The sequence below is a fragment of the Lonchura striata genome, chromosome 34 (assembly GCF_046129695.1).
Source record: "Lonchura striata isolate bLonStr1 chromosome 34, bLonStr1.mat, whole genome shotgun sequence".
In the NCBI taxonomy this organism is placed as follows: Eukaryota; Metazoa; Chordata; class Aves; order Passeriformes; family Estrildidae; genus Lonchura; species Lonchura striata.
This window is the reverse complement of record NC_134636.1, coordinates 4,099,935-4,170,614: the sequence shown is the minus strand read 5'-3', so window position 1 is coordinate 4,170,614 and position 70,680 is coordinate 4,099,935. Positions and strand designations below refer to the sequence as shown.

The window sequence follows — 70,680 nt, the reverse complement described above, 5'->3', positions numbered from 1 at the left end:
AGGGGCGGGGCGTGGGCAGTCTCGGCGCGAAGAGCCCAGAGGCGCGGAGTTTTGCTAATGCGTGTGTGCGGGAGAAACAGGAGGAGAGCGGCAGAGGGCTCGGAGCCGATCGGCAGCCGCGCCTGACGCCGCTACCATGTAAGGGAGAAACCCTCCCCTGCAGGAGGCAGGGCGAGCCCGGGGGGCGGCAGCGGCGCCACCCTCGGGGGGAGGAGCGGGGTCGGAGCCGCAAAAAACGGCACCGAGCCCCGGAAGTGCGCTGGCATTCGACTTCAGACTCTGAGTCCAGCAGCAGCTCCGGCAGCTCAGAAGAGCTGCCAGGAGCCGGCTGGGACTCTAAGACTAAGGGAACAGAGCTAACGCAATTTAAAACAAAACCAAGTAAAGCTTTAAGCCGCACCGAAAAGCAGCCACAATACGAACCAGCCCAGTTTACCGACTGGGGAGAAATAAAAATAGCCTGTGCCGAATGGTCCCCAGCGGCTGCCATCCAAGCCTTCCCAGTGAGGATCACCGGCCCGGAAGGGAACCAGCAGAGGGTATATGCCCCGGTAAACCCAAAAGATGTACAGTCAATTGTCAAAGCCATTGCAGAAAAAGGAATCAATTCGGCCATGGTCTCCACATTAATTGATGGTCTTTTTAGTAATGACGACCTGCTTCCCTTTGATATCGAGCGAATAGGTCGCATGATACTTGATGGTGCGGGAATGATTGTGTTTAGACAAGAATGGGAGGATAATTGTACAAAGCTATTAGCCCAAGCATCTGGCGCGAGGCAGCCACTAAACAGATCGACTTTATCCAGGCTTATGGGAAAGCACGATGATATGATCACGCCTCAGCAACAAGCCACGCAGATGCGGGCTGAGGAGGTCAGGGCGACCACTCGGGCTGCTAGGGAGGCTATTCGTGCAGCCTCCCAGGTCGTAGCCAAGCCGTCGCCGTGGTCCACCGTGAGGCAGGCAGAGAGCGAAAGCTTCACGCAGTTCGTAGATCGCCTGCAGGCAGCAATAGACTCCTCTACCCTGCCGGCAGAGGCAAAGGGCCCCATGGTATCTGACTGCTTGTGCCAGCAGTGCAACTCTGTCACCAAAGATATCTTACGTTCCCTGCCAGCCGGAGCCAGCCTGGCTGACATGATCAGACATGTAGTGAGGGAAGAACACCTGACACCCATTCAGGCAGCCGTCCACACCCTGACCAGTGCCATGGCGTGTTTCAAGTGTGGTGAGGCAGGTCACATCGCGGTGAGCTGTCCCCAGCCAACACGGCAGCCCGCCGCAGCGCCTCCACCCCAAACACGCCCGAGAGGAGCCTGTTGGAGCTGCGGGAGGAAGGGGCACCTCGCTAAGGAATGCAGGTCCCAGCCCCAAGGAAATGGGAGAGGGAGGGGGCGTGCGGGCTGCACTCAGCCTCCTCCCGCTGCGAATGCAAGGCGGCCCATCTATGCCAACCCCCAGTGGGGCGGGGCGCCCTTATACCCCACACCTCCACAGGAGACAGCCAGCTTCGTACCCTCGCCAGCGAATTTCGCAACACAGCCTGCGGTACCTTCGTACCCACTACCGCCGCAAGCAGCGCCTGTGCCACAGGGTCAGCAGGGGACGCCCCAGAACGGGACCCCTGGGTGGCCCTGGCCATGAAAATAGGGAAGGAGCCACCGAAGGTGTGGGGGACGTGCCGCCTTTATGGCAGTCAGGACCCCCATGTCATAGGGCTTCAGTTTTGGGCAGACACAGGAGCAGACTGCTCGATTTTTCCCCAAGCACTGTGGCCCCAATACTGGCAATACAAAGAAGTCCCCCCAGTGAACAGAGTGAGAGGGCCGTCCCGGACTTAAAAATCACCAGACTCCATATGGGTCGAGCAGTGGCCCCTGTCAAAGCCTCGAATGGCAGCCTTGCTGGAACTGGTCGACCTCGAGCTACAAAAGGGTCACATAGAACCCTCCACCAGCCCGTGGAACACCCCTGTGTTTGTATGCTAGAAGCTACCTTTCTAACCCTAAACGAAACCAAACCGAACCTGACTAACTCCTGTTGGCTTTGTTATGATGTTAAACCCCCTTTCTACGAAGGCATCGCTTTAGACACCCCCTTCAGTTACTCCACAGCCAGTGCCCCCCACCAGTACAGATGGGACACTCCCCGCAGAGGAATCACCCTGAGTCAAATCACAGGACAAGGCAAATGTTTTGGCAATGCAACTTTAGCAAAGCAGAAAGGCAACTTCTGCACTAAAGTTGTCAAGCCCAACAGAAAGACCAATAAGTGGGTGGTCCCATCCGCATCTGGGATGTGGGTTTGCCAGCGATCCGGAGTGAGTCCTTGTGTGTTCCTTGCCAAATTTAATGACTCTATTGACTTCTGTGTCCAAGTTCTGATTGTTCCTAGGGTCCTGTACCACTCAGATGAAGAAGTGTACCACCTTTTCGAAGAACCTGACAGACTGCACAAAAGAGAAATAATCACAGGTATAACTATCGCAATGCTGCTCGGCCTGGGAGCAGCTGGTACAGCCACTGGTGTCTCAGCCATCGCAACCCAACAGCACGGACTCTCTCAGCTGCAAATGACCATCGATGAAGACCTGCAGAGGATTGAGAAATCCATCTCCTATCTAGAGAAATCAGTCTCTTCGCTTTCAGAAGTAGTTTTACAGAATAGGCGAGGACTGGACCTCTTGTTCATGCAACAAGGAGGACTGTGTGCAGCTTTGAAAGAGGAATGCTGCTTTTATGCAGATCATACGGGAGTCGTTAAAGACTCCATGGCAGAACTCCGAGATAGACTGGCTCAGAGAAAGAGAGACAGGGAAACCCAGCAGAGCTGGTTCGAATCCTGGTTCAATCAATCACCTTGGCTCACCACTTTAATTTCCGCCCTGGTAGGTCCACTGGCAATACTGCTTTTAGCTGTTACCATAGGACCATGCCTGCTGAACAAGCTGCTCTCGTTTGTTCAGGCCCGTCTAGAACGGGCAAACATTCTGTTTGTAGGCCAGCAACAAATGCTGTAAACCAAAAACTGCGAACACAGTCAGCTGCAAAAGCCTTCAAAACTCACCTTGCGAGATTTACTCAGGTTTACCAAAAACCCTTTTTTCCTTACCAAGTTACAAGTTTGTACCTCACTCCAGTGCCTATATCTACGACTACCTCATTTCACTTATGAAAAGGAGGGGGGAGATGTAGTAGATATAGGTATGTATAGATGTAGGAGATGTAGGCGAACGGAAGATTTCGGGATGTGACGGAAAGAAAGACCCCTTCCCCCTCTCACCCTGCAACATGTTATCCATTACCCCAAAGAATGTAACCACACCTAACCCAGTAGTTTTCCACTCCTGACTAACCCTAGAGACCCTACCAACCCCCCCTGACGTAGCAGAGTCCCCCAAGACTATTTAAACCCATGAGATAAGATAATAAACGCTTTTCGACCGTCCACCACATTGGTGTCCAGCGCGTGTTCTTAGCCCGAGTGGCCCAGGGGAGACTGGGCTGCCGTGCTGTTCCTTGAAACCAGGTCGCCTTGCCTTCCCCTGAAGGCAACAGACTGGATGGTGTTGATGATGGATCCCCAGTTATGAACTATTGGAAAAGCCTGTGTATGAATCATGAAAGAAATCCATGGAGGTGTTACACTGGACTCCAGAATGTCCAGCAGCCTTTCTATATATTTTTTAGGTTATTGATGACAACCCCTGCTCTGGAGTAACCAGGTTTGACTGACCCCTTTGCACTGTTCATATGTGAGTGCCTTTGCCTTGCACAATAACTCCATCTTTAGCTCCAAGAATGGGAGTAAGGGAAGTAACCCCGTGGTATTTTGAGCCTATTTCTCAAAAGACAACCAAACAATGTACTACAGAAATGGCCAATGCACCTCAGAGCAGGAGCCACCATGGTCCTGATTGATAGGATATGGTTGAAAATAAATGGGGAAAAAAGTGACAGTTGATGTGCCACATATGGTTATGTCTCATGTAGAACAAAAAGAAGGTCACTGGTTATCCCTGAGCAGAATCTGAAAGTAACAGGTGGTACTCCTGGAACAAAAGACCTTGAGACCCAGGCCCCTCAAAAACTTTCTTTGTCCTTGCTGCACGTGTGCCTAGAGTGACATGTGGGGCACATTCCTGCCAGTTCAGAATGTGCAGAACTGCACCTAAGTGCTACTTCTGTTCAAAGTTTTCTGGAGGCAAAAAGGGAGCTGGGACAGGGGCAGAAGGGGGAATGTCCATAAGTCATGGGTTGTCCTGAAGTCCCTTTTGCCAGGCAGATGCCATGGGGGGCTCTCACCCAGAGGAAGAGCCAGGACCCGCAGGGCAGATCCCGTGTCCTGGATCTGGCCAGGACAGGGGTAATTTTTGCAGCAGCCAGGAGGAGCACGGCCAGGACCTTGGGGTAACTGGATATCACCTGCCACATGGCAGGGGGAAATGGAAGGGGCTTGTTCTTCCTCCGCCGGTGTGCCGTAAATCGTGGGGTGTGCCCAGTTCTGTAGGGTGAACAATCACGTGTGACTCGTTCACCTCTTGTACATTCTCCTTTTAGTGTTGTTATTACCATTTGTGGTTTTTTTTTCTCTGCTGTTTCTAGTAAATTGTTCTTAGCTCAACCTCTGATCTTTACCTGCTTGTGCTCTTCTCCTGCCACAGGAAAAGTGGTGGGGAAGTCAGTGAGTGTCACATGGTCTGAGCTGTATCAGGGTGAGCACAAAACTGGGGAATACCATTCCTACACTGCAACAATGTGGAAAAATCAATTTCCTAAGTTACTTTCCTTGTCTAGTCCTACAGGAAAATTAGCCTGCTGAAAAGCAACTGCTGTAATTGAACTGAAAACCTGCTAGGTAATGCTTGTTTTAAAGTACAGATTTAATAAAGTTACACAGAAAGCAAAAATTAAATATTGATAAATAGTCTTTATAATGGCGTTTTAAAATATTTTAAAATCTATGATGGGAGAAATTTCTGTGATCTTTTTCCAGTCCCACAGTGACTAAGTATTCTATAAAGCAAATTACAACTGAATGCTTTCAGCCTCTAAAAATAAGTTAAGCAAAATAGTAGAAAGAGTTACATTTGAGTTGCATTTCCAAAGCAGATGCTTGACTTTAATGCTTAAGGCTAAAGAAGGGGAAATCAGAGAATCTGTGTGCTGAAAAAAATATCCACCCATAATGGTGTCCTGGTTTGCAAGATAAGCTTGTATTCTATTTGCCATCTCTTGGAGGTTGGGCAGGTTTATTATCTCTTCCAAGAATGATGGTTTGCTCCGAAAAGGTAATGGTTTGTTAATGGGCCATTGACTGACTCACTGCAGGGCTGGTAACGTTACACCATCCCATTGTGAGATGCTCCACCCAGAGGGGGAAGCCAAGCACTCTTTTATTGTATAAAGTGGCACCTTTTGGGAGACAGAACAGCTCTCTCTCTTTGCGGGACTCCCAGAGAAGCGGCCCCTTCGGCGGGATTCCCAGAGGAAGACTGGCCCAACTGCCACCAGATCTTCAGAGAAAACTATACCCTTCTAAAGATCACCACTTCAGCTGCAATTCATCAGCCACTGCAAGAGGAGCAGCTGTCATTTCAACTGGACTGCTACCAACACCCCGACTCCTCAGGGTGTCAGGTTGTGGACTTTATCACTAGCTCTGTTTGTACCAATTGCATTTGCCTTTTTAAATTGTTATTTAGTTTTCTCCTAGGAAAGAATTGTTACTCCCATTCCCATATCTTTGCCTGAGAGCCTTTAACTTTAAAAATCCTGGTAATTCGGAGGGAGGGGGTTTACCTTCTCCATTGCACAGGAAGCTTTAGCCCTCCTTCACAGACTCCTGTCTTGTCAAACCAAGACAAATGGAACTGTGCAAATGCATTCTGTTCCTCCCTGAAATGGAAATTCTCATATTCAAAATGTCATTGAAAGTTGAGGCCATAATTTCAAGTGATTTAATGGCAATCAGCTGTGTTAAATCATTAAAGTGAGCATTACTGATCTGGCTTCACAGGTGTCTGAATGAATGACAAACAGAAAATTGATACATTCCATATTATGTTTTCTTGGATAAGTCAGATTTTCCAGAGGATTCAGTAAACAGGTTTGGGTTTGGTGTTTTCTCCCTCTAAAAAATGGCCAAAAGAGTTCATGCTTTCCCTTAATTCTGAAGGGTCACTCGGCTAGTATCAGGGGCAAAGATAGCAGATTCCAAAAAGATGTCCTTGATTTTCAGACTTTTCACATGCAAAATACCATGAAAGAAAAAATTAAAATCAATTGAATGCAGACACCACTTTGCTCTCCATTTAACCACAAACCCACACTCTAACCTAACCCTAAACCCACACTCTACCCTAACCCTAACCCTTCTCATTAATACAAACACAGAAACACTGACAGCCTTGGTTGGCAGAAAAAGGAAAACTGTAATTTCTCGACAACTCATTGAGAGCAGTCCATGTTAAAGCCCCTGCCCTGGGTTTCACTGCCACTCCCCACCTGTGCCCATCCCTGCAGGGCAGGACCAGTATCAGGAGGACCTGTGGCCAGAGGTGGTGACAGCAGCAGGTCCCTCTGCCCGGGGCAGAAGGCACAGCACCTCTGCTCCTGGCTGGAACAGGGGCTCCTTGCCCAGGGGGACATAGTGTCCCAAAAAGAGGAGGGGCCTCAGCAAGAGGCCAATCCCCCAGCAGCTCTAGCAGGGCTCTGGCAATTCTTTATTCAAGGAAAAGGAAATAAATTGTTATTTCCCTCACACAGTCCCTAGACGCTGGTTTCTCTCCCTTCTAATGCCCTTCACCTTCCCCCCATGCCCCGCTGTGGGTGACACCCCTGTGCTGGAGGGCACAGCCACGGGCCCCTGGAGTCCCAGGGCTATGTCAGCAGTGGTACCTCTTCCCACAGGAAATCCTGCTGCAGCTGCCATACCCTCAGTAGAGCAGATGCCAAAGGCAGAGCAGGCAGCAGGAGCAGCTGGTCTGTCAGAGCACCAGGCCCCTAGACTTCCTATCCAAATATCTGGATACGCAGTGACTCCACAACCCGATGTAATCGAATTGGGAGCACTCCTCTCTAATGTTTCAGCCCAGAAAGTAGAACTAATTTCAGTCACTTGAGCTTTGGAATCGAGTAGAGGAAAATTAGTTTACATTTGAAATTATTCAGAATATGCCTTTGGAGTGGTACATGAACATGGGACTTCTGGAAAGAAAAAGACCTTTTGACATATCAAAGCTCCGATCAAAAACAGAGAACAAATCTTGGGTTCACTTGAAAGTATTTAGAAACCAGAGGAAGTTGCCATCAGGCATTGCAGAGCACACCAAGTGGATAAGACCAAACTGGAATTGGGGAAACATTTAGCCAACAAGAGTGCAGAAGAAGACATATTAGAAAACATGTTAGAAAACAAAGTTTTCCTATGCTGCAAAATGAAATATAAGTATTAAGAAACTAGTTCCCATACGGAAGTGTGTCTCAGGAAAAGGGGGGACTTGATAAGGACCATAGAACAGATTGTCAGCGTTCAGGAACACACATAATCATGGGATATGATTATATGCAGGTGCTTTTATTGAGAGCTCTGGGAATCAGGGATACAGACCCAAATCTGACTTCACATGGCTTTTGAGCTGAATTTATTTTATATTCTATCATTATATAACTTACATATTAATTATTAACTTTATATTGTTCTATTGTATACATTGACTTTATTCAAGCATGAGTTTCTCATGATCTTTCTGAGGCCCCTGACCACAGTTTCTCATTTTTATTCTTATGATTAAACAGTAATTATATTTAGTTACTAAACAATCATCACATCTAACAAGTATATCATTTATCATGTACTAGCTACACAGGTGCAGTTCTAGCAAGGTACAAGGCCTACATGTACCTAGGTTTTTTTTTTTCCAGGGCTTACTAAGCTTAATTTTCCTTTTAACCCTAAATCCCCAGGATTTAAAAACCCTTTTACTATGAAAACCATCATCAGCACTTGGGGGTGGCACAATTCCAGTAGCACAAACAGTGCCTTGAGGCCACTTCACTCTGTTATAAATGCCTAATGCAATGGTTGGCTCTTGCAATTCAGAGATTAATATTATATGTATGTTAAGGAAAGTTTATTGACTTATAGTTGCATTGTTGTGATTTGTTGTTTAGATGTCCTCTGTTCTCCCCATAGTCCATCTTCCCCAGCCCGTACAGTTGCCAAGAGAGGGCCTCAGTAGTCCAGGCATGAGGAAGGAGGGTGCGTACCTGTGGCTTTGCAGAAAACATTTGAGAAAAGGGCGAGCTTGTTACTAGGAAGTGCAGCATGACAACACCTCACCTCCCATCAAGTGGCAGGAAAGAAACCTCCACGGATGAACGGCAAAGAAGAGTCGACTGACAGACCTTGGCAGGGGCCAGGGTTGCCTGAGGCAACCCCCAGGGGTACAAAAATGGGAGCAGCCAATTTCTAGATGAGCTCATGGCTGCCGGGGTTGCCAACTCCCAGCATTGCACCGTCCTTTTTCCTTATTCAGACCTTTGTTGTATTTTGTTAAAGTTTTTAGTAAACCTTTAAAATCCTTAAAAGTGAACGTCGCTTCTCACAACTCAGAGAGTATCATCCTCTGGGAAACCACCTAAATTCTTTCCTGCAATGTGCTGAGGGCTGCATGGAGAGAAATATCCAGGGCAGGGAGGCTCCAGGGGAAATGCTCAGGACAGCCATGGACTGCACAGAGGGACATTAGAGTGGTGGGTCTGCAGGGAGAAGTCACAGCTGCCTCCCTTCTGAACCACCCTGAGGACCTGGACAGGGCTGTGCCTTGCCCTGGGCACTGACCTGGAACTGAGGGATGTGGCAGAGGCCTTTGGTGTCAGGTATGTTGAGAAGGCTGGGCAGTGTCACGGTGAGACCTCTCTCAAAGCCCCTGGAAAGGCCAGAGCCATCTCAGAGGGTCCTGGGCACTTGGGAAGGGCAGACATAGAACCAGTCTGCAAACAGGGCAGGGAGGGGATTGGTACAGTCACAGACTGGTCAGGCTCAGCAGGGAAGGGGATGTGGCAAATCCTCCTGCAGCCATTCCACGCACTGGCAGCACAAGGCAGGGACGGCAGAACCCACGTGGGAAGGAAAAGAAGGGGATGTTGTTTGCCCAGACCTTAGCAGGGTCTGTGACATGGTCTGCTGGGTCTCCTCAAAGCCAGATTGGAGAGAGATGGGCTGAAGGAATGGAACATGGGGTGAGTGGGAATTTGGCTGAATAATGAGGGTCAAATGCTGTCCATGGAACAGAGTCCTCCTGGCAGCCACACCCTGGTGACATCCCGCAGTGACCAGCCCTTGACTACAATGGAATATTCATATATTCCCTGTGCCATGGGACAAAATGCACTTCCAAGTCCTTTGTGGATGATGCCAAATTGCTGGAAACCCTTGCGCAGCTGCATCTGGTTAATGCTGCCTGTTAGAGAAAAGCTGAGCCGAACAACACTGGCGGGTTAAATGTGTGCGGCCATCAGGGGCCCAGCGAGCCTCTTTCTCCCTCTCTCTCTGTGATCTCCCAAACTTAAGGCAAAGGAGACACCCATGTTTTGTAGATGCTCGTGGCTGAAAGAAATTAAAAAGCTCAGAGAGTCCACAAAGGCCTATAAAGTTTTATTAATTCATTATGCATTTGGCATAGAAACTGGGATGTCAGTCCCTGAGCTATAAAAGGGCATGTCAGTATGTTTTGTATAAAGGCACAAGAGGAAAGGTGAAAGGGAAGAGAGACACAGACAGGAGAGACACAGAGATGTGAATCAGAGGGGCAGAGAGAAAGGAAATTAGAGAGAGAGGAGATCCCCAGTCCTGGTTCCAGCATTGATCCAGCCAATGGGATGTCCTGGGTGCTGGGGCACAAATGTGCCTGGGCTTGGTGGGAGGACCTCTTCACTGATCACTTTTCCCTGCCCTGGCAATAAGTGTCTCACTTTCTGTGCAAATGATTTATCACGTGCAGTTTGTTCTGCTAAACCTTTCTGGAAATGGCTCAGAGGCTTTGGGGGTCTTTGGTGGTGTTGATCCCCCCACAGTCCATGCCCACTTCTCATTCCTGCACTTGGGCCATGTCCTGCATATGCCCAGGAGCCAGAGCAAGGATGTTTGTCCTGGAAAAGTTCTGCCTTTATCTGCATGGCCCCTTCTGCAGCCACAGCCTGTTCTTCCTCACAGTGTGTTATTGCCAAGAAGTCTTGGCTGTCCTTACCAATCCTTGGTTGGTCCCACAGCCATCCAGTTTTTGATGTTTGGGATACGCAAACCAGGTCCTGATCTTATGGGCTTCTACACCCTCCTCAGCAAGGGCTTCAAAAGGCAAAGGCCACAGGTGGAAGCAAAGAAACAACAAATGAAATCAATCCCCTATTGCTGATTCCCATCAGCAGACAATGTCCAGCCACCTCCTGGCAGGACAGGATCAAGAACGTGTACTTTGTGTTTTGTGTGAGAAATGTCTTGGTAGAAAACATCCACAGCTCTCCCTGCCAGCCCTATCCCCTTCCTTTCCCTCAGTTTATTGCTGACCGTGACATTGCATGGAATGGGAGATCCCTTGGGTCAGTCCAGCCCAGCTGTCCCCTCCCTGTGCCCTCGGGAACACTTGCCCACCCCCACCCATGGGCTGGGGGGACTGCAGACATGGCCTGGGCATGGCAGGGGCAGGGCAGGGCTGGATATGGCAGGGCAGGGCCTGGGGGCAGCGAGATGGGAGTGTGCAGCCTTCAGGGACACAGCAGAGCTGTGGGACAGCGCAGGACAAGCTGTGCTGGACATGGCCAAGGGCCCTGGCAAGGCTGGCAGTGGCCAGGAGAAGCCAAGCCTTGGTGCCCTGGGGCCCAGCAGCGTCTTGCCACCAAGGGCTGTGAGGAGGAGACACCTTGTCCTGAGGCACTGGGGCCTCCTGGCACAGCCCCAGCCAGGCTGGGCACTGCCATCCCTTGTCCTGCCCTCAGCACCCCTCCATGTGCCAGTGCTCCCGGCAGAGCCCTGAGCAAGCGGGCAGGGACAGGATCTGCCTTCCCTGGGCTGGGGCTCAGGCCTTGGCCTTTCTGCTGCCTCCAGCCAGCCCAGGCTCTGCTCAGCAGCTGAGCTGCCCACACAGAGCCTTTGCCTCCCTGCACTCCTGGCCTGGGCAGCCTTGGGCAGCAATGGCCCTGGGCCCTCCTTCATGCTCCCAGGGACTGCAGCTTCTTCCAAGGACTTGGGCTTTGCCTTGGAGTCCCTGAGAGCTTTGTGCAACCATGGCCTCCAATTATCTGCTGGAATTGGTCCCTGGAGATTCTTTGTCAGTAACAACACTCAATGGGGCTCAATAATGCTTCAAGGCGCTGCAGTTCTTTTAAGGTACTTCCCATTTTCCTTCCCACACTGAGTCTCTGAGAGGTTTGTGCCATCCTGGCCTCCAATTCTCTCCTCCAACGAGTCCATGAGGGGTCTGTGTTGTGGATGGACCTCAGGGGACCCATTCATGCTTTGAGACACTTTGGGTTTTCCCTTGGACTTTGACTCCTGGTTAGGTTGGTGCAATCTCCTCTCAGGCCCTGAGCTTCCAGGGCTCAGCTCTAAATGCACCACGGGGCTCACTGGGATCAAGCAAGTCCTGACAAACCATGGCTCTGCCCTGATTTCCCTCTGCTCTAGTGCAGTCCATTAGGAAGGTTTCCTACAATACTGATGGAAAACTATTTGCAAGAGCTTCCAAAAAATCCACATTCCTCTTTGAAGAGTATATTTTATGATTGTTCTATTTAGAACAGAGGTGGCTGCAGGATTTAGCGACTGATATTGGCCCAGGGACTCTCCTGAGGATGTCTGGCCTAGGCAGAGAAGCTGTGCCTTGAGGTCTGAGGCAGTGTGGACAACCTTGCTCCACATAGCCCAAGCCTGTCCTGTCTCTGCTCAGTCACCTGGGACCTGCTGTGCTTGGAGAAATGGCTGCACTCAGGCAAAGAGGGGTGTTCTTCTTTTACTTTTTGAAGCAATCTAAAATTCCTAAGCTTCCCCATTTAAAACAGACACACTCCTCGTGTGTGTGCAAGCCCTAGGTACCTCAAGGAGGTTCCCCTTCCCCAAGGCAGAGCCCTGCAAGGAATGCTGTAGTCACACAGGAAGTTCTGCAATGAACACAAATCCAGAGTTGGCTCAGGGCAGAATGAGAGCAACTCCTGAAGGACAGACCAGCTTTGCACTCCTTGCAGCTCAAAGCTCCCAGTGGGTCCTTGGGAGGTGTGTGAGTGATTCAGGAGTGAGGGAAGGGAAATGCAGAGAGCCCTGGAAGTGCTTCTGTGCAGACAGGCTGTGGGGAAGGGCACCGCACACCTGCCCTGGGCCGGCTGTGAGTGTGGATCATCATCCCAACCTGCACTGGCCATTGCAAGGGACTGCTGCCATGGACACTGCACCGACCCCACTGCGCCAGCCCATTGCTCAGGGCTGCTGTCACTGCCCAGAGCCAGAGGGGAGCCCTTGCTGTGGGTTTGTGCCGTGGCCGCCTGCCCTGTGCCGCGCGGGCCGGTCAGGTGCCGCGGAACCAGCAGCAAACACCAGGGCCAGGGCCAAGGCTGGGTCAGGCAGACAGAAAGGGGCAGTGCTGGGCACTGTTTGCATGGCAGCCCTCACTGGGACACCACACCTGGGTCACCTGGCCTGGCAGGTGCCATGGAAACCCCTGGCAGGGACTGATGGCACAGACCCTGGCACTGAGACGCTGCTGGGCCGGGTGCTGAGCACAGGGCTGGGCACACAGAGATGCTTTTGCTCTTGCTCAGCTCCCACTGAGCCAAAGCCTGGCCTGCCCCTCCTCTGGCCACGCTGGAGAGGGGCTGGGGCTGTGGGAGAGCTTGGGAGGGGACACAGCCAGGACAGGTGGCCCCCACTGACCCCGGGGATACCCCAGACCATAGGGCATCACGCTCAGGGTATAAAGTGGGGGGAACAAGGAGGAAGGGGGGACATTTGGAGTGATGGCTTTTCTCTTCCCAGGTAACACTTAGGCTGGAGGGGGCCCTGTTTCACCAGTGGGCAGGGTCAGCACCAAAGACACAGACACCAAATGAAGGAATTGTGTCATTTATATCATGCACAGCTGCAAAGAATTACAAAAGGATAAGCTCAGCAAAGCACATCATCATTAGCAAAGCATTACAAAAAAGCTCAGCAATGCATCCAGTCATTGTTACCAGAGATTGCCTGGAGTGATTAAGGAAAGATCCATCACCAGTTAGCCTCAGGCTTTACCATCATCCACAGCCACACATCAGCTGGGGGAAGCCAAGGACTGGAGAGCCACTCCCAGACACTGGGAATTCCTGCAGGTGCCTCCACCTCTGCAGCCAATGAAGCTCCAACCCCAAAGCTGGGAGAGGACCCAGCTTTTACACTGTTTAACAAACAAGCTGGCATCACTGCTAGTGTGAGAACATCTGCTTTCATTCTCCTGACTGCTTTCTCCCAAAGCCTGGCCAGGGCTGAAGGAGGAACCAAGGGAGTTGACTTTGATCCTTCACCCCCAAACAAGGCCACATGGGGCTTTGTCTGTTTCTAAATACAGAAAGATAAATCCATGTTTTATCAAGGAACACATACATGGATCATGTTGTTAATCATGCTTCGTTAATGAGTGGATACAAATAAAACATTTGCTTGGAAGGTTCATCTAGAGGTGACCTTTGCCTCAGGACCTGTTCAGGCCTTGGTACTTTGATTGGTCCTGAGACCTACAATCAACTACAACCTTCGTAACAATTCTTTCAGTAACACAGCTTACATTTAAGTATTAAGCAAAAAGACATCTCCTCTTGTTCTACAATTAAGTGCAGTGTAAGTTCATTACTCAGAGCTATTCACATTCCTTTTAAAACATGCCTAAATTGTTGCCATTCTCCCTTATTTACCAAATGCCTCTCTTTTCTTAACACTGTATCTTTTAAGGAAGGTCTCAATACTCCACTTCCCAGCACAAAGTGTCCCAGCAACTCACCAAGTGCACACACTGCAATGATCACAGGCCCTGCCACGAATGCATTTCACAGCAGCCTCTAATTTGGCAGCCATGAAGCCAATCCCACCAAGAAGAATTTTCTTCTTTCTGCCACTCTTCTACTGCTCTTTCTGCCAAGGTGATTCCTGACTGTTGGCCTTCAAACCCATCACTGCTAGCAGTGCAACATCCCCGTCCCCTGATAGCCCAGGTTCCTCCTTGGCCAGCAAGCAGATAATCCGAGGCCATGTGGTTCTCTGGAGTCCCCATTTGTGTTTGTTGGAGCTCATAGGATGTGCTATTGGACATTTTAACAGCATCATTTGCTACCTATTCTAATAATCCATTCAGCTCCTTCATGTCAACTCCACAGGACAGGGCAGCGCACATGGGGCGCAGGGTGAACCAGAATCTTTTGCTTTCTGAAACCCAAGGCACTCTTTGGGTGGAAAATGTTCTCTGAGCCCTAAGTCTTCTGTGTGCTTGTTGCTGAAGGAGCCTAAATGGTGGCCCTGCAGCTGGGAGTGGTGTGACACTGACACTGACCAGCTGCAGCACCCCAAGTTCTACTGGCACTGGCAGTGATGCTAAAGCACAGAAATCTTCTGACACTGTAGCCTCTAGAACTATAACAGGGTTGGGTTTCTCCTGACGGGAAATCTGAGTGAATCCTGTCTCACTGATCATTGTATTCCTGTGTCCCACAGCAGAGTTTTCTGTAACTGTCCCTTCACTGACTCCGTTACGAGGCAGAGCCCATTGACAGAGTTCTGGCCACCACACAGGGTGAGCCCTCCAAGGGAACCCCATTCCTCCCAGCTTCAGCTGAGAACATACCCAGCAATTAGTGACACTGAGTGCTTTGGCTACCTTGGTCTTTACATTTTCAAAACATTTTTGATGACTGATCCCTTGGTGAAACTCTGGAGGTGTTTTGGCAAACAAAGGTTCTGGCTGACTATCAAGGTACAAATTACAGACATCAGTAGTACTTTAGTGACACAATTCTTCATTCTTTTTGCTCAATCTCATTCAAGTTAGGAACAATAATTCTGTTGTCCATGGAGCTGGCACCTTTTTAATTCCAGAATAATGCCCACAAGGTCCTTTAGTGTTCAGCTTTACCATGTTATCTGTGGGTAACAAGGCTTGGTGGGGCCCTTTCCCCTTTGGCTGGAAGAGGGCCAGGACCTCTATTTAGAGAAAAAAAAAGGAAAAAGAAAAAAAAAAAACAATTAGATGAATTGTAAAAGATACAAATAAAATCCAAGTGTTAGTGAAACATCTTCTGTAACTTTGCATTAGGAGGTAAATGATCTTTTTAAAAAGAGAACTCAGTTATTTACATTGTAAATGTGTGATGGCATGGATCCATCTTACTGACCTCAGCAGCCTTTTTTAAAGTTTTTGGGGGTTGTTTCCAACATTGTTATTTTAAATTGTGGTCAAAGCAATAGGAAATTGATTGGGGCCCTTCCAGCTCCAGACAGGACTGGGAATCTAAACTCTGTCAAACCCCAAATCCTTTAGAAGATGACCTTCCTTCTCACTCTGGGAATGAGCTGCACATTCCCTCTGAAATTGTCAGGGGTTTCTTAGGGATGAAAAATCCCACTTACGGCCTTTTGCTCTGGTTTGGAAGTGGGAAGGGCAACTCTCCATCCATCAGCTCCAGACTGCACTGCCTCAGGAACACGGCTCACTTGCCAGCTTTGGCCACTCATGGCACTTCTAGAGGAGGAAGAAAGTGCAACTACACAATTCCAGCCAAAAAGCAATGAAGAATGAATAGTGGAGATCCAGGCATTCCTGCAGAGATTCAGGGGCTCAGCTGGGACTGTGGAGAGTTTGGGTCCTTGCCAGTTGGATGTGTGTCCCCAGCTGCAATCTCCTGGCCTGCAGGAGAGTCTCACTCACCTGCCAAAGCAGAAAGCTCAGGCACTGTGCTCAAACGGGCTTGTCTGATGCAAAGCTGTCAGAGCAATGTGAGGGCAGAGCCAGCCCAGCTGTGCCCAGGGCAGTGCCCAGCAGAGCCCTGGCAGAGCCCAGAGCAGCCTCAGCACCCGCAGAGCCCGGCTGCAAGGAGAGAAACCAGAAACCACCCATCAGCTGAAGGCTCCTGTCCCCTTGTCCCAACTGCCCACAAAGCCCAGGCCATGCTGGCTGTGCCTAGAGCCATGCCCAGAGCTGCCCATCACTGCTGCCTTTGGGAGCAGAGCAGGAGGGCAGGACATTCCCAGCCTGCAGCCAGCCACAGCACATCCAGCCCTCAGCAGCTGCCCAGAGCAGGAGACTCCTTGTGCTTGTTGCCATCTCCCAAAAGCTCTGATCCCACCATGCCAAGCAGACGGGGACTCACCTCATGCCATCCTCTGCTGGGAGAAAAGCTGGTCCCAAATGATGTCCTCAGCCTTCTCCAAGGGCACGGCCCATCCACGCTGCAGCTGCTCCCAAGCGCTTCCCAATCCCGACTGGACCTTACATTGAACGCTTCCTCAAGAAAAACAAACAACAAACTGTTGAAAAGTGATTAGAGACATGGGGAAACAAGAAAACAACTCTTATCTCTGTCAGGGGTCTGAGGAAGGCCCAACCCCCACATGCTAGGGAAAATCCCACCCATGGGGGAGAGAAGCCCACACTTTCTCTCTTCCCTCCTGAACTACCCCCCAAAATAACAGTGATCACAAAGCAAACAAGGGCAGTGGAGCAGGCCAAGCCATTCCTTGCCTGCAAAGCAAAGCAGCCCCTGCACAGGTTCTGGAGTCCCACCTCTGCTCCCAACATGGGGGTTTTTTTGTGTCGGGCTGGCTGCCCCAGCCCCAGCCTCAGCCTAGGCCATGCTGGGTGGTAGGGGCTTTTAGCAGGGCCAGGAGCAAACTCCCATTTTGTATCCACCCCAACCCATGCCCCCAGCCCTGCCAAAAAGCAGCTGGGCAGCCGACTGAAGTTGCATCTGCCCCAGAACAAGGAGAACCTTTTGTTCCCAGCCAGTCTGAGCAATGCCCAAATCTGGGAGCATTTCCCCAGCTGTGGACTCATCTGCAAATTCGCTGTGGAGCCTGGCTTTGGAGAAGGTGCCAAAAGTTCATCATCTTCAGCTGCCAGTGTCCAAGTTCAGGAAGAGGTTATCATCCTTGATGTCGTCCTCGCTGTCTCCAGCAGCCCCACCTGGTACAGCTTCTCCAGGGGCTCCTTCTCCTTCCCTGGGGGTCAGACCAGGCTGTCAGGGCTCTGCCCAGGGCCCCAGCTGTCAGGCAACTGGGACAAGCAAAACCACCTTGGATGGCAGCCACCAGTGCTGGGCAGAGCAGCTCAGCTCCAGCACAAGGGCTGCGTGTTCCCACCCAACAACCCCAGTGCATTGATATAGGCAAGGAAAAAAGTCTGGGTTTCCTTGATTCTGATTGCCAGGGCATGTGTGGAGCTGTAACTTACCAGGGCCCTGCAGCAAAGTGTGCATGAGGCTCTCTCCCTTCATCTATGACAGGTGACTATCCTGTATCCAAGGTTCACAGAACAGGTCTTCTAAGGAAGGCCTGTCCAAGAAGTGCATGGATAAACACCACCTGATAAGTTCTTGGCACTCTGGGCAGAGAAACCAGAAACCACCAGTCAGCTAGAGAAGGCTCCTGTCTGCTTTGCCCCACTCTTCCCATGCCCAGGCCATGCTGCTTTTGTGCTCCCAGCTGGGCCTAAACTTTCCCACCAATTCCCTGTTGTGGAGGAGAGCAGGAGAGCAGGACATGTGCCACCTCCTCAGCGGCTGCCAGAGCGAGATGCTCACGAGCCCGCTGCTGTCTCCCAGCACTGGTATTCCCCCGTGGCCAGAGATGAGGATCCACCTGGAGAGAGCCGCTGTGGCAGCGAGAGCTGATGGTCCCAGCTGATCTTCCGGCCCCTCCTGAAAGGGTGCTGCCCGCAGACCATCTGGTGCAGCAGGATGCCCAGGGACCAGATCGTTGCTGCCTCGCCATGGTACCAGCCCAAGCGGTTCCATTCCGGGGGGCTGTATGACAGTGCTCCTGTGGAATACAGATGGAGTTCATCAGGGGGATGCTGCTGCTTCCAGAGCCTGGCCCCAGCATCCCTGGGCATGCAGGGGCTGCCCCAGTGACACACAGGGTGACTGCTGCACTCTCGCCAGCACCTGGGACTTGTGTACAAACTCAGGGCTGGACAAGAAGCCACTGGTGTTGGAAGAGGGCAGCAGAAGCCCCAGCAAGGCCTGACCATGACATGTAAAGCAAAAACCCATTCAGGGCTGGGGGAAAAAACAGGTCCTTATCCTCCCTGCCTGCAGTGCCCCAAAAATATTATGAAGACAATATTTTATGTTTTCATAAAATATTATGAAAACAAGGTGAATGGAGCAGTTCAAGCCCTTCCTCTCGCCTGCCCACCAAACTGGCTGGTGCACTGGTCCTGGCCCCCTCCTCTGCTACCCCCACCCACGGGTGCTTTTGTCAGGCTGCCTGCTGCTGCTCCAACCCCAGCCCCAGGCAGAGTGGTGGGCAAAGGCCGCCAGCAGGGCTGGAAGATGCCTCCCCACCCAGCCCCGCTCAAAAGCAGCTCAGGTAAAGACTCAGTACCCTGACTGGCAGCAAAAGGGAGAATCCTCGCTGCCACACCCAGCTTGGCCTGTGAGATGTTGGGCCATGAGATGGTGGGACCGGGAGCACACCCCTGCCCGGGCTCACCTGCAAAGTCAGTGTAGGCTGTGTCCTGCAGGTAGGTGCCACAGCCAAAGTCGATCAATTTTGCCTGGCCAGTGGCCAGGTCAACCAGGATGTTCTCTGGTTTGATGTCACGGTGCAGGACCCCGCGGCTGGTGCAGTGCCGCACGGCCTCCAGCACCTGGCGGAACAGCTCCCGTGCCACCTCTTCAGACAGGAACCTCCGTGCCCGAATGAAATGCAGGAGGTCCTGAGACCGCTCCGGCCGCTCCAGCACCATCACGATGCTGTTGGGGAGCTCAAACCACTCCAGCAGCTGGACCACACCAGGGAAGCCGGTGGACACCTTGTCCAGCAGGACGATCTCCAGGGGTGCGCTGGTGCCGTCGGGCTGCGGGAGGACCACGGTGCCACCAGTGGGACTGATGTCGTGCCAGGGCAGGGGAACCCCTCAGCCAGCCCGGGATGCTCTGTGCCCTGCGCTGGCCCCACGCCCGCTCCCCATCGAGGCGTCCTGGTGGCTTCCCCCATGCCGGGGCTCGCCTCATCCCCGCCCGGCACGGCCCGGCTGTTCCCGCTGGCCCCGCTCACTCACCAGCTCGCCCCAGCGCCGGACGCGGTTCCGTGGCACCCTTTTGATGGCCACCTGCAAGCCAAAGGCAGCAGCGGGCTGAGCTCGCCGCCCGCCCTGCCGAGCCCCATCCTCCTGCTTCCTTCTCCTCCGCCTCCTCCTTCCTCCTCCTTCTCTTCCTTCCCTATCCTCCTCCTCCTGTCCCTCCTTCCTCCTCCTCCTCCTCCCTCCTTCCTCCTCCCTCCTTCCTCCTCCTCCTTCTCCTTCTCTTCCTTCTCCATCCTCCTCCTCCTTCTCTTCCTTCTCCATTCTCCTCCTCCTCTCCCCATTCCTCCTCCTCCTTCTTTTCCTCCTCCTCCTCCTCCTCCTCCTCCTCCTCCTCCTCCTCCTCCATGCCCGCCGCCGGCCCCGCCGCTCACCGGGGCGCCGTCCGAGAGCCGCGTGGCTGCGAACACTCTGCCGAAGCCGCCGCGCCCCAGCAGCGAACCCACTCGGTACCGCTCCTGCAGGGCCTCCTGCGCCTTCCCTGCGGGCGGGACGCGGCTGTCAGCGCTCGGCCCGGGGCCAGCAGCGGCCCCCGAGCGCCCCCCGAGCGCCTCGGGCCGGCCATCCCCAGGCCTTCGGTCTCGGCAACGGGACACGGGAGGCTCGGGGCCGGCGGCCGCGCTGCCGAGCGGCGGAGCTCGGGCCGGGGAAGCCGCAGCGGGGGCGGCGGGAGCGGCCGTGCCGCGTGTGTCCTCCGCGGGGCCCGGGAGGCGCCGGCGCCGGGGCCGGACCCTGCGGCGGGGCCGGGGCCGGGCTCGGGCCAGGCGGAGCCAAAGGGCGGCGATGCCGGCCCAGCCCCAGGCACTGATGCCCGCCCGGCAGCGCCACCGCCAGCACGGCCAGAGCCGGGCGGAGGCGAGACCGCGGCGGGGCGGGCGGGGCCGGGGACGGGGCAGCCCCGCCCGGGGCCGGGGGCGGACCGGGGGCATGGCCCGGCCCGGCATGGGGAGAAGGAGGCGGGGAGAGGAGAGGGACACCGGGGAAGGACACCGAGGGGAAGGTGTCCGACAGCGGGGGAGGGAGAAGAGAAAGAAGAGAAAAACTGCTTTTGCTGCTGCCGCTGCTGCCGCCGCTGCTGCCGCCGCCGCCGCTGCTGCCTCTGCAACTGAAGCACCGAGGCCGTTTGTCCGCGTGTCCGTTCCCCGCTCGCCCCACGAGCCCCACGGCCGAGCCCCGCGCGCCCCGGGGACAGCCCCTTCGTCTGTCCAGACACGGGAACTTTGCAGTGTGGAGCCCAGATCCAGAGTCCTGACTCCTGCACACTGGCAGAGGAATCCCCTCTGCTGTGTCGCTGCTGTGAATTGTCCTTGCTGAGGCTCAAACACCCTTGGGGCACATTCCCGTGCTGTAGGATTCCTACCTGACCCAAGCACTGCACCTGTGTCTGCAGCGTTGCTTTCCAGTAAAAACAGGGGAAGGAAAACTGCGTGTAGCTCATGGTATTTTACAGTGTTTATAACTTTCTAAGTGACCCATCTTAGAGGTGAGATCCATTTGGAATTCATGGCATGGAGAAGTCGTGCAACATGGCAAAGGAAAGCATAGAAATAAAGAGGAAAACATCTTAGATACTTTCTTTCATTTTCATTGCACTTCTGCAAAGCTGCTCCACTTCTCCAGGAATCTTCTCCTGTCTGCTCTTGTCAAGAACCTCTCATGGAGAACAAGGTCGAGCATCTATCCCAAAATTTGCCACCTGCTGCAGCTTCTCTTGGCTTTCCACAGTGCACTGTGTGTGCAGCGCGACTTTTGCAGCAAAGCAGGCCAAATGTTTGGAGAACTTTACATGTCCTTTCTTTTCCTGGGGGGCTGGGGAGTTGTGCCACTGGTGAAGTGGCACAACTGTGACTGTTTGTCCTGGTTTAGGGCAAATTTTGTGAGGAAACCTCCAAAAGGAGTCCGTCTACAAATCAAGTTCAAGCGGCCCCTCTCCCTACTATTTCAGGAGAAGACTTCCCTGGAGAAAAGTGGAAAAAATCAGTTTATTTAACAAGTATAGTGTTCACAAGCATGAATAATATGAAATAAACCCCCTCAGAGTTCTGAAGAGATGGCAATTCAGAAAGTCCTTTTTGTGGGTTGTAGTTGGCTCACTCGGTCTCTTCTCAGTCTCTCTGGCACTGGAATGCAGCTTCCCAGACCTCAGTGGGCCACAGGTGTGAGCTGCTGGTGTTTTTCTGGGTTTTCAGTCCAGAGCAGGTTTAAACAGTTCCAAGAAAAAGGAAAGTCTGTGATGGTTACTAAATTGTTCAAATGTTCAACTCCTGTTTGTTGGCAAGAAACCTTTCTGTGCCTCTGAGTGTCACCATCCCTGAGCCCAAAGGACACAAACCTGATGAGTTGTGGTTTCCACTGCAGGGGCACTTGGGACCTTGGCTCTGCACAGGAGAGCTCTTCATCCACTTTCTCTCTTTTCCTCCCTCTGGGCATGGAGGAAGCTCCTGACTTCAGCCTGTGACTCGTGTGTACAAAGAGCAAATTTGGGCAGAATTGGGGCAGGGAGGGTTTGGGGGGACCTTGGGATCTGTGCTGGGTACAGAAAGTGTTTTCCATTGCTCTGAGACTGGCTACTGTGCAAAGTGGATTTAATAGCCAGCAGAGGAATGACTTCTGCATTTGATGGAGCTGTGCCTTCCCTTGGCTTTGTTGGCTGACAAGAATTGAACATCCCTCTGTGTCTCAGGCAGCTCTTACTCCAAGGAAAGCAGGTGGGGGTTGGAGCCAAGGAGCTGAAACCTGCAGGTGCAGCCTGGGCTGGAGGGAGCTCAGATTTGCACAAGGCTGCTCTGAGTGCCAGGGCTTGGATGGGGGAAATGGTGGGGTGGGGGTAGGGACAGAGTCTGATGGATTGTCAGCCATCAAGGGTCTTGATTTTCATATCTATTTCAACTGCATGAGGAGGTACTTGAATTCAGTGTCAAGTGGAGATTGCACATATTCATTTATGTGGAATAAAAAGATGAAACAGGACCTAACAAATCTTTTCTGTGTCTTTATAAAAATAAAGCATTCACTTTGAATACACTACTAAAGCCTGCCTAATTAATCACAAAAGATTTAAAAACTTAAATCAAATTATTCCCAGAGGCTTGGCTTGTTCAAGCATTCTGAATGTTAATGAGCTTTGGGGCACTATTTCTCCAGTGAATCTAACTCAGAGTACACAAATTATTGTAATTCCTTTTAAATGTCTCCTTGAGAGAGTTGCTTGGGGGATGAGGGTCAGGGCTTGTGTGTCCTGCTTGGCACAGTCCAGGCAGGGCTTTCACAGCCCCATCCCACACTCCATTTCCCAGCTGGAGCTGCTGGTGCCTCTGAGTTCTGCTGCCCCAGCCCCAGGGAGGACTTGGGGTCATTTGGTCACTCAGGAGCTGGGCTGGGAGCTCCAGAGGTGGCTGTGGAGCATTGCCTATGCTGTGCTAGGGACTGGCAGACACTGCTGGGCTGGGATAGAGGCTCTGGGGGGATTGGGGTTCCAGGGCAGGGCAGTGCTGGGGCTTCAGGGCAGGGCAAGGCTGGACCTGCCCCTTCCTCCCCCACACACAAAAGGTTTCCAGCCAACAATCTCCTCCAGTCTTTCACACCAGGCAATGTTGGAGGTGTAATCCCAATTCTGGACGTAGGCACCTGGATAAGAAGAGTTCTGTTCCATAGGAAGCAAAGCACAGAGCCCCAGTGTTTGGAAGGCAGATGAGAGCCTCACAAGGCCAAGGTCAGCCAGACTTGTCAGGAATGGCAGATTGTCTGCAGGCAGCCTCTGGATATAGGGAATTTTGGAGACAGAATCCAAATTTTGGCCATGGGCACCTGGAGAAGCAGGACAGTGTTGCAATGCGGGCAGCCTCTCTTGCCGCGATACCCCGAGCAGTGGAGTGCTGGGGGGTGAGAGGGAAGAGAACGGGCGGCTGCTCCCCCTGTGAAGCTCTGCAGTCCCACTTGGCGTGGGGAGGCAACACGGGACTTGGGGGTGAACAGGATGGTTTCATTCAGTGAGCCCCAAGACCCTCTGGGGAGGGCGAACAAAGGTTTTATACCAGAACTCAAGAGGCGGGGTATAGGAACAGCAACCAGTGAGGGTACGCCTGGGGAAGAGTCTAAGGAGGAACTAACAGAGCACAAACCTATCAGGGGAAACAGGGGAGAGGAGTAACACAAAGTAACCAAAAGGGTGTTGAGCCTCACTAAATAGACAGGGAATGCTCTGGAAGCAGGGGAGGAGGCTACGAGGAGTGACAGGGAATGTTCTGGGGAAAGGGGCAGGGAAAGGGAGGATTGACAACTTGGAGAGGAGGGGGGTAGGGAAGAGCTTGGGAAGATTGAAAACTGGGGAAGGGAGGAGATTAGGGGTTGGGGGTTGAACATACACAGAACAAATATCAAACTAAAGAAAAACACACAACAGGACAATTCTTTCCCATAGGAAGGAAAGCATGGAGCCTTCCCCAGTGTTTTGGGCACAGATGAGAGGTGACCCTCATGAAACCACTTCCAACCAGACTTGTCCTGGCAATATTCCTATGGGAACAATCCCTGGATAAAAGGACATTTGGACGTAAAATCCCAGTTCTGGCCATGGGCACTTGGAGGAGAAGGAGAGTTCTTTTCCACTGAAAGGAAAGCAGGGAGCCCCAGTGTTTCCTGTCCCAGTGAGCCCCAGTAGCAGAGAAGAGACCTTTAACATGCCAAGGTCAGCTGGACCAGTCAGGCAGTCCACGGGAGGCCAAACCAGCCAGACCTGTTCTGTGTTCCTTTGGTTGCATGGGGTCCCACAGTGCCACAATAGCCCCTGGGTTCCATGAGACCTCCTAGTTTCTCAATGGTTCCAATGATTCCATGAGGCCATGGAGTGTCCCAATGGTCTCCATGGTTCCCCAGGCCCCACAATGACATGTGAGTCCTCTGATCCATGAGGCCCACAATGTCACAATGGACCTTTGGACCATGGGGGTTTGCAGTGTCACAATGGTCTCCTTTGGCTCCACAGTGTCACAATGGACCACTGATGACACAAGGCCCCACAGTGTCACAATGGTCCTCTTGGTTCTGTGGGGACCCCAGGGTCACAATGGTCTCACTGGTTCCATGTAGCCTCACAGTGTCACAATGCTTTGCTGATTCCATTGGGTATCATAGTATCCCAATGGTCTCCATGATCCAATCTGTCCCCCAAGTGTCACAATGGTGTCCATTGTTCCATGGTGCCTCACAGTGTCACAATGGCTCCTTGGTCTCACAGGCCCCACAGTGTCACAATGGCTCCTTGTTTCCATGGTTCCTGTGCTGGTGCATTCCCTCCTCCCCTTCTCAGGCTGCCCTGCCAGCTGAGAAATGCTCACTGGGCCTCGGTCTTGGCCAGCAGCCCCTGGGCTCAGCTCCTCTGGAGCTCATCACAAACACTGTCTGCTCCAGGCACTGCTGCTGCCCAGCCAGCTCCTGGTTACTTTAGGAGCAGCCCTGGAACTGTTTGTGTCCCCTCAGTGGCACAACATCCCTGTTCTCACCCTGCCAAAGAAAGCTGCTGATGCCAAGTGTGGCCAGGATGAAACATGGCTGGGACTGCAGCCCCTCTCTAGGGGCCCTACAAACAGCGCTCCAAAAGGAGCCCTTGGAACTCTCCTGGGCCAGCGACTCCCTCTGAGTGGGGCCTCTCCGAGCCGGGAACTCTCCCGTTTGCTGAATTCGGGGATCCCGAAACAACGAGGGAGCCTGGGCCGATCCCCCCACTCCTCCAGGCTCAACCCTTCCCTGCTGGGGAGATGCCAAAGCATCCTCAAGGAGCATTTCCCCGCCCTTAGGGGAATTTCTCACAGGTGCCTTGCACTGACTCTCTGTGTCTGTGTGCACACAGGAGTGCCTGTGCTGGGGAATGTGGCAGAAATGCTGCTCTCTGAGGGCTCTGAGTGCCCTGGATAGCTGAGCCTGTCAGGCCTGTAAGTGAGGTCAAGTGATGCAGCCTAAGCTAAGTTAAATGCTGCTAAGAGTTGTTTTTTGCTATAAGTTATAAGCTGAGCTAAATCCTGTTAAACGATATTCCTCTGTTAAATTGAAAAGTCATAGGTTATAAGTTATGTTAAATACTGTTAATATCTGTTCTTTTGCTAAATTTTGAAGTTGAAGGTAGAAGTTAAGGTTAAGGTATAAGTTAAGTCCTGTTAAATTCGAGCTCTGTTCAGCTTTTGGCCCATATTCCTTTTATCCTTGCCCTCACTGTTCTATGTGTCCCTGTGCCACATAAAGGGACAGTTCTCTGATCATTTCAGTTTGATTGCCTGGATTTTGTTTGGATTTGTGGTTGATTTGTTTCCTAGGGGTGCCTTAAGTGTGAAGTGTTGTCCTGGGTTGTAAGATAAGCTTGTATTCCATTTGCCATCTGTTGAAGGCAAACCGGTTGGACAGGTTTTTGTTATCTCTCTCAGAGACAATGGTTTGCCCCGTAGAGGCAATGGTTTGTTTATACACCATTGACTGATTCAATGCAGGGCTGGTAAATGTAACACCGTGAGGGGTCCCACCCAGAGGGGGGAAGCCGAGCACTCTATTGTTGTTTAAAGGGGTAGCTTTTTGGGGAGAGGAGGCAGCTCTCTGGGCGGGACTCCGAGAGAAGCAGCTCGCTCTCTCTCTTCGCGGGATTCCCAGAGAAGCAGCTCGCTCTCTCTCTCTTTTCGGCGGCACTCGCAGCGAAGCAGCCGGCGCGCGCTGAGGCGACGGCAGCGGAGCTCAGAGGCAACCCCGGCGCAGAGGAAGACCGGCCCCACTGCCACCAGATCTTCAGAGGAAAACTGTACCCTTCTAAAGATCACCACTTCAGCTGCAACTCATCAACCATTGCAAGGGGAGCAATTGTCCCAGCAGAACTACTGGCACCCCGACTCCTCAGGTTCTGGACTTTTTTCACTGGTTTTGTTTGTACCGATTGCATTTGCCTTTTTAAATTGTTGTCTAGTTTTCTCCTAGTAAAGAATTGTTACTCCCATTCCCACATCTTTGCCTGAGAGCCTTTTAATTTAAAGATCCTGGTAATTCAGAGGGAGGGGGGTTTGCCGTTCTCCATTGCACAGGAGACTTTGCCCTCTTCCACAGACTCCTGTCTTGTCGAACCAAGACAGAATTTGGCGCCCAACGTGGGGCCCGAGGGCATTGAGAGGGAAAAAGGATTAACAGTTCTTAAGTAATTTGGTTTTTTGTTGTGTGTAAAAACATCTTCAGCATCACAATGTGGTCTAGTTTACCTTGGTTTGGGTGGCACGTGATCGTAGCTATACTTTTCCCATTTGCAGACCCTTATCTAAAAATGGGTCCTATAACTAAGGCTACGGTGTCTGTTATCAAGTTTGGCTTCTGGGTTAATTGGGTGAGGAATTCATGGATCTTTAATTTCCTCTGGAAGGCAGGTACATGGATTTATAGCTATCACACGTTAACTGTATGTTTTTGGGGTTACTTTAATAACGGTACCTACTGTGAGGAAATAGCACCTGGGCAAACTTTCTCCCAACCTTTTAACCATCTTTTTGGGTCTGCTCCACCAGTTCTCAAAGGGTTAAGATCCTTTCTAAGTGCTAATGATACCATACAATGGGTGGTGTTGCTGATAGTCCTGTTATATTTAGCATTCAGAGATAAGGGAAGATTAACCTGGATAACTACCCTCACACCTACACCACAGACTCGAGATGCTGCTGCTCCAGAGCCTGACCCTGCCCCACAGCCCACCTCAGAAATGAACCGCCCAGATTGGGTGAGGGTTCTGGTTAAGGAGATACGAGAGATGCTGAAGGAGTGCATTTCCCCAGCTGGTGAGAAACTGGCCCTTTGCCTTGAGGAAGGACAGTCTAATAGTACAGCTGTGGAACCCACAGATGTTACAACTGTCCAGGTTCCAGCTGAACCACAAAGGCAGTCACGGTCAGCAGCAGTGGCCCCGGTAGAAACAAGGAAGTCTAAGGTGAAAGCAGAGCACCCTGCAGATAGGGACAGGAATGGAGGAACCTCACAACCCACAGGGGACCCAGAGATTGTTATCATCACCGAGTCCCTGACGTACGAAAGTCTTCGTAATCTGCATAAAGACATTGTGCGACGAGGGCGTGAGGCTTATGCTACCTGGCTACTCCGGGTTTGGGATCTTATGGGTACAGGCATGCAGCTGGACGGTGGTGAGGCAAGGAACTTGGGACCCTTGACCCAGGACTCGGGTATAAATCAGGTTTTTGTAAGGGAACCAGGATCCCTTTCTCTCTGGGAGCGGCTCTTAATGAGTGTCAGGGAGAGGTTTGTCCACAGAGAGAGAATGCAAGAGCACCATCATAGAATGTGCTGGAAGACCCTCGAGGAAGGGATCCAACAGCTGAGGGAAGTGGCAGTATTGGAGGTACTCTTTGGGAGGGATGGACGACACAATAATGACCCTGACAAGGTCAGGTGTACGGGACAAATGCTGTGGAGTCTGGCAAATCTTGGGCCATCTCAATACACCACCTTCATTGCAACAATCAATGCTGACGCCCACCAGGAGACAATAGGTTCTGTTGCCAACAAACTTAGGAATTATGAGAGTATGATTAATGGCCCAATGCAGGCTCATATCTCAGCCATGATTAAGGAGTTTAAAGAGGAGATGAGGGGGAGATAAGGAAGGTTAATACAGCACCCGTGAGAGTCACAGGCCCCAGAATCAGCGCCCAACATTCCCCAGCTAGAGAGAGAGGGTACACCCCAAGGGCTAATCTGTGGTTCTTCCTGCGTGACCATGGGGAAGACATGGGGAGGTGGGATGAGAAACCCACTTCTGTCCTGGCAGCACGGGTCCGTCAACTTAAGGAGGGAAACTCTAACCAGGGGAGTTCCACCAAAGTGAAGGTAGCCTCAACCTCCCGTGACCAAGCTTGTGGGTACGATCTGTCAGACCCCCTTGAAGGGACCTCTAGTATGTATGCCCAGGAAAGGAATGATAACCAGTGTTAGAGGGGCCCTGTCTCTAGCCAGGGAGAGGCATGGGAAAACCGGATCTTCTGGACAGTGTGGATCCGATGGCCTGGCACATCAGAGCCACAAAAATATGATGCTTTAGTTGATACTGGTGCACAGTGTACTCTGATACCATCGGGACATGTGGGGGCAGAGCCTGTTTCCATTGCTGGTGTGACAGGGGGATCACAACAATTGACTCTGGTGGAAGCCGAGGTGAGCCTGACTGGGAAGGAGTGGAAGAAACATCCTATAGTGACTGGCCCAGATGCTCCGTGTATCCTAGGCATAGACTTCCTCCGGAACGGATATTACAAAGACCCAAAGGGACTCAGGTGGGCTTTTGGAATAGCCGCTGTAGAGGCAGAAGACATTAAGCAATTGAACACCTTGCCTGGACTGTCAGAAAACCCCTCTGCAGTAGGACTCCTAAGGGTGGAAGAACAACGCGTGCCAATTGCGACCTCGACAGTGCACCGCCGGCAGTATCGGACGGATCGAGATGCCGTGATCCCCATCCACAAAATGATTCGGGAGCTGGAGAGCCAAGGGGTGGTCAGCAAAACCCACTCACCCTTCAACAGCCCCATCTGGCCTGTGTGCAAATCTGACAAAGAATGGAGATTGACTGTGGACTATCGTGGCTTAAATGAAGTGACTCCACCGCTGAGCGCTGCTGTGCCGGACATGCTGGAACTCCAGTACGAGCTGGAGTCCAAGGCAGCAAAGTGGTATGCCACCATTGATATTGCTAATGCGTTTTTCTCCATTCCTCTGGCAGCAGAATGCAGGCCTCAGTTTGCTTTCACCTGGAGGGGCGTGCAGTACACCTGGAACCGACTGCCCCAGGGGTGGAAACACAGCCCCACCATCTGCCATGGACTGATCCAGGCTGCACTAGAAAAGGGTGAGGCTCCAGAACACCTGCAATACATTGATGACATCATTGTGTGGGGGAGCACAGCGGCAGAAGTGTTTGAGAAAGGTGAGAGGATCATCCAGATACTACTAGAAGCTGGCTTTGCCATCAAGAAGAGCAAAGTCAAGGGACCTGCCCGAGAGATCCAGTTCCTGGGAGTGAAATGGCAAGATGGACGGCGCCAGATTCCCACTGAGGTCATCAACAAGATCACAGCTATGTCCCCACCAACCAGCAAAAAGGAAACACAAGCTTTCCTGGGTGCCATAGGTTTCTGGAGAATGCACATTCCTGAGTATAGCCAGATTGTGAGCCCTCTTTATCTGGTTACCCGAAAGAAGAATGATTTCCACTGGGGCCCTGAGCAGCAACAAGCCTTCACCCAGATCAAGCAGGAGATCGCTCATGCTGTAGCCCTTGGCCCAGTCAGAACGGGACCAGAGGTCAAGAATGTGCTCTACTCTGCAGCCGGGAACCATGGGTTGTCCTGGAGCCTTTGGCAGAAAGTGCCTGGGGAGACTCGAGGCCGACCACTGGGATTCTGGAGCCGAAGTTACAGAGGGTCTGAAGCCAACTACACTCCCACAGAGAAGGAAATCTTGGCTGCCTTTGAAGGAGTTCAAGCCGCCTCGGAGGTAATTGGCACAGAAACACAACTCCTCCTGGCACCCCGACTACCGGTGCTGGGGTGGATGTTTAAAGGAAAGGTTCCCTCTACCCACCATGCCACTGACGCCACATGGAGCAAATGGATTGCCCTCATCACTCAACGCGCCCGTATTGGAAACCTGAATCGCCCTGGGATTTTGGAGATAATTACGAACTGGCCAGTAGGTGAAAACTTTGGTCTCACTGATGATGAGGAGCAGGTACAAGTGGCAAGGGCTGAAGAAGCTCCACCATACAACCAACTACCAGCAGAGGAGACCTGCTACGCTCTTTTCACTGACGGTTCCTGTCGCATCGTAGGGATGAACCGGAAGTGGAAAGCAGCCGTATGGAGCCCCACACGCCAAGTTGCACAAGCTACCGAAGGAGAAGGTGGATCGAGCCAACTCGCCGAACTCAAGGCCGTTCAGCTGGCTCTGGACATTGCTGAAAGGGAGAAGTGGCCAAAGCTCTACCTTTATACTGATTCATGGATGGTAGCCAATGCTCTGTGGGGCTGGCTGGGAAGGTGGAGGAAGGCCAACTGGCAACGTAGAGGAAAGCCAATCTGGGCTGCTGATATATGGAAAGACATTGCCTCTCGGGTGGAAAAGCTGACGGTGAAAGTCCGTCATGTAGATGCCCATGTCCCCAAAAGTCGGGCTAATGAGGAGCACCGAAACAACGAGCAGGTAGATCAGGCAGCAAAAATAGAGGTGTCAAAGATAGACTTAGATTGGCACCATAAGGGGGAGTTGTTCCTGGCTCGATGGGCTCATGATGCCTCAGGTCATCAGGGCAGAGATGCCACCTACAAGTGGGCACGAGACCGAGGGGTGGATCTAACCATGGACAGTGTTTCCCAGGTTATCCATGACTGTGAGACGTGTGCTGCCATCAAACAGGCCAAGAGAGTGAAGCCCCTATGGTATGGTGGGCGGTGGTCCAAGTACAAGTATGGGGAGGCCTGGCAGATTGACTACATCACACTGCCCCAGACACGCCAAGGCAAGCGCTACGTGCTGACCATGGTGGAAGCCACCACTGGATGGCTGGAGACTTTCCCTGTACCTCATGCCACTGCCCGGAACACCATCTTAGGCTTGGAAAAGCAAGTCCTGTGGAGACACGGCACCCCTGAGAGAATTGAGTCTGACAACGGTACCCATTTCAAGAACAGCCTTATCAACACCTGGGCCAGAGAACATGGTATCGAATGGATATATCATATTCCCTATCATGCTCCAGCTGCCGGCAAAGTTGAACGGTGCAACGGACTCCTTAAGACTACCCTGAAGGCACTTGGTGGGGGAACATTTAGAAACTGGGAAATTAACCTGGCAAAAGCAACCTGGATGGTCAACACCCGAGGGTCTGTCAATTGAGCTGGCCCTGCTCAGTCAGAACCCTTACACGCAGTAGATGGAGATAAGGTCCCTGTAGTACATATGAAAGGTATTTTAGGGAAAACTGTTTGGATTAATCCCACCTCAGGCAAAGACCAACCCATTCGTGGGATTGTCTTTGCTCAAGGACCTGGTTACACTTGGTGGGTAATGCAGAAAGATGGGGAGACCCGCTGTGTACCACAGGGAAACTTGGTCTTAAGAGAGAACTGGGGTGTAAGATTTCATGGTGTGCAGATGGAAATAGAATAAGGGGTGGATAATGTCCTGGGTTGTAAGATAAGCTTGTATTCCATTTGCCATCTGTTGAAGGCAAACCGGTTGGACAGGTTTTTGTTATCTCTCTCAGAGACAATGGTTTGCCCCGTAGAGGCAATGGTTTGTTTATACACCATTGACTGATTCAATGCAGGGCTGGTAAATGTAACACCGTGAGGGGTCCCACCCAGAGGGGGGAAGCCAAGCACTCTACTGTTGTTTAAAGGGGTAGCTTTTTGGGGAGAGGAGGCAGCTCTCTGGGCGGGACTCCGAGAGAAGCAGCTCGCTCTCTCTCTTCGCGGGATTCCCAGAGAAGCAGCTCGCTCTCTCTCTCTTTTCGGCGGCACTCGCAGCGAAGCAGCCGGCGCGCGCTGAGGCGACGGCAGCGGAGCTCAGAGGCAACCCCGGCGCAGAGGAAGACCAGCCCCACTGCCACCAGATCTTCAGAGGAAAACTGTACCCTTCTAAAGATCACCACTTCAGCTGCAACTCATCAACCATTGCAAGGGGAGCAATTGTCCCAGCAGAACTACTGGCACCCCGACTCCTCAGGTTCTGGACTTTTTTCACTGGTTTTGTTTGTACCGATTGCATTTGCCTTTTTAAATTGTTGTCTAGTTTTCTCCTAGTAAAGAATTGTTACTCCCATTCCCACATCTTTGCCTGAGAGCCTTTTAATTTAAAGATTCTGGTAATTCAGAGGGAGGGGGGTTTGCCGTTCTCCATTGCACAGGAGGCTTTGCCCTCTTCCACAGACTCCTGTCTTGTCGAACCAAGACAAGTGTTCAGTCAGGAGCAGAGTGACTCTTGCCAAGGAACTTTGTGGTGCTGTCGCTTAATATTAAATCTGGTTTTTGCTGCTCCCTTGCCGGGGACTTTTCAGCGCTCTCAAGCCCTCGTTGGTAACAGGGTGAAGGAGCCCTGGCCAAGGCTCTGGCCCTGGGGGACACAGGGACAATGCCAGGGGGTCCCTGTCCCCCCGTCCCACCCCCCACAGCCCCAGCCCCCCTCCCTGTGTCGGGCTATGGGGTTGATCTCGTGGAACATCCTCTGGGGGAGGCTGCGGCGACGGGGGCGGGGGGACCCGGGGGGACTGGGGACCCCCCTATGCATGAGCAGTGTTGGACTTCTCTGGGGGAAACTGGGGCAGAGTGACCTCCTCAGTGAAATCACACAGCCCCTGGGATGTCACAGAGCCCCAGTGATGTCACACAGCCCCTGGGATGTCACAAAGCCCCTGCGATGTCACACAGCTCCTGTGATGTCACACAGCCCCCGTAATGTCACAGGACCCCTGGGATGTCACACTGGCCCTGTGATGTCACACAGACCCAGTGATGTCACACAGCCAACTGTGAAGTCACACAGCCCTTGCGATGTCACACAGCCCCAGTGATGTCACACAGCCCCTGCGATGTCACACAGCCCACTCTGAGATGTAACAGGCCACCTGGGATTTCATACAGCTGCTCTGTGATGTCACAGCCTGCTCTTTGAGGTCCCAGTCTGCTCTGTGATGTCACAAAATCTGCCCTGTGGCGTCACAGCCCAGCCTGTGATGTCACAGTCTCCCTTTAATGTCACAGCCTGCGCTGTGATTTCACAGTCAGCTCTGTGATGGCACAACCCACTCTCTATTGTCTCAGCCTTCTCTGTGACATCACACAGCTGCTCTGTGATGTCACAGAGGCCTTATCTATGATGGCAGAGTCTTCTATGTAGCCTCACATCCCATTCTGTGATGACACACAGCCAGCCTGAAATGTCATAGACAGCTTTGTGACATCAGAACCTCTTCTGTGATGTCCAACCTCCTCTGTGATGTCACAGCCTGCTCTGTGATGGCAAAACCCACTTATCATGTCACACAGCACCTCTTGGCCTCACAGACCCATCCTGTCATGTCACAACACCTTCAGTGATGTAACACAGCCACCCTATAATGTCACAGCACACTCTCTGACCTCACAGCTTGCTCTGTGATGTCATACAGACATCCTGTGATGTCACAGCCTGCTCTGTGATGTCACATAATCACAGAAACCAGAATTACTGGGTTGGAAGAGACCTTTAAGGTCATCAAATCCAACCCATGCCCTAATACCACTTCAGCTGAACCATGGCACTGAGTGCCACATCCAGTCTTTTTTTAAACATATCCAAGGATGCTGACTCCATCACCTCCCTGGACAGACAATTCCAGTACTTTATCACCCTTTCCATAAAAAACATTTTTCCTAATATCCAATCTAAATTTCCCTTGGTACAGCATAAGACTGTGTCCTCTGGTTCTGACAGCTGCTGTGAGGAGAAAGAGACCAACCCCCACCTGACTGCAACCACCTTTCAGGGAGTGTAGAGTGGTAAGGTCACCTCTGAGCCTCCTCTTCTCCGGGCTAAACAACCCCAGCTCCAACACTTGTTCCTCACAGGACTTGTGTTCCAAGCACATCACCAGCCTTGCTGCCCTTCTCTGGACATGCTCCAGGTCCTCCATGACCTTCCCAAACTGGGTGGCCCAGAACTGGACACAGCACTTGAGGTGCTGCCCAACCAGGGCAAGTACAGGGGAAGAATCACTGCTCTGCTCCTGCTGGCCAAACCATTCCTGATCCAGGCCAGGAGCCATTGGCCTTCTGGGCCACCAGGGCACACTTCTGGCTCATGTTCAACCGGGCTTTCGACCAGTGCCCCCAGGTCCCTTTCTGCCGGGGCACTGACCAGCCACACCATCCCCAGCCTGTAATGTTGCAGAGGGTGGTGTGGCCAAAATGCAGGGATGGGCACTTGGATTTACTAAGCTTCATCTTATTGGACTCTGCCCATCCCTCCAACTCTTCCAAGTCTCCCTGCAGAGCCCTCCTACCTTCCAACAGATGGACACACGCTCCCAGCTTAGTGTCATCTGCAGATTTACTAATGAAAGGCTCAATCCCCTCATCCATGTGGTCAATAAAAACATTGAACAGAGCTGGCCCAGCGCAGAGCCCTGAGGGACACCACTGGTGACTGTCCCCAGCTGGATGCAGCACCGCTCACCACCACTCTCTGGGCCGGCCATGCAGCCAGTTCTGAGCCCAGCACAGAGTGCTCCTGTCCCAGCTGTGGGCTGCAGCTTTTCCAGGAGTGTGCTGTGGGAGACAGTGCCAAAGGCCTTGCTGGAGTCCAAATAGACACATCCACAGCCTGTCCCACATCCACCAGGAGGGTCACCTGGTCATGTAAGGAGACCAGGTTGGTCAAACACGACATACCCCTCCTAAACCCCTGCTGGCTGGGTCTGACACCCTGGCCATCCTGTAAGTGCTGTGTGGTGACACTCAGTGTAAACTCCTCCATGACCTTACCGGGTACTGAGGTCAGGATAACTGGCCTGTAATTACCAGGATCCTCCTTCTCACCCTTGCTGTGAATGGGCATCACATTGGGCAGCTTCCAGTCATCTGGAACCTCCCCAGTGAGCCAGGACTGCTGGAAAATGATGGAGAGCAGCTTGGCAAGCTCATCTGACAGCTCCCTCATCACCCTGGGGTGGATCCCATCTGGTCCCATGGATTTATGAACATCCAAGCAGCTCAGCAGTTCTCTGACTGCCTCCCCCTGGATAACAGTGGCCCACTCTGCTCCCTGACACCATCTACCAGCCCAGGAGGACAGTTGTCCTGAAGGCAAGTCGTCTTCTCACTAAAGACTGAGGCAAAGATGGCGTTAAGCACCTCTGCCTTCTCTCCATCTGCAGTTATTAAATTCCCTTCCACATCTAATAAATAACAAAGGTTGACCTTACCCTTCCTTTTACCATTAATATATTCATAAAAACATTTTTTATTAGCCTTTACTGAAGTTGCCATTTTAAGGTCAAACTGAGCTTCGGCCTCCCTAATTTCTTTCCTACATGCCCTAGCAGACCCATTAAACACTTCCTGAGGGACCTGACCCTCCTTCCAAAGATGATACATCCTCTTTTTATTCCTGAGTTCCTCCAAAACCTCCTTCACCATCCAGGCTAGACGTTTGCCTCGTCGACTCATCTTTCAGCACACAGGGACAGTCTGTTCCTGTGCCCTTCATATCTCTATTTTGAAACATGCCCACCTTTCCTGAACTCCTCTGTTTTTAAGGGCTGCTTCCCAAGGAACTGTCTGAATAAGTCTCCTAAATAGGCCAAAGTCTGCCCTCTGGAAATCCAATGTAAAAACCTTATTAGTGCTCCTCCTGACTTCACCAAATATTGAGAATTTCCAACCACCACATCTCTCACCATCCAATCCCTATTTGCAAACATCAGATCTAACACAGATCTCCCCTTGTAGGCTCACCCACCTGCTGTGACAAAAAATTGTCTTCCACCAACCCGAAAAATTTCCTGGACTGCCTCTTTTCAGCTCTATTAAGTTTCCAGCAGATGTCCACCAGGTTGAAATCACCAAAAGAACAAGTGCTGATGATCCAGAAACATTCCCTAGTTGCTTACAGAATGAGTTTTCCACATCTTCTTCCTGGGTGGGTGGACAATAACACACTCCCAGTAGGATGTCAGCCTTGTTGGCCTTCCCCCTAATTCTCACCCATAGACATTCAATTTCATCATCATTAGGTTCAACACCCATAGCAACAAAACCCTCCCTAATATAAAGGGCCACTGCTCCACCTCCTCTCCCTTTCCTGTCTCTCCTGAAGAGCTTGCAGCCATCTAATGCAGCACTCCAGCCACGTGAGCCATCCCACCCTGTTTCTGTGATGACAATTCCATCACAGCTCTGCTGTTGCACCATGGCCTCCAGCTCTTCTTGTTTGTGACCCATGCTGTGTGCACCTCAGCTGGGCTGCTGATTTCACCCCTCACTCAGGCTTACCACCCTTGGGCCTGCTTTCAGACAAACCAGCTACATCTCCCTCCCCCTTCAGACCTAGTTTAAAGCCCTCTCAACAAGTTCTGCCAATTCATGAGCTAAAATTCTTCTGCCCTTACCAGAAAGATGGAGCCCATCTGGTTCCAGCAGGCCAGGTGCTGTAAAAGTCACCCCCTGATTAAAGAATCTGAAATTTTGCCAATGACACCAACCTGTGGGCCACTTGTTGATAATGTGAGCTCTCCTATTGCTTTCACCATTTTTCTCAGACTCAAAAGGGACTGAGGAAAAGAATGTCTGTGCCCCTGTCCTATTAACCACCTGACCCAATGCCCTAAAGTCCCTTTCCATTGCCCTGACACTCCTCTTTTCAATCTCATCACTGCCAGCCTGGGGTATCAGCAGTGGGTAATAATCAGAGGGCAGAATCAGCCCAGTCAGTCTCTCAGGGATATCCCGCACCCGGGCCCCAGGGAGGCAGCAGACCTCTCTGTGGGATGGCTCTGGTTGACATATGGGGCCCTCTGTTCCCCTCAGAAGGGAGTCACACACTGCGATTGCCCTTCTTTCCTTTTTGATGTTAGAGATTGTCCTGGTTTAGGGCAATTTTGGGAGAAAACCTCCGGAAGGAGCCCCCGGAAAGCAAATCCCCACGGTCCCTCCTCCCTGACCTGGTTCGGGAAGACTGTCCTCAGAGACAAGTGAATAAAACCTGTTTATTTAACAAGCAAAACACTCCCCAGCACAAAAGAAAAAATAAAAATAACAACAACAAAAAACCAACATCAAATGACAAAAACTCTTTCACCACTCTGAAGAGATGACAAATTCAGAAAGTCCACTCCTGGGAGTGGTTGCCCAGCTCTCAGTGTCTGGAGCTGGGCTGCCTGCTGCAGATCACAAAATGCAGACTCTCGGTATTTCCTAGGTCCCAGTCTGGAGCAGGAAAGAATGATGTCCAGGAAAGGGAAAGGAAAAAAACAGTCTAAAGAAAAATTTGCAGTGCTTAGCTAAACTAACTAATAAGCAAAAGCAAAGGCAAAAGCAAAAGCAGGAGCAAGAGCAGGAGCAAGAGCAAGCAAGCAACAAAGCAAGCAAGCAAAGCAAGCAAGCCCTCACCTCTCCTAGACAACAGACCATGGGGGGAGGTGAGCCGGCTGATAACAAGACAAAACAAACCTTCACTTTCAGAGTCAGTTCTGAAAGCACAGAACACAATATCAAACATAAACAGAACACACGACTGGGGATACAAGCACCTTGATGTCACCCTAGGACAGAGGTGGTGATCTGTCTCACAGATGAATCATAATTGGGAGGCTCACTGGGCAGATAATTTTCTTCTAAACCATCTGGCTGACTCTCCAGATCCAGGGGATCATACCTAATCTGAAGTGGCACCTGGCTTGGCACAGGGGGTTGGGAGGAATTTTTATGATTGCCTCCTTGAGTAGGTACCCACTGCCACTCCCATCATTGACCAGGTATCCTTGTAAAGCCTGACAGTGGGAGTCATGGGAGACAGCAGGAACCAAGGAGAGCATTGCTGCCCTGCCAGACCTCAAGGAACCAAGGATCCACAGTGACACTGCAGGGCCTTGGGGGACCACGGTGACATTGTGACACTGCAGGGCCGAAGGATCTGAGGGACTTTGTGACACCAAGGGGTCCCATGGAACCAAAGGGACATTGGGACACTGAGAAGCCTCATGGAATCATGGAGACCATTGGGACACTCTGGGGCCTCATGGAACTGTGGTGACACCAAGTTGGCTGGGAGTGTTGATCTGCTGGAGGGTAGGAGGGACAGGGACCTGGACAGACTGGATCCAGGGCCCAAATCCAACAAGGTGAGGTTTAACAAGTCCAAGTGCCGGGTCCTGCACTTTGGCCACAACAAACCTGCAGCGCTACAGGCTGGGGACAGAGTGGCTGGACAGCAGCTAGGCAGAAAGGGACCTGCAGGGACAGAGGGACAGCAGGCTGGACATGAGCCAGCAGAGTGCCCAGGTGGCCAAGAAGGCCAATGGCTCCTGGCCTGGATCAGGAATGGTGTGGCCAGCAGGAGCAGGGCAGTGATTCTTCCCCTGTGCTGGGCACTGGTTGAGCAGCACCTCAAGTGCTGTGTCCAGTTCCAGAGGCCTGGAAGCCGAGGCGCCTCCAGCTTTGGCTGCTGCCGGGCCGTGCAAGGGCAGGGCCTGGGGGAAGAGTTGCTGCCACACAGCCCCGCCGAGGGCTGAGCCCGGCTGAGCCCGGCACAGCAATCACCTCCTGTGCCTGTGTCCGTGCCTGGCATCGCCTTCCTTCCTGCAGCAGGGGCTGGCACCGATGAGTGACTGCTTCCTTCAGGAAATGCTGCTTTCCACAGAACAGGGACAGTGAGAACATACCTGCAGGAGGCTCCAAGGGCTTCACAACTTTATGCAGCCAAGCGAATGGAGAAGGCTTCGCAGCAACCTCATCTAGACTGGAGCACAGATGAGAACATTTTCTATGGTGTGCTGGGATCCCCCTCTTTCTCAGGGAACCGGGCACTGCAAGGCAGCTGGGAAAGGCCGTGGGAGCCAGATGAGAATGGACATGGCCAAAGCTGCACAGGGGCCTGGGGAGCTCTGGGCTGTGGCTCCTGGTGTCACCTGTGGCTCCTGGACACTCTCACATTCTATCCCTGCCTTGTGCAACTTCCCTGGAGGGGAGGCTGGAGCAGCCCAGGGCCCTGGGGGATCTCTCACTGCCACAGCTGAAACTCTTTCAAAAGCACTGGGGAAAACTGCAGCAGGCAGTGCCACAACTATCCCTCTGGCCCTCTGGCTCTCCTGCTTTTGTCACTCCCATCCTACATTCTTCCATCTCTCCATCCCACTTTCCTCTGGGATAAATCCCCAGCCCAAGGGCTCATACCCAGGCCCTCTCAGGACACACTGGAGCCTTGCTCTCCCCCTCTGAATATCCCCCACCATGGGCACCCCGTGCAGTCACTCCCAGGTTTCGGGATGTGTCTCCCATAGAGGGACCCCAGCAGGACTGCTCAGTACCCTGAGTGCCCTGAGCATAACAATTCCTCTGGGCTGTGCCAGCCTTGTCCGGGCTGTGCCCGCACTGCCAAGCAGCAGAGAAGGCAGCTCAAGGCTCAGCAGGGCTCAGGCCCAGAGGCACAGCAATTACCTCCTGTGACTGTGCCTGGCAGCACCTCCCTTCCTGCAGCAGTGGCTGCCAATGAACCACTGCTTCCTCTGGGAAGCTCAGCCTTCAGCACAGCCTCTCCTTCCATCTCTGGGGAAAGGAAAAGGGACAGCTGGATCAGGTGGGGCTGTTCCCCATTGGGAAGGTGGCATCTTCAGGAGGCAGTGAATGTCAAAGTAATGGTTAAGAATCAGGAAATCTCTAAAAACTATTTGGGTGGCCATGGCTCATAGTTCTCCAAACAGGTGCCCTTTCTGATCAACCCAGAGAACGGGAAATTGCAGGGTATCTCATCCCCTTGGTGCCATTTGGGCTCCCTTTCAGGTGATAGAAAATGCCTTCCTGCAGAGGCTGGGGAGAAGCTGCAGCCAGCCCAGGCTGGGAAACAGCCCTGCAGGCCGTGAGAGCAGCACTGGGGCAGCGAGGCTGCCATGGATCCCTTCCCACTGTGCCAGGCAGGGCCTGTCCAGATGTGCAGAAAACGTCCCTGGCTGCTGAGTCCCAGGGGAAGCCTGAGGGAAATGCACCCACCACGGCATCTCTCCAGATCACTCAGGATTTGTTCCAGATGTTTGGATTTTTCCAGGGACTTACTCCCTCCTGTAGGTTTGCTCTTTCTTCTCAGGGGACTTTAAGAGAAATATTTCTATTTTCCAGGAATGGATCCCACAAAACCAGAGCTCAGCCTGTGGGGTGAGCAAGGACACATTACTCACCCCTGCAATGGGAGCTGGACTTGTTTGCAGCATCCAGCCATGGAGTAGTAAAAATCCTCCCTGCAGCCCCACCTGTAATGACCAGGAGCACAAAGCAGGGAGAAATTGATAGATTTTAATTAAGACTGAAAGTAGCTGGATTGGGCTTTGTTGACTTTTTTTTTCTTTTTTTAATCACATAGAGGTGATCAGCAACTAAAGCTACTTGACCTTTGCCAAATACAGAGGACAAGGAAACAATCTCTGTAGTTTTTAATACCTAGCTATGCATTCCATTTTCAAACTAGTCACTATCATGTTATTGCACAAGTTTCTGTATAGCTTTAATGTCATCCCTATGGTCTGTACTCAGGAGTCAAGAAGTTTGCTGAAAAAGATTTTGCCACGTCCCTGCCCCAGACCCCTGTCCTCAGCCCCGGCTAGCTCTGCTGCGGGGTGAGTAGGGCGAGTGGAAGCACCCTCCGCTGTACCCGGCAGGGCTTTGGAGAGTGCTTTGTGGGTCCTGAGGTCGCTGCTGATTCCCCCGGCGAGGAAATGAGGAGAGGCACTTGTTGGGGGCATGTTTATGGAGGTCCTGGGGATCCAACAGCATTGGAGGGGGCCAGACAACAAGTGCAACTCGGGGGTGCTGGCAACATGTTCCATAGGGAGAGGGAGGGGGGCCGATCAGCCAGTGGGGAACAGACAGGAGTGACTCTTGTGGGGATTGACATCTGGGGGATCCAGTGAGGGAAAGACAGGGTAGGGGTCCCAGGACCTCATCCAATCACTCGGTGCCCTGGATGGAAGTTTCCAGAGGTAGGGGAAGGGGCACCGAGTGACAGACAAGGCACTTGGGAGAGGGCAGGGAACTGACTCGGCACCTTCCAGGGAAACCGACACTTGGGGAAAGGCAGGAAAACTCAGGGAGAAACCAATACAGTATGGGGGTATACTGGAACAAACCATGACAGAATAAAGATGTAATAAAACATATAAAACCGCAACTCCACATCTCCCTCTTTTTTGTTGTTTAAAAGGAAAGGGAAGAGAGAAGTAAAAATAACCTTTATAATACTAAAGCTAATGACAAATACAACAAAGGCTAACAAAAGTGAAAGTCCAGTTTGAACCAGGGTTTGGACCCAACCAGAGTCCCCATCCTTTGAAAAGAGACCCCAGCCAGTCTGATGATTCTTTCTTGAGATGTGTTATCATAGTCCACACGTTAGCCTGAGGCTGAGGAATAATCCATGCCTGCTGGGGTCTTATGTTGATCATGATGGTGAGAAGGATGAGGCTCAGTGTGGGTGACATCCTGGGTTGGATCTAAACTGGGACAAAATCTGAAAAATAACTTCAAGATACACTAACAATCAGGGTAGGGGAGGTCCAGCTCAAAAGGGAACAAAGAACCAAGGGAACTGGAAAGGGAAGAGGTAGACCCAAAAAGGGAAGATTTTTTCCACCTTCTGAAGGCAGCATGTCCCACCTGAGTACTCTCCGGTTTGGCTTGGGCTTTGGGGACATACGGCCTGACAAATTTGGAGGGGACCCATCTCAGGCCTGAGGGCGTGGAGACACAAGCGTATCCTGGTCCCCAGGTGACTAAGTCATAGGGCCCCTCCTGCCGCCAGGTCTCGGGATCTTTAATGAGGACCGGCAACTTTTCCCTGACCTTGCCCTGCTCGTAGTTGTTAAAGTGCCGAGTGATTGGCGGATTTAAACATTCAAAAGAGCAGTTAAGAAAGTTAATGGTAAAGAGGGCCCGCGCTAATTGAACCTGGTGGGACTCTACCTTCATTACCGGCTGTTGTTGTTTTAACATCTGTTTAAGACTCTGGTGAGTCCTCTCCACCACGGCCTGGCCTGATGGGGAATAGGCGATGCCAGTCTTGTGTTCTATTCCCCATTGCTGTAGGAAGCTGGCGAACTCCTTGGAGGTGTAACCTGGGGCATTATCTGTTTTGATTAATTTGGGACGCCCAGCATAGAGAAAGCCTGTATCAGATGTTTTTCGATATCTGAGGCTTTCTCCCCTGTGTGGGCAGAGGCAAAAACTGCCCCAGAGAAGGTGTCAACGGAGACATGGATGTACTTCATCCTCCCAAAGGAATGGATGTGAGTAATGTCCATCTGCCACACCTCACAGGACTTCAGACCCCTAGGGTTGGCCCCTGCGCTCACCAATGGTAGGGGGAGCGAGTTACAGGACGGGCATGTGGCCACAATGGCCCGAGCCTGGTCTCGGGTAAGGTGGAACTGTCTTACCAGACCTGGTGAATTTTGATGGTAGAGCTGGTGGCTTATTTTAGCCTGTTGGAATTTATCAGGGAGTAGCACCATTTGCACGGGGGCGGCAGCGAGGGAATCGGCACACCTATTGCCCTCGGCCAAGAACCCCAGCAGGTCAGTATGTGACCTGAAGTGCACCACATAGAACGGCTGCTCTCGGTGGGAGACTAACTTAGTTTTGAGAGCAACCTATTCAAGGCATCATTGGAAACACCTTGCAGGATTGCATCCTGCGCTCTAGACACTACACCTGCTACATAAGCCGAATCGGTGACCAAATTAAAAGGGTTCAGAGAACCACTCAAAAGCTCTAACGACGGCGGCCAACTCAGCTATCTGAGGGGAGCCTTCCACCTCAACAACATCTGCCTCCCACCGCTGAGTTTGAGGATCTTTCCAAGTCACCACAGACTTGTGGGACCCTCCGGATGCATCAGTAAAAACTGTTAGGGCTTTCAAGGGTTTCTTGCTCTGAATTCGCTTTGTTGATAGTGTGAATTGAATCTCTGAATTAAAAATTTTGTGGGCCGGTCTCAAAAATGAAATTTTGCCTGTGTAGCTATCTAGAGCAAATTGTAATGGTTCATTTTCCTGTAACAGGTGTTCCAACATAGCCTTTGTGAATTGGCCCGATTGTAATTTAATGGGAACGTGAATTCATTCAAAATCACATCCCGCCAACTCCCGAATCTGCGCTCTAGCCTTGCGGATTAGATCTGCCACCAGCTCTTGTGGTCGTGTCATTCTCTTGGACCGGTGGTGACTTAGGAAAACCCACTCTATGATGGAGAGTGGGTCCCTTTGGTCCTGGTTACCCTTCCCTAGGGTGTCTGTCCACTGAAAGATAACACCGTGGAGGTGTGGCAGTCTGCCCAATATGATGAATTTGAAGGGCAGACCCAGATCGTACCTGTGGGCCTGCCTGGCAGATATTGTCTCCTGAACCCTCTCTAATGTAGCCTTGGCCTCTGGGGTGAGTTCCCTGGGAGAACTAGGCTCTTCCCCCCCTTTCAATAAATCAAAAAGGGGGGCTAGGTCTTCGTTGGTGATAGCTAACCAGGGTCTCACCCAGTTCAAGGATCCACACAGCTGCTGAACATCAGCTAGGGTGCGAATGTTATTTTTGATTGCCAATTTTTGCGGAACAATGGTCCGCTTGTTTATTTCCAAACCAAGGTACCTCCAAGGTGGCATCCGTTGAATTTTATCTGATCGCAGCTCGAACCCCACAGCAACCAACACATCAGTTGTCAGGTTAAGCGCGTATGTAAGTAAATCGCTGTTGGGGGCACAAATGAGTATGTCATCCATGTAATGTTGTATTATCACGCCCTCGGTGGCTGCACGCACAGGGGACAGCAATGAAGAAACGTACCACTGGCACATTGTGGTGGTGTGACAGTTTTACAAGGATTTATAAGGTTTTGGTAATTAAGTTAGAAATTAGTTGTTAGACAGGTCTTGTTGGTATGTTCCATGTGTCCCCTATTCCTCCCTAGAAAGGTTTTTCCCCACCTGCTTGCCACAAAGTTTTCTCGCCACAGGTTTGTCAATCTCCCTCTGTACCTAACAATACCCCTGTCAGTCCAAGTTGTACAGCCCCCTCTCCCTGTCAATCCCTGAAACCACCCCCATTTTCTTCTAGAATGTTCGATGTCAGTCATCCCTGTTCTTGTTAGTATTGGTCCCTGGAAGCCTTTCCCCTCCCTAGGTTCTCCTCATTGGCCCCCTGCACTGATGTAATCCCTTCCTATTGGTTGCACTGTGTTCACCCCCCTCACGCCCACACCCTTTATAATCCCCTGTCAGACCCCAGGTAGAGAGACATCTGTCACTGTCCCGGTTTGGGAGAATAAAAGCTCTGCAGACCTCATACAGGTGTCGGCTCCCTATTCCTTTGCTTTGGATCTTCGTAGCTTTGCTGTGCCTTTGTCACCCACACCGAGGCAATCACTGCCACCCGGTGCTCTAAGTGAGGAGCCGGGGGCAGCCACACTCGTAGTTCCCTCCAGTCACTTGAAGGGGACAAGCTAGCCGGCACAAAAGATCCCTGTGACTGGGCAAGCGAAGGCTACAATCCATGTAATGTTGTATTATCACGCCCTCGGTGGCTGCACGCACAGGGGACAGCAATGAAGAAACGTACCACTGGCAGATAATAGGCCAATTTTTCATGCCTTGTGGTAGACATCTCCAGTGATATCTCTCCATTGGGGTTTCTCGGTTGGTGGAAGGAACCGAGAAGGCAAAACGTGGTGAATCTTCAGGATGTAGAGGAATTTGGAAAAAACAGTTTTTTATATCAATGACTGCCAATTCCCAATTTTCAGGTAACATCGTGGGGGACAGTATCCCTGGTTGGAGAGGACCCATGTCTTTAATGACTTTATTTATTGCACGAAGGTCGTGGAGGAGGCACCACTCGTCTTTGCCACGTTTTTTGAGAACAAAGATGGGGGAATTCCAGGGAGATGTTGTTTCCTGGATGTTCCCCTGAGCGAGCTGCTCATCCACGAGCTCCCAGAGCGCTTTTAATGTTTGTTTGTTGAGCGGCCACTGCTCTACCCAGATTGGTGTATCTGTAAGCCAATCCAACTTCTGAGTAGGACACTCCTCAGTGGCCGCTACCCGAAAAACCTGGGGGATTGGTATGTCAATTGTGACCCCCCATTGGGCCATTAGGTCCCTCCCCCACAAGGGTTCCGTATAGTCCAATACAAACGGACGCAAATAAGCTGATTGTCCTTTTGGCCCCTCAAATTTTACGATGTTCTTTGATTGTTTGGCCAATTGAGAACCCCCTACACCCTGAATCTGTCCTGCCACATCCTGCAATTCCCATCGTGATGGCCAGTCCCGTGAGGGGATGACCATCATGTCTGCCCCTGTGTCAAGAAGTCCATTGAGATATTTGTGCTCCCCGCCTTTCCACACGTAGCACGAAATTTTAGGTCTTTTCTTCCCCAGTATCTGGGCCTGACACGCCTGGTAGATTTTGTCGGGTGTCTGCTTCCATATGTCTTCGGGGAAAACTGGAGGCCCAGATACAGGAATGGCTTGGGCGATGATTTGGCCCTTGGGGAGGAAGACTGGCGAGTGAGCACAGTGCAGCCACAAGACCAAGTGTTTAGGATGTGCAGATGTCAGACTTGGTGCAATGGTGATGTCGAGTGGCTTGAACTTTGTGTCCCCAAGAACGATACACTTACTGTGGAGGTTCCTCCAGGTTCCGGGGTCCTTGGTGTCAACAGTAATAAAGTGCCAATCGGTATCCTTCAGATGTAAAGGTTTGATCAGGGCCAACCTATAGGGAGAGAAATTGGATTGAGTATTAAGAATGGGCGTGGGGTGGTTGGGATTCCGGCCAAGCCAGGCTTTTGAAATGAAATTCACATCCTCCCCCATATAGGCTGGTTTGTCAGCCGTAGTCAAATCCGATAGGGTGTAGTTTCTAGTGGTGATGTCTTTGTCCCTCCCCTTCTCGGATGTTGATTGTCCCACCATATTTATTTCTGCACGCAGGGAGAGACTGCGCTGGTCTATTACTTTTTTTGGTTTCCCCCTGGGTTGGAGGCACCTCGCCCTTGCTGCTGCTGTCAGAATTTTAAAAAGTCATCCCTCAATGGTCATTGTGGAGCTCAATGGCCTCTTCTATTACAAAGATTGCAGGGTCTATTTGAATTAAATCCTGTTGGAGGTGGCCTTGGAAAGCAGCGTTTGGGAGCAGGAGTAGTTGATGGGGTGACGGCTTCAGCGAAGGAGACTCTCCTGGATGGTGCTCGGGGAGTCCCCTGAGAGTCTCTAGGTGGGATGGTCACCTTGCGGGAGCAGACGTCCAGCATGCTTTGTAATGTAAGCTCCGGATCAAGAGAGAGACTCAGGATGGCTTGCCTGCATGCCTCGTTGGCATTTTGCCTGGCAACCTCGGTGATCATGCCTCTCCTGAGGCCCTCGTCCGGAACCTGTGCCTCAATGGCTCAGCATAGACGATCCACAAAACTCACAATTGACTCTAATAGCTCCTGCTTTATAGATAAATAGTTAATAGTTGGGCCGGCAGGCCTTAGTTTAAAAAAGGCCTTCTCCGCTGCCTTCGCAGTGACTACTAAAGCCTCCCTGGGAATTTTTTCAGCTTGCTTTGGCCCAAATTCCCAGTCCCCCGCCTCACACAGATGGTCAATTGATAACATTCCCCCATCCACATCCGTAGAGGTTTCTGCATTGGCCCAGAGGTCTGCCAAAACCTCCCTCACTTCCTGCCTCCATGCGGACTCCCAAACTAAAAACTCAGACTGAGTTATTAAACATGAAAAGAGACTTCGCATGTCTGCGGGAACATACTCTGCAGAGGCAAGTGTTGCCTTTAACATCCCTCTAAAAAACTCGCTTTCACAGCCGAATTCCTTCTGGGCCTTGCAGAGGTCTTTGATGACTTGTTGTGGAATGGGGGACCACTGTGCGAGGGGCCTGCCCCCCTGCCGTGGGGTGAAGGTGACAGGGGCAGCAGAGAAGGCAGGCAGGGAATGGGGCAGGCCAGAGTTCCCACGCTCCCCCTGCTCCGAACCCCAAAGCGAGGGAACCAGGGGAGGAGGAGGAGGCAGAGTCAGGGCCAGGGGGAGTGGCTGATGGAAAGCTCTCCCCAGAGGTGGAGCTGGGGGAGGAGATGTTAAATAATTCAACAGGGGAGGTGACTGAGGTGGGTGGGGGAGAGAAGTGGGAGGGAAAATCTGGGGAGTGGAAGGGGTTGGCTGTTGGTCGGAAGGGGTTTCGGGAAGAGCCTGGAAAGGGATTGTGGGAAGAAGGAGCACATGTGGAGGGAAAAGCCATGCGGTCCCTGCCATCTTGTGTCCTTTGAGAATAGGGGAAACCATTTTGTGAACTGTGGGATAAGGGGTTAGGAACAGAATCAGGGAGACTAAAGCTTACAGAATGTCTACGGGATGGGACTGTACATTGCAGGGAAACAGGGGAACTGGGAGAGTCCAGAGCAGTGCCAGCACTGTCCTGGTAGGGGTTCCGAGGATTCTCAGAGGGGCCAGAATCTGCCTGTGGATATAGCCAGGATGCCTGTCTAAGAATCCCCGGTTTTTGGAAAGAGAGAGAAGAGAGAGGGGTAGGATTTTTAGAACTGGGGTTTGGTTTGTCAGCTCATGGCTGTGGCAGAGCTTCATAATTGTTTTTAATAATATCCCTAATATGCAGTGCCAAATAAGTAAATTTGGACAAGGAAGGATCCCCCTGCTTGAGGATTTCCCTTCCAACCTGGTCCCAGAAGGGGACTTGGTATAATATGGTTGCAGAAATATCTGGGAAGCTCTGTGACACCCACCGGACAAACCTTTTAACATCTGATTTTTTAAACTTTTTATCCCCCCCAACTAGGATGCCCACAACTTAGGAATACAGTCTCCTCTGTGGCAGGGTCAGCTTTGCACCCATGCTGACAGATTTCAAGGTGTGCCACAAAGTCTACAGCCAGGAGAATTACAACAAAAAAGAAAAGACCACCCTGAACAACTTAGACCACCTGCCCTTCAAGCTCCCCACACTCCGGGAAAGGGAGCTATAACAAAAGAATGTGGGGTCCTTCCCCTACACCCAGGGAGCAAGAACAACCCCCCAAAGAGGGAATCCCTCCCCCCAACCCTGGGGAGAAAAGGAAAACCCTTAAAAAAAGCAGGAATCTAAGCCCCAAGGACCCCCTCACTCACCAGCAAAAAGGGTCGAGTCACGTCCAGGCAAAAACGAAAAATCCAGGCTGCAGACACGCCCAAGGGGGCACCGACTCCGTTGGTGCCGACTGGAGCTGCCGGTGCCTTCCCCGGGAGCGCCGCCCACTAAAACGTGGGTCTGCTCCCACCGGGGTAATTTGACGGCCGAAAGGATAAATCCACGGGTCTCCTGGACTCCGAGGGTCCTCTGCTGTGGGGTCAGGCTGTCTTCTGGCCCCCCGGCAGGCGCCAAATTGCCACAGCCCCGCCCCAGAGCACTGTCCTCAGTCCCGGCTAGCTCTCCTGCGGGGCGAGTAGGGCGAGTGGAAGCACCCTCCACTGTACCCGGCGGGGCTTTGGAGAGTGCTTGGTGGGTCCTGAGGTTGCTGCTGATTCCAACGGCGAGGAAATGAGGAGAGGCACTTGTTGGGGGCATGTTTATGGAGGTCCTGTGGATCCAACAGCACCGGAGGGGGCCAGCCAACAAGTGCAACTCGGGGGTGCTGGCAACATGTTCCATAGGGAGAGGGAGGGGGCTGATCAGCCATTGGGGAACAGACAGGAGTGACTCTGTGGGGATTGACATCTGGGGGATCCAGTGAGGGAAAGACAGGGGAGGGGTCCCAGGACCTCATCCAATCACTCGGTGCCCTGGATGGAAGTTTCCAGAGGTAGGGGAAGGGGCACCGAGTGACAGACAAGGCACTTGGGAGAGGGCAGGGAACTGACTCGGCACCTTCCAGGGAAACCAGCACTTGGGGAAAGGCGGGAAAACTCAGGGAGAAACCAATACAGTATGGGGGTACACTGGAACAAACCATGACAGAATAAAGGTGTAATAAAACATATAAAACCGCAACTCCACAAGATTTCCAATGAAATTGTGTTCAGAAGAGAGCATGGAGCAGCGGGGGGTGTTCTGGAGCTCTCCTCTTTGTAGTTTTCATTCTTCCTGGGACCTCAGACTGGTGACTTCATGGCTGCTGCTGATTTCCTTTCCCTTTTTTAGATGCAAATGGTGAAAGTATCTTTGACCTGCCTTGCTGGACATTGTGAAGAGAACAGTCATCTACTGCAAGTGGAAGTGTCACAGGTGGAGCAGGGTTCTGTGAGTGCTGTGTGAGTATCAAATCAGACCTGGTCACACCTGGTCAGAGCTGCCAGAACAATTGGTCCACGCTGCCCTTCCCTGCTCTGCCTGTTCCACACTATTTCATGCCAGAGTAATGGAACTGCTGTTAAGTGTGTCACTCGAGCCAGGACAGCAGAACCAGCAGAAGCCAGCCCCGGAATTAATGGGACTCTGCAGAGGAGCCCCAGACTGTTCATCAGTCTGCCTGCAGAACTGGCTCCAACTCTGAACTCTTGTAACACACACTCTGAAGAAAACATCCTTCTAATATTTCTTATAGGCACTTCTGACTGAGACACTGCATCTGCTTGTGCAGGTAAGAATCCAAAAGTTCTTACTTCAGGAAAAACCCTGTGGTGGTGCACATCCAGCATATGCTATCAGCACATCCTGACTGCACGTGCAGTAGAAGAAGCAGCAGCATTGTACACATGGGTTTGTTTAGCTGAGCTCCCCTACACTTTAAACAGAGTGCTAACCACAACTATAGTTAATGGCACACCGGTGCCATACCTTGCTCCTTAAAGCCTCCCTGTAACTCAACTTTGCAAAAACAAGTTAATGCCGAGGCTGAACGAGCAACTGCGGTCTCGGTCCGTCAGTGGAGGGGTGACAAACACTGACTTTCCGAGAGCAGCATCTCTCCTGCAGCACTCGGGCCCGGCCGAGCCGCCCCCGGGAGGCCGGTGCAGAAGCCGGCCCGGACTCACCTGCAGCGCCAGGCACCGCGCCCCGCTGCTCTGCAGGGCGGCGCGCATGTGCTCCAGCAGCTCCCGCAGGTGCCGTTCTCCTCCCGCAGCCTGGCCATGCGCTCCTCGGCCGCTCCAGCGCCACCATCTCCTCGCAGCGCTCTCGGCAGCGGGGCCCCGGCGGCCGCCGCTCGGCGCTGCCCGCGGCTCCGCGGCCGGCGGGGTCGGCGCGGCGGCGGCGGCGGCGGCGGGGGCTGCGCAGGCGGATCTGGGTCTCGATGTGCTCGCTCTCCCGGCCCGGCGGCAGCCGCGGCCCCGCGCGGGTGCTGAAGTGGCCGCAGAGCCGCGCGTGGAACTGGCGGAAGGTGAGCTCGGCCGAGAGCCCGTCCCACAGCCCCGCGCACTCCTCGGGCTCCGCCGCCTCCTCCAGCCCCAGCACCCGGCACAGCGTGCGGCAGTCCTCGCCGGGGATGCGGCCCGCCCCGGCGCGGCCCAGGCGCTGCAAGATCTCCTGCAGGTAGCGGTCCAGGCCGGTGGCCAGCACGGCGATCTCGTTCTCCACGCCGCGCTCCAGCCCGTAGTGGGAGGCGAGGGCGCTGACCAGCCACTGCGTGCGCCGGGCCGGCCGCCCGTAGGGGTCCCAGCCCTCCGGCGGCTCCATCGCGCCCGCCCGGCCCGCGGCGCTGCCCGAGCATCCCGAGCGCCCGCCCGGCCGAGCGCTCGGCCCCGGCCCACGGCGGGGCGGGACGGGCGGGGCGGGGCCGCCGCCGCTCCAGCGCCGCTCGCTGAGCAGCGTCCGCCTTTGTCCGGCACCAAAAGGGATTCCGGCAAAGCGGCCCGGTGCCGCCCTGCTCCGTCTGGCTGCCGAGCCTGCGCCCCAGGTGCGTCTCTCATTTCTTAACTCCTTTCTCCCCTCTGCTTTCTCTTGAACGCAAGCAAGACAGCAGCATCACACAATCCACTTGGGCAAGTAAGGCTCGTGAACGAGTGAATGCTTCTGCTAAATTAAAAGCCCAATGTGCTTGAAAGCCGACCTTCTGTTCGCTCAGACCTGCTCATCTCTGTCGATAAGCTGACTTTATGTGTTGCTGTGTGGCTTTTCAGGGGTCTGGCATAGAGATGAGTAAGCGTTAAACTCGCTCAAAGGAGCTGCCCAAAGCAGTGTCTTTGCTCTCTCTTTGGCTGGCGAGTAGGACCGGCCTTGTTGAACACAGGCAGCAGCACAAGCAGGGATCCTCCACCAGCACAGACATGCCACAAACCAGGACAGGTGAAGCGATACACAGAATAAATAAATAGACTCCACAACTCAATGTAGTTATGAAGTGGGTATGTATGACAGCGCTCGGCACAAGTGAGATAGCTCTCCAAAACCTTTTGCCCCGAGCTGGAGTTTGTCCCACAATTTTATTCACAAAGGTGTTCCATATGCAATACATTACACAACTTTTCTATGCATATTCAACCCCTGGCCCCGCCTGTCTTTGCCTCTCATGCTAAATAGGTCCACGCCCTTCTGGGCATGCATGGTTGTTTGTGGTGGTCTTTACGGAGGTCTCTGGTGGTCTTTTGAGGCTGAAACCATAGCCTTCCTCTGCATTGAAATTTTGAACTCTTCTCCTCTGTGCATGCGCTTTTGGCCTTCTGCTCTGTTATCTGGATAAGTCCATCATCCTTGACAGAGGGGCCTCCTTATCTGAGTTCTTTGCATTCCTGGTCTTCTCTGGTATTTGTCTTTTTGCAAGAAGCTTTAAAGTTTTTGGTTTTGTTTTTTTTTTTTTTTTTCTCTCTTTCCTATGCCTTTTGTGCCATGGCAGAGGTTTCTTAAAATTCAACAAATGATTCTACAAATATGATACATTCATTTTTGATACATTCATTTTGTTAGCTCAAGTGATCTCTGGAAAATCTCTTATTTCACGGGCACCAGAGGGGACTGTGGCACCAGAGGGGACCGTGGCACCAGAGGGGACTGTGGCAGCACCCATGCCCCGCTACCATGACCAGGGTGGCAAAGCCAGGTGCTGCTAACAGGCAGGCAAGGCATCATGAGGAGCCAGGTTTGGGGACCATCCAAGGAGTCCTGTTTGAATATTCTCTCTAGGACAAAAAAAAGCAAACCAAACCTGCTGATATGTGAGGAAAGTTAATTCAAGTTCATTTAAAGTGCTGCTCAATCCAGGGCTGGGTTTCTTTTGAGTGAACTGATGCTAATAAATATTTTCTTTCCTATGGTGGGGTTTCTCTGCAAACAGGCTTTGATGAGAAATTTCTGACCCCATTTTGTTTTGCTCTTTTAAGATAAATCCAGAACCTGAGTAGCTTTGTTGAGGAATGAAGAATTGTTTGTAGCTCAGTTTTTTCTCAGGAAGAGCCTTACATTTTAGCACAGGAGGAAGGTAAGGCAAAGGTTTAAAAGCTTTCCCCTCCTGGAGTGCCACATTCTCATAGGAATCTGTGAGGAGAAGTCCCCTCAACCAAGGCCAGGGCTGTTTGCCTCCTCTGCAGGCTTAGTATTCTGGGAGTTCCACAAGCCTCAACTGCCACTGTATTTTCCTCTGAATATTTCTTGTTGTGCAGTACACAGGGAGAATATTTTATGCTAGATTCCCCTCTGGGCATTGAGGGAAATCTCAGTAATTCTGGTGCCTTTTAAGTCCAGATGAACTTTTTATGAATAGTAAGGAAAAGGGAAGAAGTACTATGGAAAATTAATTGCTCAAAATGTGAGTGGCCCAACCACACTAAAAACAAAGTCTAAACTGAATAAATTTTTTTATTTTTTTTCCCCTGATAGGTGGGGTACATGCAGTGCTAATAAAGTCTTTAAGAGATACAGCCAGCAGCCAACTGTATGAAATCTAAGAGGTAAAGGATTAAACAGAACAGGGAAGAATCGTCAGCCCTTCCTGTTGAAGGTAGAACAATATGAAAAGTGACTCTGGCTGTTGTCCATGGGTAAGGTGTGTTATTTGTAAAGGAGAGCAGGTGCCTCAAGCTGTTGGTGGCCCATGCCCTGCCGTGGCTGGCCCACATCCAGTCCTAGATGGACCAGGGCGGGTGGCTCGGGAGGGGAGGAGGTGGGGGGATCTCGGGAAGCTTCTGCATCACAACCGGTCTGGGGGGCCGTGGGGGAGGCACGGAGCGCTGGGGCTCTGCTTTTTTGGGTAGCTGCTGCTGCTGAGGCGATGTCTGAGAGCTGCCAGACCCGACGCTCTCTGGGCTCCCTGGGGGCGAGGGGGAGTCACGCCTTCTCGGCCGGGATGCTGGAGCTGCGGCAGCGCTGCTGTGGAGAGAGCAGTGGCTGAGGCCCCAGCTGCCAGTGGCACACAGGGACCCTCCTGCACAGCAGGGCCCTGAGCTGGCAAGGCTCCCCAGCACGGCTGGAGCGGCTGGCACACCTTGGCCCAGCTGCACAGCTGCCCCTCGAGGCCCCGGCGAGCAGGGGACGGCTCTGGGCAGGCTCCCTGGCCAGGAGCGGGCCCCAGAGCGCCTCTGCCTTTCAGGGGCCATCTCGTCCCCGCTCTTTCTCCTCCCCACCTTGCTGTGCCTCTGCCCTGTGCCCCTGGGGCTGCTCCTGGCCAGGCAGCCTCAGGGGGAGCCAGCACTGGCTGCAGCTCCAGCGGCCCCCCAGGACAAGGCCCAGCAATGAAGAGGCCAAGGAAAGCACTGGGCAGCAGCAGAACCCTCAGCAGAGTTCTTTGGACAGCCATGGACTGCCACAACACCACTGCAGCCTCACTGGGAATCTTCCCTATCAGCAGCCTTTGAAGATGCTGGAAGGTAGAAATCCGCAACAACTTACGGTTTCTGTTCCTTCCACCAGCGGAACCCGACATAGCACAGGACCACAGAAAGTGGCACAGTGAACAGTGTCACCACCGTGCCTATCATGCAGGACCTGCGCACATCCGGGGGGCAGAAAACTCTTGGCGTGCTCGGTGGATTCAGAGCATCTGTACTGGACTTGCCAAGCATTTCTGTAGGAGCAATGGGCAGCGTGAGCCCGCGCTGTTCTGCACTGCTGAGCTGGCAGCACGGTGGATACGGCCAGGACGTTCTCTGGGGCCTGCAGGCACCTTGCCGCCCCTTGGCACAGGCTGTGCCACCCAACAAAGCCCAGCAGGCCGGCAGGAGAGCCCGGGGCCAGTGCAGCTGCTTGGGCCGTCGCTGCTTGGAGGGACAGGGGCCAAACCCATCCCTGAGCAGTCCCTGCCAGCCCTGGCCCTCCCTGCCCTGTGACAGCTCCCCAAGCCCCAGGGGACAGAGTCAGGCCCTGTCAGGACACACTGGAGCAATTACCTCCTGTGCCAGTGCCTGGAACTGCCTGCCCTCCTGCAGTAAAGGCTGGCACTAGGCCACTGCTTCTTTCTGGAACAGACACCTTCTGTACAGACTTTTGGTTCATTGCTTGAGAAAGAAAAGGCACAGCTGGATGAGATGGGACTGTTCCCCATCGGGGAGGTGCCATCTTCATGACCCAATACTGGTCAAAGTCATGGAGAATGATCAGGAAATCAGATGAACTTTTGCGATTAGAAAGAACCTTCCCTTCTCCAAAACACCACCCCTCCTGATCTGCTTGGAGACCAGGAAATTGCAGGGGATGTCAGGGTGTGCATGGGCCATGGTGCAGTATGGGCTCCCTGTCAGCTGGTGCCAAATGCCTTCCTGCAGAGGCTGGGGAGAAGCTGCAGCCAGCCCAGGCTGGGAAACAGCCCTGGAGGCCGTGAGAGCAGCAGCAGGGCAGCGAGGCTGCCATGGATCCCTTCCCACTGTGCCAGGCACAGCCTGTCCAGATGTGCAGGGAATGCCCCTGGCTGCTGAGTCCCAGGGGAAGGGGGAGGGAAATGCACCCACCACGCTGTCTCTCCAGATCACTCAGCATCTGGTCCAGATGTTTGGCAGCCTCCAGGGATTTCCTGTCTCCTCTGCCTTGGTTCTTCTCTCTAGGAGGACCTTAACAGAAAGGTGTGGCACGTCTCCCTCAGGTTGGAGTGGCAGTGAGTGCCCCTGGGAGATTGGTGCCCTCCAAGGAATTCCCTCAGCTCTGCCTTCCACTCAGGAGCAGGGGCAGGGGGATCACGAGCCTGTGGTGGCCCCGCACTGGGAAGGAAGGAGCTCCTTGCGGGGCAGTCAGGGGAGAAAGGACTCCCTGGAGCTGCCAGCAGCTCTAAACCCAGCCCCAGCCGAGGCCAGGGCTTGGCAGCAGCAGCAGGAGCAGCTCAGGCTTCCTGGGGCCAGCAAAGGAGCTGTGAAAGGCTCAGCCCCGGGGCACAGCCCTGGGCCTGGCCCCTTCCCTCTCTGCTCTTCTCTGGGGCTGCACAGAGTACACAGAAGGACACACTGGCATTGTACATGGATGGAAGATGGGCAGCTAAATGCTCCTTCCTCCCACTGACAGTGAGCCTGTGGAATCACTGTTGGGCTCTAGAAGGGAGCAGGGCAAGTTTTCCAGAATCTTTCAGCCCTGAGATAATGTTCAGGTAAATGGATCATGAGTGAGCTCTTGTCAGAATGACATTGATTATTCTTTTAGGAAAGGCACACGGAGTACTTGCCTCCACCACGATCTAGATTCTCCAAACCATCATTCACCAGATTTTCCATATAAGCCATCTTATGATACCAATCTAGAAGGGAGCAAAGACCAGAACTAGTTCCTGATGTGCTGGGATCCCTCTCTGCCTGTGGGAACTGGGCACTGCAAGGGGTTCAGGTAAGGCCATTGGATCCAGATGTGAAAAGACACAGCCAAAGCTGCACAGGGGTCTGGGGAACTCAGGGCTGGCTCCTGGCAGCTCTCCATTCTCTTTTCAGGCCCTGTGCAACATCCCTGGGAGGGGTGGCATGAGTACCCCAAGGGCCATGGGGCCCTCTCCCTCCCACAGAGGGAAACATCCCTAAAGTCCTGGGGATAAGTGCAGCATGTAGTGCCAGAACCATTCCTTCCCTCCTGCACTCCCTCTCTCCCTCCCTCTGTTGCAACTGCTCCTCCAGCCCAAGGGCTCATACCCAGGCTTTCCTCTCCCCCTCTGCCCTTTCCCCACCATGGGCACCCCGTGCAGTCACTCCCAGGTTTCGGGATGTGTCTCCCATGGAGGGACCCCAGCAGGACTGCTCAGTACCCTGAGTGCCCTGAGCATAACAATTCCTCTGGGCTGTGCCAGCCTTGTCTGGGCTGTGCCCGCTCTGCCAAGTAGCAGAGAGGGCAGCTCAAGGCTCAGCAGGGCTCAGGCCCAGAGGCACAGCAATTACCTCCTGTGACTGTGCCTGGCAGCGCCTCCCTTCCTGCAGCAGAGGCTGCCAGTGAGCCACTGCTTCCTCTGGGAAACTCAGCCTTCAGCACAGCCTCTCCTTCCATTTCTAGAGGAAGGAAAAGGGACAACTGGATCAGGTGGGGCTGTTCACCAGTAGGAAGGTGGCATCTTCAGGAGGCAGTGAATGTCAAAGTAATGGTTAAGAATTAGGAAATCTCTAAAAACTATTTGGGTGGCCACGGCTCTCTGCTCTCCAAACAGGTGCCCTTTCTGATCAACCCAGAGAATGGGAAATTGCAGGGCATGTCAGGCCCGTGCTGCAGTTTGGGCTCCCTGTCAGCTGGTGCCAAATGCCTTCCTGCAGAGGCTGGGGAGAAGCTGCAGCCAGCCCAGCCCTGCAGGCCATCAGAGCAGCAGCGGGGCAGCGAGGCTGCCATGGATCTTTTCCAGCTGTGTCGGGCACAGCCTGTCCAGATGTGCAGGGAACGCCCCTGGCTGCTGGGTCCCAGGGGAAGCCTGAGAGAAATCACCCACCTTGTCCTGCCTGTTCCATTTCCTTCAGCATTTGCCTCATGTTTTCAGATGGCTCATGGTGCTTCTTGTATCCTGGAGCTTTTATGTTCCCTGTTGGAGGACCTTAGTGCAAAACATTTCCATTTCTCAGTGGATGCCACAAAACCAGTGCACAGCCTGTGGAGTCAGCAGAGACACACTACTCACCCCTGCGATGGGAGATGGGGTTGCGGGCAGTATCCATAAAAGGAGCTGGAGAAGTCCTCCTTGCAGCCACACCTGTAACTCAACAGCCACAGGAGCTTCTGTCATCGCTGCAGATCTGCACAGGCAGCACTGAGCCCCAGGAGCAGTGAGGGGATGTCCCAGGGCCACGGCACACACGTGCATGGTTCTGCCCTGGCGCCTGCAGCGATGCCCCCCTGGCCGAGCTTTGGGCTCTGAGCTGGCAGCTCTCGCAGGGGGAAAGGCCTTGACCTACCCTCAGCATCTCCCAGAGGCTCAGTGATGGGGATGGGTTGGGAAGCTGCACCACCTTCACCAACAGGTTCAGCTGCAAAGAAAGGCAGGACAGAACCGCTCCGGTGGTGCTGCAGGAGATCCTCAGGCTGCACCCAAGGCTCAGCCCCGGGGCACAGCCCTGGGCCCAGCCCCTTCCCTCTCTGCTCTTCTCTGGGGCTGCACAGAGCACACAGAAGGACACTCTGGCATTGCACACAGGAGGAAGATGGACAGCTAAATGCTCCTTCCTCCTACTGACAGCAATCCTGTGGGATCACTGAGGGCTTGAGAAGGGAGCAGGGTAAATTTTCCTGAATCCATCAACCTTCAGAGGAACTTAGGACAGAAAGGAACTCTTGCCAGATTGACACTGATTATTCTGTCAGGAAAGGTACATTGAGAACTTGCCTTCAGCATCTGGCAAGGTCTTGAAGTCGTCATTTACCAGCATTTCCAAATCACTCAAGTCATGATCCCAATCTAGAAGGGAGCACAGATCAGACCCATTTCCATGGTGTGCTGGGATCCCCTTCTGCCTCAGGGAACTGGGAACTGACAGGGGATCAGTAAGGCTGTGGGAGCCAGGTGGCAATGGACACAGACAAAGCTGGAAAGAGACTTGGGAACTCTGGGCTGGCACCTGGTCACTGCCCACCCTCTTTACAGATGCTGTGCAACATCCCTGGAGGGGTGGCTGGCGCAGCCCAGGGCCCAGGGGGGCTCTCTCCCTCTATCAGAGGAAACCCTCCCTAAAGCCCAGGGGAAAACCATCCCCAGCGCTTCCCGGGGAGCAGGGAGCGCTGTCCTGGGAAAGGGCAGCCAGGCTGCCGGCTCACCTGCTCCCCGCGCTTGCAGCGGAGCAGCCTGGGCAGCCCTGGCAGGCAGGGCCACGGCCAGGAGGAGCAGGAGGAGGAGGCGCAGAGCAAGGGCCATGGTGCCTTGCCCTGTGCCAGTCCCGCCGCTCTCGCTGCCACCACTGTCCTGAGGCCGCTGTCCCAATGTCAGCACCACTGCTGCCACTGCCGCTGCTGCCGCAGCAGTTGTGCTCCAGGACTGCCTGCTGGGGCCTTGTGGTGCTCTGCAACCACGGGGCTCTGGGACCTCTGTGACCTCAGAGCCTGCTGTGAGCTCAGCCTGCTGTGACCCCAGAGCCTGCTGTGACCTCATGGCCAGGCTGGAGTTGCCTGCGGAGTGGGTTCTGCCTCCTCTGGGAGTGAGCTCATCCTGCCCAGCAGCTCTGCCCAAAGGCTGTGACACAGTCCCAGACCAGCTGATCTCACAGCTTGAGGCATGAAGGGATGGAGAGCAGCCCAGCCAAGAAGGACTTGGGGCTGCTGCTAGATTAGAGGCTGGACATAGGCCAGCCATGTGTATCCAAAGGAAAATGCCCAGCAGGTTGAAGGAGGTGATTGCACTGCTCTGCTCTGGTCAGACTCCACCTGGAGTACTGTGGAAGATGTTTTATATTGCTGGCCGGGGTCTATGCACAAATCAGGAATGGAACAGGGCTGCTGAGGAACACGTCCCGAGCTGTTTCTTTTCTAGCATCAGTCTCATTACATGGTTGTGACAATGGGTAGATGCCAGCAGCTCACATCCCCGGGAGCAGACAAAGAACTTAATGTTACAACATACTTTAAAAGATTTTGACCAGTCATACAAAGCAAAAGCATACTGACAATAGATTTATCCAACCACTATAAGCACACGTACCTTTGCTTAAAAAAAATGCTTGCTTCTTTCCAATACAATACTTACTTGTATTTTAAGCCCTAAAACCCAATGTCCAGAGCTCCGTTAGTAAGCTTAGAACTTCCTAATATCTTGCTAGATATACTTTTCTGTAGCTTAGCGAGTTATTTTAGCCACATGTAAATACACAGGCCATTGTTCCATTTGTCCTAGCTTTTCTACTTCTTACATAATTTTTCTGCTGACAAATCTTACTGCTTAGCTTTAGTTGCAGTTTTGCTGTCTCTGAGGCCTGCCTTTTGCAGCTTTCCCAAAACCCTCTAATTTAAAAGATTCACGCAATTTACAGCAACTTTGGTGAGCCAGAGAGAAGTTTGATAAGAGGATCCATGTTTACCCCAAAAGAATTTTCTACCAAGGGCGTTGACATACAAACCAAGAAAGAAGGATGAATAAGAGAAACCTGCAATTGCCTATTCCAATAAGTACTTTGCTTTTCTCTTGTGACCAATGAGTAAAGTGTAAACTTACACGCTTTGTAAGAATGTAGGAAAAGCATGCATGCTAGAATAAAAACAGGCTTTGAAACCTTCTGGAAATGGAGAGTGTTGCTTTGCATTGTCTCCATCTCTACCACGACAAGAGTACTGCATCCAGCTCTGGTCCCCAACACATGAAGGACATGGTTCTGTTGGGTCTAGTCCAGAAAAGGGACAAAATGCTGTGACGGCTGGAGCCCTTCTGCTTTGGAGATAGGCTGGGAGAGCTGGGGCTGTTCCTCCTGGAAGAGAGGAGACTCCAGGGAGACCTGATTGCTGCCTTTCAGTACCTTCAGGGTAAACCTGATGGGACAGAATTTTTACTAGGGCCCTTTTGTGACCAGAGCAAGGGGGATTGGTTTTAATCTAAAAGACGGTCGATTCAGACTAGACAAAAGAAACCCATTCTTTAAAACTGTAGGTTTTGAAACCCTGGCACAGGTTGCCCAGAGAGGTGGACATCAACCCTGCAGGCATTCGGGCTCGTGCTCTGAGCAGCCTGACCTAGTTAAAGGTGTCCCTGCTCACTGCAGGGCATGGGACGAGATGGCCTTTAAATGTCCTTTCCAACCCAAGCCATTCTGTGCTCCTGTGCAGCATCAAAGCAGTGCTGGATTAGTGTTGGGCTGATTATGCTGGCACCTGTATTTTGGTAGTTGTGCCATTTAGCAAATGGCCAAGAGAGGATTGATGGGCTGGGCAGTGAAGTCTGCAAATAACACACAGTGTGTTTAAGGAGAAACAGGAGAGGAACATGGCTTCCAGTTCAGACCAATCTCAGCATTTTGCTGCCCATTCCATGTTAAGAAATAAAGGAATGTCCTGAAAATCCCTTTGTTGTGTGGGTGTACTCTTGGCTGTATCAGTACTTGTGTTCTGTAGAACAGGTAAGTTGCTACAGCTTCTTGCCCCATTTTATCACTGGATAAAACCCAAATACTGCATTGCTCCCTGTCAACTTTCTTCCAAGTCAAGGCAAATTTTGCTCATTATTGAGTGGGACATAATCATCTGTTCACAAGCAAATTCTTGTCGCCATTGACACCATGTTGATTTGCTCTAATCAGACTGCACCTAAGGCCTAACTCTCACTAGAATTAATGTTGATGCATTGTGAGGCAAAGTGTTGAGTAATTTGTCCTGGTGTCTGGCACTGCAGAGGGGTTTTCTGTAATTGAATGACATTTGGAGACAGGTGTAGTCTAGCATACTTCTGGCATCCTAGGATTGAAGAAACAGCCTTTGAAACAAGATTTTATCCTTCCTTCCTCCTCCTCCTCCCAGGAATTTTGATCTCTGAGGTCTAAGCTCTTCAGCTGCCTCACAAACATTGATTCAGACAGGCATCCATGCAGTGAGCCACAAATCAGGACTGTGGTTGTGAATCTTGAAGCAATACAGGTTTATATCACTAAAAATAATAATCTGTTACCCAGGTTAAGCCAAGCACTTCCCAAATAACTCCACCTATCTTCAGGGTCGTTTCCAAATGGATCACCATAAAAGTTGGCAGTGGAGGTTTCAGAAAGGATCACCCCCTTGTCAAAGCTTGGAGTGGGGAATGAGAGTGTCTTCAAAATTAAAACTGCAGCTTTCTGAAATCTTTATATTCCTAGAAAAAGAGAATCAGAATTGTTCATATTTGGAACATTAACTAAGATGTGAATGACAGATTGTCAAAATAACTGCTTGGGAAAAAAAAAACAAAAAAAAAAAAAAAAAAAGTTTTCATGTAGATAATAAGTAAACCATAATGCTAAGAGAAAAACCAGACCTGGCAAAACCAAAACCAAAAAGGCTGTTTCATCTGTCTCAATACAGAAAAACATGATTGAATAGAATCAGAGATCCTCAAAGCCATTACTAAATACAGGAATTTCCAGGCACTGGGAAAAAAATGAAGGAAACGGTAGTGTGCAATTCACAGAGGTAACCTGGAATTTATTGGTGGACTTGTTGGAAGAATTTCTGAGAGCACACTGGAAAACCATAGGGACTGATCAGACAATGTGTAGGCATTTCCAGCAGTGTGAGGGATGTTTCTGGGACCAACTGCAGGGAAGAAAAGCAGCACACAGTTACAGGGACGATTTCTTTTCTGGCTGTAGAATTGATGACGGTCTGTCCCCCTGGGGCTGGGGGAGCTGTCACAGGGCAGGGAGGGCCAGGGCTGGCAGGGGCTGCTCAGGGATGGGTTTGGCCCCTGTCCCTCCAAGCAGCGACGGCCCAAGCAGCTGCGCTGGCCCCGGGCTCTCCTGCCGGCCTGCTGGGCTTTGTTGGGTGGCACAGCCTGTGCCAAGGGGCGGCAAGGTGCCTGCAGGCCCCAGCTCTGGGCAAACAGAGAACGTCCTGGCCGTATCCACCGTGCTGCCAGCTCAGCAGTGCAGCACAGCGCGGGCTCTCGCTGCCCATTGCTCCCACAGAAATGCTTGGCAAGTCCAGTACAAATGCCCTGAATCCACCGAGCACCCCAGGAATTGTCTGCCCCCAGCATGTGCACAGGTCCTGCATGATAGGCACGGTGGTGACACTGTTCACTGTGCCACTTGTGCTGATGGGCTGCTATCTTGGCATTCGGAAGCTGTACGAGAGCAGACAGTCAGTAGCTGATTTTTCTCTCCACTTTTCTTGTAGCTCTGCTCATAGCACTGGTAGCGTGACTCGTAGTCATGCTGCAGTCGAGCTGTGGCCAGTCCATGGCTGTCCAAAGAACTCTGCTGAGGGTTCTGCTGCTGCCCAGTGCTTTCCTTGGCCTCTTCATTGCTGGGCCTTGTCCTGGGGGGCCGCTGGGGCTGCAGCCAGTGCTGGCTCCCCCTGAGGCTGCCTGGCCAGGAGCAGCCCCAGGGGCACAGGGCAGAGGCACAGCAAGTTCTCAACAGTGTTTGATCAACACAGTTCAGGACAGGACACTGCGTATTTTGTATCTCATGTTAGGTTTCATTCTAACAGTGATGTTACCGCACAAGCAAATTTGTTCCAGTTCCGTGTTTAAAGAAATCCAACCTGATGAAGGTTTGGCTTTGGCCTTGAGGCTTTGCTCTTTGTGTGAGCCCTGTTCTGGATTGGTTCCCACTCAGTCTTGCAGCCAGTTTTGGTTGAACGCTCATCCCAGCCCTGACCTTTGGCAGTTCTGGGCTCAAAGTGACCACCAAGGCTGCACTGCATGACGGGGTTCAGGGCTGTATTATCCAAGGACTTTGAGAAGTTTAAATAACTCTATTTTTACCACATCGTTTTCTTCATGGAATTCCTTCCCTTTTTTAAAACATAGTTTTAACAATCTTAGTTTTAAATAAACCTCCTTTTCCAGAGCTTATTCCAGTTATTTGATATAGTGAATGATGGCCTATTTACTCCATGGCTTAATTAGAAAAGATCAAGTACAATATTATGAAATAATATTTACACCCTTATGTCTTTCACAGACTCATGAACTTATGTTGGTTTGATGTGACCAACAGAAGAGTTTTGCTCTGCTTTTAGTTCAAAGAAGAAGCAGCCCTGGAACCTGTTGACAAGAGTCTCTTCACAGCGAAAGCAAACTGCCAGGGTTCTTTTTTTCCAGCTCTGGGCAGGAAGATAAAAATCTATCAGCAGAAAACCCTCAAGTGAAGTGACTGATATGAATGAGGGATTTGGTCTGTTTGCTCCCTAAGCCCGGAGTTCCTCAGAGCTGCAGCTCCCTGCTCTCTTTGCAGACAGAGGCTGGCTGTGGATGACGGTCGCGTGCCTGGCCTGGTGCACACCAGGTGCACACAGGAGCTGAGGGATCATCCCTGCACACCCATCCTGGGAGAACCCAGTTCATTGATGACTCTGGCACGGTTTTATGGCACGGCAGCAAAAGAAGGCAAAAGCAAGGCTAGAATTGGCACCATTCCAGCCACTTTACATTTTGCCATGTGTAATGGAGATAGGAACTACAAGGCTCCTGTTCATGCACAATTTGCTGTCTGAGAGCACTCAGTTCTCCAATCACAGGGGCTTGCAGGGGTGTGTCTGAGATTACTTTTAAAAACAAAAACAACCTTTATGTGCAATACCTGTGTATCAAAACTTGAACATACAAATCACAAGGTCATTTCTGCTGTTAAGTGGATGAAAAAAAAATCCAAAAAGCAAAAAACAAAACTGTGACCAAATAAAACAGGAAAACAAAACAAGCACCAAGAAAAAAAAAAAAAAACAAAAAACAAAACCAACACAATAATCCCCACAAATGCAGAAAAAGGTAAAAATCAGGTGAAGGAGGCAGAGATCCAGGGGCAACAAATGGGCAGAGGAACTACAGGAAGGACAGCTAATATAAGAGTTAATAAGTGGGTATGGTGTCAAACTAGCCAGGGGACCTGAGATACTGTTCTCACTCTTCTGAAAACAATCTGACATAAAAATGAACAGCAACATAAATGATGATGATTGTGATAAGGGGAGTCTGCATGTTTAGCTTTAATATATCCATTGTGTGTGAGTTGTGTTTTCCTTGTTACGTCACATCATCTGGCAAGGGGTTGTTTCTGTCCAAAGAAAAGTACTGCAGTGGAAAAGGAAGCCAGCTTGGAAAACACTGAAAGCACGAGCTAAAAAGAAAGTGCATCTTTTTAATATGTTTTTTGGTTGGTTTACTGTTTGTTCATGGGTTTTTTGTCTGTCTTGGAAAACAGCCCCTCGAATGTTAATGCATGCAACAAGTCCTTTGTAAAGGGCTGTCTTTGAAATAAAACAGCCAGTTTTGTGATGCAAGACAGAAACAGCTTCCCTTGGGCTACAGCTGGAAGGCTTGGAAATGTGTTCCAGAAAGTCATGACAGGACAGAGTCTGATTAACACAATTTAATGTGATGAAGTGCAAGATGTAAGTTATCCAGTCAAATAATCAGAGAATTCAAATGCCAAGCAGTGGGAAAGGGCCGTGCATTGGAATGATAGGAAACAGACACAGAGGCATGATGGACAAATTTCTCAGCAAAACCAGACCAGAAGCACTGGGAGCACAAAGGGAGACACCCAGGATGTTATAAATAAATTCACTTTCATAGGCAGAGTTATTGATGGTTAATTATAAGTTCTTATGGATTGTTAAGTACTATAATGAGTTGTTATATGATTAATATAATAAGTTATTGAGTTGAATGTACAGTTGTTTAAGTGTATGTATATGGCTACTAAACAGAGAAAGGGGGGTGGTAAGGAGGTGCTGGAGTAAGAATCTTCTAGAAAACTCACATCCTGGTGTGATGACAGCAACTGGAACTACGACTGGGAAATGAGCCACCCAGTAAGATTGCTGTGTTCCAAAATGATTGGTCAGGACTGCACCATCTTACAGAGCTGTCAGTGACCCAGACAAGGACCAGTGGGCCAGAGGATCCAAAGCGCACCAACCAAGCACCCCCAGGAGAGTTTAAAAAATCCCTGGGTGCGGAGCCCCCGGGCTCTTTCGAGGGTACCTCGTGTCCGCAGGAACACCTTGTTACACAGCACTGTAAGAGCTACCTCTGGCTTGTCACGCAGGCCCTCGGCTTACCCTGAGGCCTCCTCCTCTGTTGTTCTAAGTTTTAATAAACAGGCACATTTTTTTTAAAGCCATCAGCCTCCTTTTAATTTCATTTTGCCTGTTTACCACAAGGAGGCCCAGCAGCTCCTTGCTGAGGGCCCATTTCATGCAAGAACTGGCACTCCAAATATTAAATCAATTCAAAATAAAAGGGTGGGGGGAGACGGCAGTGAGGTGGCCTCACAGGTTCAACTCTGCACTCTGCTTTTGTCACCGACATTAGCCAAGATACTGTGCTTGTTTTCCTGGACAATTTGTAGTCAGCAGAGCTTCAGTGCCTTTGATCAAATCAGTCTTAAGAGCAGCTCGCGGCTGTGTCAGTTATTTAGACCTGAGCAGGGACTGGGGTCCAGCCAACAAAAGAACATTAGCTGCACGCCACCCGTACAACTTTCCCTATTAATGAGCACAAAGCCTTGATTTTTGCAAACAGAGGGATGTTGGGAGGATTTTTGCACCATCAGGCCAAGGCACAAGGCTCTGGATCCTCCCCATGAACAGGCGGAGCGCAAAGGTTTGCAAGAGGCTTTCTCCCAGCTTTGCAAAACCTTGGCCAAGTATCCTTTTGCTGTACTCAGAAGAGGGAAAAAACCCCTCAAGTTTACCCTGCTGCTGCACAGCTCATGAGGGATCCCTGCACACCTTAGGAGAGGCCATAAATACTCCTGAGTGCCTCCTGAGGGATCCCTGCACAGCTCAGCAGAGACCCCACAATATCCCTGAGTGCCTCATGAAGCCCAGACCCAGATGATCCCACTGAAGGAGATGTGCCCTCAGCCCCGGGACGCTCAGCATGGGCTCCCCCAGCCCCTCGGGGCCCCGCCGCAGGTCACAGCAGCCCCTGCCTGGCTCCTGCCTGCCCTCACCGTGGGCATCCACGGCTGCTCCTGGCCATGGAGCTCAGCCAGGGCTGGTGTTGGCTGGGCTTTGCTGGTGGAAACACCTGGACATATCTCTGAAAACTCATCACTTTATTTTAACATAAAATATGGGCCAAGTCCTGCCGTGGGAGACGGGGCCCGCCCAACTTCAAACATGGTAGGGGAACAGGGCCAGGGGGCTCAGGGGCAGAGGGTCTCGTTGTGGACGGGTGTGTTTTGGGAATAGCTCCAGACGGTCTAGAAGCTGTGGCAGGGCAGATGGGGACAGACGTGAAGAGCTGGGAACACAGGTCATGTTCTGTCTGCCTGAGTTGTTCGGCTCGTCTTCTGAAGATGCACAGCAGCACCTTGGGAGAGAGCAGTGGCTGAGGCCCCAGCTGCCAGTGGCACACAGGGACCCTCCTGCACAGCAGGGCCCAGAGCTGGCAAGGCTCCCCAGCACGGCTGGAGCGGCTGGCACACCTTGGCCCAGCTGGACAGCTGCCCCTCGAGGCCCCGGCGAGCAGGGGACGGCTCTGGGCAGGCTCCCTGGCCAGGAGCGGGCCCCAGAGCGCCTCTGCCTTTCAGGGGCCATCTCGTCCCCGCTCTTTCTCCTCCCCACCTTGCTGTGCCTCTGCCCTGTGCCCCTGGGGCTGCTCCTGGCCAGGCAGCCTCAGGGGGAGCCAGCACTGGCTGCAGCCCCAGCGGCCCCCCAGGACAAGGCCCAGCAATGAAGAGGCCAAGGAAAGCACTGGGCAGCAGCAGAACCCTCAGCAGAGTTCTTTGCACAGCCATGGACTGGCCACAACTCCACTGCAGCCTCACTGGGAATCTTCCCTGACTATCAGCAGCCTTTAAAGGAAGCTCTTGGAGAATGAGATCAGCAAAACACTCACCATTTTCTCATGCAGAAATACCAGATTCCAGCCGAGCACATCATCAGGCCAAGTGCTGCAGCAGCCACAATGGCCATCAACTTCATCAAACAAGATGTTCCCCAGCAGAAATCTCTTCTCATGCTTTTCCAGATTTTGTCAGCACGTGTTGAGGTGCCAGCTGCATCTCGGGAGCAATGGGAAGAGTGAGCCATTGCTATGCTGCACTGCTGAGCTGGCAGCACGGTGGATACGGCCAGGACATTCTCGCTCTCTGTTTCCCCCAGAGCTGGGGCCTGCAGGCACCTTGCCGCCTCTTGGCACAGGACTGCTCAGTGCCCAAAGCCCTGAGCCTGCATGCCATAATTCCTCTCTGCTGTGCTCTTCTGCTCCCAGCAATACTTGTCAAACAGGTGGATAAAGACAAGGCAAATGCCCAGAGTTTTGGAGCTGCTCCAAAACTCCACCCGCCAGCAAACAGCTGCCTCTCTGCATCTCCCCAGAGAGCAGGAAATTGCAGGCATCTCAGGCCCATGGTGCAATTTGAGCTCCTTATCAGCTGGTGCCAAATGCCTTCCTGCAGAGGCTGGGGAGAAGCTGCAGCCAGCCCAGGCTGGGAAACAGCCCTGCAGGTCCTGAGAGCAGCAGCGGGGCAGCGAGGCTGCCATGGATCCCTTCCCACTGTGGCAGGCACGGCCTGTCCAGATGTGCAGGGAAAGGTCCCAGCTGCTGAGTCCCAGGGGAAGGGGGAGGGAAATGCACCCACCATGCTGTCTCTCCAGATCACTCAGGATTTGTTCCAGATGTTTGGATTCCTGCCGGGATTTACTACTTCCTCTATGTTTGTTCTTTCCTCTCAGGGGACCTCAAGAGAAATATTTCCATTTCCCAGGCATGGATCCCAAAAACCCGTGCTCAGCATGTTGGGGTCAGCAAGGACACAGTACTCACCCCTGTGATGGAAGCTGGGCTTGCGAGCAACATCCACCAAAGGACCTGGGAAAGTCTTCTCTGCAGCCACACCTGAAACTCAACAGCCACAGGAGCTTCTGTCATCTCTGCAGATCTGCATGGGCAGCACTGAGCCCCAGGAGCGGTGAGGGGATGACCCAGGCCCAGGGCACACACGTGCGTGGTTCTGTCCTGGCACCTGCAGCAATGCCCCCCTGGCCGAGCTTTGGGCTCTGAGCTGGCAGCTCTCGCAGGGGGAAAGTCCTTGACTTACCCTCACCATCTCCCAGAGGCTCAGTAATGGCTATGGGTTGGGAATCCAGATCCTCTTCATCCTCACGTTCAGCTGCAAAGAAAGGCAGGACAGTGACACTGCTGAAGATTCTCCTTCAGGCCGCAGTGGCAGTGAGAGTCCCTGGGTGATTGGTGCCCTCCAAGGTATTCCCTCAGCTCTGCCTTCCACTCAGGAGCAGGGGCAGGGGGACCATGAGCCTGAGGTGGCCCCGCAAGGGGAAGGAAGGAGCCCCTTGTGGGAGAGTTAGGGGAGAAAGGACTCCCTGGAGCTGCCAGCAGCTCTAAACCGAGCCCCAGCCGAGGCCAGGGCTTGGCAGCAGCAGCAGGAGCAGCTCAGTCTTCCTGGGACCGGCAAAGGAGCTGTGAAAGGCTCAGCCCCGGGGCACAGCCCTGGGCTCGGCCCCTTCCCTCTCTGCTCTTCTCTGGGGCTGCACAGAGCACACAGAAGGACACACTGACATTGTACATGGGTGGAAGATGGACACCTCAATGCTCCTTCCTCCCACTGACAGCGATCCTTCTGTGGGATTGCTGTTGGGCACAGGAGTAGGAATTTGGGGGACAGGATTTCCAGAATCCATCAAACTTCAAAGGATCTTAAAGGAAATCTCACATAAATATTTATCTGGACGATGACTTCTCTGTTAGGAAAGGTTTGCTGTAACCTACCTTTACCATAATCCAAGATCCTTAAACCGTGGTTTACCAGTCTTTCCAAACGCTGCAAGTCACGGTCCCAATCTAGAAAGGAGCACAGATGGGAAATGTTCCACGGTGTGCTGGGATCCCCCCCTTCTATGGGGAAGTGAGCACTTCAAGGGGCTCAGGTAATGCTGTGAGCCCGCACAGCCAAGCAGCAGAGAGGGCAGCTCAAGGCTCAGCAGGGCTCAGGCCCAGAGGCTCAGCAATTACCTTCAGTGACTGTGCCTGGCAGCGCCTCCCTTCCTGCAGCAGAGGCTGCCAGTGAGCCACTGCTTCCTCTGGGAAGCCCAGCCTTCAGCACAGCCTCTCCTTCCATCTCTGGGGAAAGGAAAAGGGACAGCTGGATCAGGTGGGGCTGTTCCCCAGCAGGAAGGGAGCATCTTCAGCAGGAAAAGCTTGTCTAAGTCATGGATGAGATTCAGGATAAAGACCAGGTTATAGGGGCTGCTCCAGGGCCCACCCTCCTCCAAACATCTGCCCCTCCAGAAGTGCTCAGTGACTGGGAAATTTCAGGGGATCTCAGGGTGTGCATGGGCCATGGGCTCCCTGTCAGCTAGTGCCAAATGCCTTCCTGCAGAGGCTGGGGAGAAGCTGCAGCCAGCCCAGGCTGGGAAACAGCCCTGCAGGCTGTGAGAGCAGCAGTGGGGCAGCGAGGCTGCCATGAATCCCTTCCCACTGTGCCAGGCACGGCCTGTCCAGATGTGCAGGGAAAGGTCCCGGCTGCTGAGTCCCAGGGGAAGGGGGAGGGAAATGCACCCACCACGGCGTCTCTCCAGATTACTCAGCTTCTGCTCTATGTATTTGTATGCCTCTAGAGCCTTATTGTTTCCTGTAGGTTTGTTCTTCCCTCTCAGAGGACCTTAAGAGGAATATTTGCATTTCAGATGGATGGATCCCACAAAACCATGGCTCAGCCTGTGGTGTCATCAGGGACACACAACTCACCCCTGCGATGGGAGCCGGATTTGTGTTCAGCAACCAGGAAAGGAGCCTGAAAGGTCCTCCCTGCAGCCACACCTGAAACTCAATAGCAACAGAAGCTTCTGTCAGCTGGTTCCTGCCAGGTTGTCAGTGATTATTCTTTTAGGAACATTATCAGTATACCTGCATGAGACTTAAGAGGCAGGAAATCTTCATGGAGCCAAGGTGCTGGAGAAGCCTTCCTAGCATGCTCATCTAGAAGGGAGCACAGATGAGAACCAGTTCCTGGAGTGCTGGGATACCCCTCTGCCTGTGGGAACTGGGCACTGCAAGGGGCTTGGGCAAGGCCATGGGATCCAGATGTGAAAGGACAAGGCCAAAGCTGCACAGGGGCCTGGGCAGCTCTGGGCTGTCTCTTGGCCAGTCTGCACACTTTTGGTAAGCCCTGGGCCACATCCCTGGGAGGGCAGCTGGAGCAGCCCAGGACCCATGAGTCTTCTCTCCCTCCCACAGAGGAAACCCTCCCTAAAGCCCAGGGAAAACCATCCCCAGCGCTTCCCGGGGAGCAGGGAGCGCTGTCCTGGGAAAGGGCAGCCAGGCTGCCGGCTCACCTGCTCCCCGCGCTTGCAGCGGAGCAGCCTGGGCAGCCCTGGCAGGCAGGGCCACGGCCAGGAGGAGCAGGAGGAGGAGGCGCAGAGCAAGGGCCATGGTGCCTTGCCCTGTGCCAGTCCCGCTGCTCTCGCTGCCACCACTGTCCTGAGGCCGCTGTCCCAATGTCAGCACCACTGCTGCCACCGCCGCTGCTGCCGCAGCAGTTGTGCTCCAGGACTGCCTGCTGGGGCCTTGTGGTGCTCTGCAACCACGGGGCTCTGGGACCTCTGTGACCTCAGAGCCTGCTGTGAGCTCAGCCTGCTGTGACCCCAGAGCCTGCTGTGACCTCATG

The 70,680-nt window shown here is 52.4% G+C and overlaps 1 protein-coding gene across 1 annotated transcript; it reads right to left on the bottom strand.

The window, feature by feature from the left end:
- Window positions 1-17,506: 17,506 nt before the first annotated feature.
- LOC144247829 (serine/threonine-protein kinase pim-1-like) lies at window positions 17,507-35,037 on the bottom strand. Its single transcript, XM_077789486.1, has 7 exons — window positions 34,863-35,037; window positions 22,860-22,944; window positions 19,692-20,121; window positions 19,297-19,347; window positions 18,726-19,092; window positions 17,871-18,050; window positions 17,507-17,613 (listed from the first exon to the last, which is right to left on the bottom strand). The coding sequence occupies exons 1-7, from the start codon at window positions 35,035-35,037 to the stop codon at window positions 17,507-17,509; spliced, it is 1,395 nt and encodes a 464-aa protein (XP_077645612.1).
- Window positions 35,038-70,680: the final 35,643 nt, after the last annotated feature.

Excerpts from the sequence above, each read along its gene's own strand:
- LOC144247829 (XM_077789486.1), bottom strand. The coding sequence starts at position 35,037 with ATGAGGGAGCTGTCAGATGAGCTTGCCAAGCTGCTCTCCATCATTTTC. Across the intron at positions 19,093-19,296 it reads TCCGGCGCTGGGGCGAGCTG|CCCGACGGCACCAGCGCACC; the intron begins GTGAGTGAGCGG and ends GTCCTCCCGCAG. Across the intron at positions 17,614-17,870 it reads GCCACAGCGGCTCTCTCCAG|AGTGCCAAGAACTTATCAGG; the intron begins GTGGATCCTCAT and ends TTCTCTGCCCAG.